The 72,089-nt window shown below is 42.4% G+C and overlaps 1 long non-coding RNA gene across 1 annotated transcript; it reads right to left on the bottom strand.

Annotated features, from left to right (window-relative positions):
• Positions 1-40,481: 40,481 nt before the first annotated feature.
• LOC138647380 (uncharacterized) lies at positions 40,482-60,951 on the bottom strand. Its single transcript, XR_011314953.1, has 3 exons — positions 60,843-60,951; positions 47,730-47,806; positions 40,482-40,691 (listed from the first exon to the last, which is right to left on the bottom strand). It is a non-coding gene; the product is annotated as an uncharacterized lncRNA (long non-coding RNA).
• Between the last annotated feature and the right edge of the window lie 11,138 nt (positions 60,952-72,089).

The raw sequence follows: 72,089 nt of genomic DNA, 5'->3' as shown, positions 1-72,089 counted from the left end.
TCGATACCCAATATGTGGGGGTAAACCACTGTTTGGGCGCACCGCAGAGCTTGGAAGAGAAGGAGTGCCGTTTTACTTTTTCAATGTAGAATTGTCTGGAATTGAGATCGGACGCCATGTCGCGTTTGGAGAGCCCCTGATGTGCCTAAACAGTAGAAATCCCCCACAAGTGACCCCATTTTGGAAACTAGACCCCCCATGGAACTTATCTAGATGTGTGGTGAGAACTTTGAATGCCCAAGTGCTTCACAGAAGTTTAGAATGCAGAGTCGTGAAAATAAAAAATATTTTTTTTTCCACAAAAAAGATTTCTTAGCCCCCAAGTTTTTATTTTCACAAGGGTAACAAGAGAAATTGGACCCCAAAAGTTGTTGTCCAATTTGTCCTGAGTATGCTGGTACCCCATATGTGGGGGTTAACCACTGTTTGGGCACACAGCAGAGCTCGGAAGGAAGGAGCGCCGTTTTGGAATGCAGACTTTGATAGAATGGTTTGCGGGCGTTATGTTGCGTTTGCAGAGCCCCTGATGTACCTAACCAGTAGAAACCTTCCACAAGTGACCCCATTTTGGAAACTAGACCCCCCATGGAACTTATCTAGATGTGTGGTGAGAACTTTGAATGCCCAAGTGCTTCACAGAAGTTTAGAATGCAGTCGTGAAAATAAAAAATATTTTTTTTCCACAAAAAAGATATTGTAGCCCCCAAGTTTTTATTTTCACAAGGGTAACAGGAGAAATTGGACCACTAAAGTTGTTGTCCAATTTATCCTGAGTATGCTGATGCCCCATATGTGGGGGTAAACCACTGTTTGGGCGCACAGCAGAGCTCGGAAGGGAAGGAGCGCCGTTTTGGAATGCAGACTTTGATAGAATGGTCTGTGGGCGTTATGTTGCGATTGCAGAGCCCCTGATGTACCTAAACAGTAGTAACCCCCCACAAGTGACCCCGTTTTGGAAACTAGACCCCCCAAGGAACTTATATAGATGTGTGGTGAGAACTTTGAATGCCCAAGTGCTTCACAGAAGTTTATAATGCAGAGTCATAAAAATAAAAAATATTTTTTTTTCCACAAAAAAGATTTTGTAGCCCCCAAGTTTTTATTTTCACAAGGGTAACAGGAGAAATTGGACCTCAGAAGTTGTTGTACAATTTATCCCGAGTACACTTATGCCCCATATGTGGGGGTAACCCACAGAGCTGAGCTCAGAAGGGAGGGAGCACCATTTGACTTTTTGAGCGCAAAATTGGTTGTCGTGTTTGGAGACCCCCTGATGTACCTAAACAGTGGAAACCCCCCAATTCTAGCTCCAACATTAACCCCAACACACCCCTAACCCTAATCCCAACCTGATCCATAATCCTAATCACTAACCCTAACGATAATCACAACCCTTACCCCAAAACAACCCTAATGTCAACCCTAACCATAACCCTAATCAAAACCCTAAATCCAACACACCCCTAATCCTAATCTCAACCCTAACCTCAAACCTAACCCTAATCCCAATACACCCCTAATCACAACCCTAACCTTAACCCTAATCCCAAACCTAACCCTAATCCCAAGCGTAACCCTAATGCCAACCCTAACCCTAATACCAACCCTAATCCAAACCCTAACCCTAATCCCAACTCTAACCCTAACTTTAGCCCCAACCCTAGCCCTAACTTTAGCCCTAACCCTAACCCTAGCCCTAAGGCTACTTTCACACTTGCGTCGTTTGGCATCCATCGCAATCCGTCGTTTTGGACAAGAAACGGATCCTGCAAATGTGCCCGCAGGATGCGTTTTTTGCCCATAGACTTGTATTGCCGACGGATCGTGACGGATGGCCACACGTCGCGTCCGTCGTGCACTGGATCAGTGTTTTGGCGGACCGTCAGCATAAAAAAAGTTCAATGTAACGTTTTTTTGTACGCCGCATCCGCCATTTCTGACCGCGCATGCGTGGCCGTAACTCCGCCCCCTCCTCCCCAGGACATAGATTGGGCAGCGGATGCGTTGAAAAACTGCATCCGCTGCCCACGTTGTGCACAATTTTCACAACGTGCGTCGGTATGTCGGGCCGATGCATTGCGACGGCCCTGTACCGACGTAAGTGTGAAAGAAGCCTAACCCTAAATTTAGCGCCAACCCTAACTCTAAATTTAGCCCCAACCCTAACCCTAAATTTAGCCCCAACCCTAACCCTAAATTTAGCCCCAACCCTAACCCTTAATTTAGCCCTAACCCTAACCCTAGCCCTAATCCTAGCCCTAACCCTACCCCTAACCCTACTCCTAACCCTAGCCCTAACCCTAACCCTACCCCTAACCCTAACCCTAGCCCTAACCCTAACCCTAGCCCTACCCCTAACCCTACCCCTAACCCTAACCCTAACCCTAGCCCTACCCCTAACCCTACCCCTAACCCTACCCCTAACCCTAACCCTAACCCTAGCCCTAGCCCTAACCCTAACCCTACCCCTAACCCTAACCCTAATTTTAGCCCCAACTGCTCTTCTCCTGCCGGCCGGCAGATGGAGACAGATGGCGGGCGCACTGCGCATGCGCCCGCCATTTTCTTTTCCCCAGAAGACGCCGGCGGCCAGGAGGAGCAGCAGGAGGACCCAGGGACACCGGTAAGTATAATAGGGTCCCCGAATCCCCCTATTTCTCTGTCCTCTGATGTGCGATCACATCAGAGGACAGAGAATTACACTTAGCTTTTTTTTTTTTTTTCTTTTTTTGCGGTCGCCGGTAAAGTTAATTACCGGCGATCGCAAAACCCCCGGTAGCCGAGACCCTAAAGACTCTCCCGAGGCCGGCCGGCGGGCGCACTGCGCATGCACCCGCCATTTTGAAGATGGCGGCGCCCACCGGGAGCCACGAGGAGCACCGGGGGAGATAGGTGAGTATCGGGGGGCGATCGGGGACCCCTTTTCTCCCATTTTCTCTGTCGTCTGATGTGCGATCACATCAGAGGACAGAGAAATTAAAAAGAAATCGCGTTTTTTTTTGCGATCGCCGGTAAACGGTTAATTACCGGCGATCGCAAAAGCGGGGTGGGTGAAAAACCCCCCGAATCATGTTCACTGGGGTCTCGGCTACCCCCGGCAGCCGAGACCCCGGAGAAAATCCAACTCTGGGGGGCGCAATTTACTTTTTCCACAGCGCCGTTAATTAACGGCGCTGTGGTTTAAGTACCCTTAGCGGCCGCCGTTAAAAGGCGTATCGGCGGTCGCTAAGGGGTTAATGTTTTTCGCTGTTTAACGGTTTTCTCTCCTTATCTTATGACTCCTTTCCCTATATAAATTCATCCCACAATGGCTGCTGCATTTCCACCCTCTGCTTTTATACAGGCTATGATAGTCCCTACTGACTGGCTGTAGTATACCTTGGAATTTTATAGCTGTAAGGTATTATGGAAAGAATGCCCAGTCATGTCCCAGGTCACACAAGCCTCCTTTGCTTGATACAATCTTTTTTATTATGAAAAATACTGATGGCATTTTTGGCTATTCTCATGAATTGAATCATAAATTGTCTAAATTACACAGGTACAGCGAATTGTCAAAAAATTGACAATGATTTGATTCACTCACCTGTAGAGAAGACAATGTTATTAAAGACCCATGATAGTTGGGGGCCATGTTGAAGATTTTACATTGTAGCCAATAAACTTCAAGATATGCTGCAGCTTCGGCATCCTTGCATGCTTCCACTCCTCCCCCCAGCAAGGACGCTAACTTACCGCTCAAGCCGACCATTTTCATCTCTTGCTCTGGTTTCCCCCATCCAAGAGTCTGCGCACATTCTCCTAAACGGTCCTCAGCCAGAGATGAACTGGGACTGGAATTCAGACCTGGCATTTTAAAGCGCACAGGGCCATGCTGTCCCTGCCCCCAAGCCCAAGATAGGGATATATATTACTAGCATTACCCTGTCTAGGGGAAATCAATATTTCCAGTATTTCAAATAATACCAGTAATACCCCTATATAAGATTGAATAATAATAACAATATCACAATAACAATATTGCAATATAACAGACAAATACCAACAAACCATAATCAAATATTACCAACATATACAGTACTGATAATACCACCATACTGATCTTTACCGAGGTTGTCCAGGTTTGAGGTTAAAGACTAGAGATGAGCCTGTTTGTTGGGCTCTCCATGCATGTGTCGTGACTAGTGTTGAGCATTCCGATACCGCAAGTATCGGGTATCGGCCGATAATTGCGGTATCGGAATTCCGATACTGAGTTCCGATACTTTTGTGGTATCGGGAATCGGTATCGGATCCATATTAAAGTGTAAAATAAAGAATTAAAATAAAAAATATTGATATATTCACCTCTCCGGAGGCCCCAGGACATCACCGCGGGTAACCGGCAGGCTTCTTTGTTTAAAATGAGCGCGTTTAGGACCTGAGAATGACGTCGCGGCTTCTGATTGGTCGCGTGCCGCTCATGTGACCGCCACGCGACCAATCACAAGCCGCGACGTCATTCTCAGGCCCTAAACTCCTCATTCTAGGAATTTAGGACCTGAGAATGACGTCGCGGCTTCTGATTGGTCGCGTGGCGGTCACATGAGCGGCACGCGACCAATCAGAAGCCGTGACGTCATTCTCAGGTCCTAAACGCGCTCATTTTAAACAAAGAAGCCTGCCGGTTACCCGCGGTGATGTCCAGGGGCCTCCGGAGAGGTGAATATATCAATATTTTTTATTTTAATTCTTTATTTTACACATTAATATGGATCCCAGGGCCTGACGGAGAGTTTCCTCTCCTTCAGACCCTGGGAACCATCAGGATACCTTCCGATACTTGGTGTCCCATTGACTTGTATTGGTATCGGATATCGGTATCGGCGATATCCGATACTTTTCGGGTATCGGCCGATACTATCCGATACCGATACTTTCAAGTATCGGATGGTATCGCTCAACACTAGTCGTGACTGTTAGCAGCCGGGACACATGCAGCTGCGGCGCGATCAGCTGATCGGCCGGCGCCATCCAGGAAGCCGGGTTTCCTCTGAAGCCTATTCCGCTAGGGCTATAGCTTGTCGAATAAGAGGGAACCCCAGCAAATTTGGTCATCTCTATTAAAGACTATGTGACTTCACACTTGTGAATCCTCACAGCCTGCATTGTCAGAATTCTCCAGTGCCGGCGTTAAAAGCGGCCGTGATGTGACCACAAATATGGGATTTCCACACCTTTGGTCACATTCCGACTAAATGTGTTCTGCTTTGCTAAATTCACTTCTATTGAGCAAGACCGTCTAGTCAGCACGTGACTTCATGAATTGAAATTGCATACTTGTGGTCACAAGACCCGCCGCTCCTGGCATCTGATAATGCTCACAGTGTCCAATGCACACACTGTGAGGATTCAGAGTCTGCAGTCACACAGAGTCACACAGAGTCACTGCAGACTTTAACATCAAACCATGAAAACCCCTTTGACCAAAACCACTGCACTAGGACTGATATCACCACCATGCAGTGACCGAATTATGGTGATATCAGGTCTACGTGAGTGCTTTGCAGACCATATACTGTATGTGTGTACTGTGCAGGTCTCACCACTGACGTTCTGGCTGATTGCTCTTGTTCATTTTCTTTTTTAATTTGCATTTCGTCCAGACCGTCGTGGCCTCTTCTTCCATCCATAATTTGTCCCTGTAAAATATAACAGAGCCATCTTTACTTTACTGCTTTTCCAAAACGCTCCTCACAGTTTACCATTTCTACACAAACCACAACTAGTGCTGCCTTATAATAATTCTCCTGTGCCTCCTTATAGCTATATAGCAGCAGCACCATACAGTAATAATGTATGTCCCCTTGTGTTACCTTATAATAGTTCCCCTGTGCCTCCTTTAGTTATACTCTCCTTGACTCCTTATAAGGCTGGGGTCACACTTGCGAATGCCATGCGAGTCTCTCGCCTCAATACCTGACACTGCTGTAGGCACTCAGGAGCAGAGCATTCAGCTGCATAGAAATACATGCAGCCGCAAACTCCGGTCTCGAGTGCCAGTGCCGGGTATTGATGCGAGAGACTCGTGCGAGTTTCTCGCAACTATGACCCCGACCTAATAATGATACTCACCTCCTTATAATAATACAAACACCCACTGTGCTTTTCTTTATAATAATAATAATAATGCCTTTTTGCCTCCCTATAATGATAGCAACCTGCATTGTGCCTCCTTATAATAATGATCTTCAGTGCCTCTTTAATATACTAATGCTCCTGAGCAGGGGCATACCTAGAAATAACAGGTCACATAGAAAATGTCCTATCATGTCATAGTCAAAGAAAGGCATATCTCCCAACTTTTTAGGAAACTGAGAAGGATATTTATTGCAGCACTTACATTTATTTTCCTTCTACTAAAGCCTCTAAGTGGTCTCACCCACTACCTCTTTAATGATCCTCATAGAGCATTTTGCCCCCTCACGATATGATGACTCAACAAACCCTATACAAAATATAGTGCCCCACAGTACCCCACATAATAAGATGGTCATCATAGCCCCCCATATATTATGGTTTTCACCACAGCCTCCAATATAGAGTATGAGATGTACAACAGACCCCATATGAAGAATATTTCCCCCATAACCACCCCATTAAGTTTGATGCCCCCCTTAATCACTCCATACAGTATGAAGGTCACCACAGCCACCCACATAATGTAATGTACTCCATAGACCTCTACACAGTATAATGTTCACCATAGCCCCCACGCTATGAAGACCCCCACAGACCCCTACATAGTATGATGGTCCCCCCACAGCCCATATACAAAATGAAGGTCCTCTCAAAATACCCCCTTATACAGTATGATAGTCATGATGGTCCCCCCCAACAGCCTCCCATATAGTATGATATTCCCCCAAACAACACCCTATATACTATGATGGTCCCCCTCAAACAGCTCCCATATGGCATGATGGTTCCTCTACTTAAAGTGACACATGTCAGATTTTTAAAAATTGTCCCAGTTACTAAGGGATTAAATGGGTTGTGTCGCGATCAAAAGTATATTTTAATCAATAGATATTGGAATAAAAATAAACTCTACATTTGGATGTGTTTAAAAAAATGTTCCTGTGCTGAGATAATCTTATAATTGTGCCCCTGCTGTGTAATGGCTGTATCTGACCATACAGAAACATGGTATGATCATACAACAGCTCCTGGGCAGGAGAGTAAGCAAAAGAGTATACAGACAGGACAGCATGGGATCATGGGGCACATTTATAAGATTATCTCAGCACAGGAACATTTTTTTAAACACATCAAATTGTGGAAGTTATTATTACTCCAAGATCTATTGATGAAACTATACTTTTGTTTGTGGCACAATTCCTTTTAGAATTTTTTTTTTTAGGAAACCTAGATCATAATCAAAATAAAAATTATGAGAAAAAAATAGGAAAAAATAAAGTTTAACATAAAAACATGATAAGTTATTTTCTGATGAGACGTTTTCTTTAATCTCTTTAAACCAAAAATATTAGCAAGCGGAACACAAGCTACAGTATAGTTATTCATTACATTCAGTTGCAATAAAAAGCATGGTCAATACAGTTTCGGTAAGGCTAGCACAATGTATACTGACCAAGAGCTTGGTGGAAGAACATTTATTAGGCATTTTTTTGGCTATTGAAGTCTTTGGGCAGAAGATGATATACAGTGAATGTGCATCACTGGCATGGTGTAAACTTAACTTTATTTTCATTATTATTTTGCTCCTTATTTTTTTTTAATAAAAAAATATAAAATACAACTAACTAAACCCTCAATTTCCTTTTTCCTATCCTTTCCCCAACAGGAAAGCCTCTTTAATGAACCCTGGTAACACTTGCTAATTTCTACTTGTGCTATTTTTGTGTGATTCACTGTGAACACTGCAGCCACTTGTCATGTCCACTGCTGTGATTCCTGCATTAATTTGTTAAAGAGGTCCCTACAGCTGACATAATCTCCATAAACACATGCTGGGATTCCCTTAATTCCAATTGTGTGATGCATTAAGCTTAAGCATGATTTAAGTTCATCAATGTGAGCCATTTGTGAACGTGCAGATAATGCCAAATTATAACATGTGCAACTGTTAGGTTAACCTACTTTTTAAAATTAACGCTAGAAACGTGTTATTCGGTTTAAAGATAAGACATCAATTTCTAAAACGTATTAGTGACTTCAGATCAATCGTAGGCGTAAAAAATGTATCTAGAAATGAAATGAAGTAAAACAGTTTGTTTTAAAGTAATTAAATTATTCAATTAATTACATTGCTTAGGAACGTAAATTAATTAAACACATTGTAAATGGAATGAAAAATGCCCATGAATTAAATATCAAATGCAGATGCCAGTATTTTTTTACGTACATAAAAATGGTCCAAATTTTCATCAGTTTCCGTTTTTACAATCAGCGTGTGCTTTCCTCAGTAAAAAAATGAACTGCAATGCTTCTTTTACCCTTTTCCAATGTTAAAAATGGACAGCCCATGGATTGCACATGGATGGAAATGTTTGATGTTAGTGATTTTTCACAAACTTATAGACTTGTATATGTAATTTTGATCTGTGAACTTGGATAAAATCTGGACATGTCTCAATATTTTTTTTAAGACACACGGTTTTCAAAAAACATGGACATTTGAACAGCTCCACAGAATATAATAGGTACCTGTTTCATCCATGAAAAACATGGATGAAACTCATACGTGAAAACGAATGTCTGAATGAGGCCATAGTCTCAGAAATTCCATGTAGATCACCATTACTCTTGAGTAGTACTGTCCTTTTATGTCCTTTTAGTTTTAAGTATCTCTTTGTTGCATGCTTTTTTCTTGAAACAGTTATCACAATTGATGGGTCTATCAATTTCTAACCAAGTTAATATCAAAGTGCACTTTGTGTATCAATCTTAATCAATGTCATGAACAATATGTTTTTTTACAAGATCTGCCTTAATAATTTTTCCCATGAATGTAAGTTGACACAAACTCATATTAGCTCAGACATCAGTTTACTTAAAGGAATTGTCCACTTTTGGGGACATTTTTTTTTAAACTTAAATGCATGTAAATGGGTTAAAAATAATTTTTGCTTTTGAGTTTCATAATTTTATTTTCATTTTTTGTCTTTTATAGCCTGTGTTGCTCGGTCTATTGCTGCATGAAAAATCAGTTAAAGAAGCGCTCCCAAGAAATTCTTTATTTTCTAGTCTTGTCTACATATGTGTCTTGAGAATTATAAGTGCAAGTAAATACTTACCGATCACATCTTCTCTGGTTTTCAGTAATGCTCCAGTCCTCTTCTCATTCACATGACTAAAATTTGGACTTGCTTGATCACACTGGCGTTTATGTTTGAGCCAGAAGTCACTTTCTCAATCTATGAAAAACACTCCATAAACTTTACACTGTAAAAGTGACTTCTGGTTCACACATAAACCCCCTGTGTAATCCAAGTTGGAATAGCCATCATATGACCAACAACCATTTTTCAGGATACAACGGGGGCTTATCTACAGCATTACAGAATGCTGTAGATAAGTCCCTGATGCCGGTGGGCTTAGCTCATCTTCGATTTTGGGGGTGACAGGTTCCCTTTAACCTAATCAACTGCTCTGTTCTAATTACTTACTTTGTGATATTTATCTCTGTGTCATAACTTATTTCTAAAATAAAATTTACTGTTTTATGATACACATTTTTTGTGATTTAATGCTTAATTTTATGGTGTTTTGACTTCTAAATAGTATGCTTGTATCTCAGCTATTCTAAGGGACTAAGTGAGGCTCCTTGGACTTTTTCCAGAGTAAAATCTGTGCATGGGATCCATGATGCCTGAAAGAATGATCCTTTTTGAATTGAAATAAAAGTAGATAAACACGGCACTCTGTGAGGATATGAGTTTTGGTGCTCGAGTAGGGTATCCAACCCTCAGTCACAAGTATTCAAGAATCACCCGGCACTCAAAAATTGTGAAAAGTAACAATTACAGTTTATTATTATCCAGACATAGAACCAGTTTGTTTGTTGAATGTTTTCGGGCCCAGATGGACCTTCTTCAGAACAGTTCAATTTATCTGGAATGGAAGGATAATGCGTATGGCCAGTAGGGGGATCCCTCTGACAATGTAATGGCTATCACCACACTAAATGCAATGTGTATATCTGGGGTGTGTAGTGCACAGCGGCGCTACAGAGATCCGGAGGTCAGCACGTGGTGAAGCTGTAGCACTGGTGGCATGCTAGGTTGCCGAGGGGACAGCACGCTTCCCCTCGGCAACCTAGCACGCCACCAGTGCTGCAGCTTCAACAGCTTGGTGTTTTAATTGATCTCAGCTGCGCCAAAATGTGCTCAGCTAGGGTGGGGCAGAGGCGTAATGCCACAGCTCATCCATTTCATGACAAGCTGTGATGTTCTGTATGCAAGAAATATCACTCGAGTACCTGATTGGAATAAGATTTGTGACGCAGTGCACGGAGTCGTACTCCACTCGTCAGACGATCTAGATTCATGAAAGTGTCTGACTCCATCACGCCCCCTCATCAAGTCGACAAGAAAATCACCGTTCTTGATGAATCAGGGCCTGTACCTTTAGGAAGAAATGGGTCTCCTAAGTTGTTGGGCCCTATAGCAGCTTTGACTTTTACCCCTGCAGGTATGTCCTTGCTCATTTATGTTGGATTTGCTGGAACCTAAGATACATTATTTGGCAATTTCTAAAAGCGTTAAAAAAAAATTACTTATTTACTTTTTTTACTGGTGACTAAAATAGGAAAAATATCTGCATGTTTAGGAGAAGAATGTTAAAATAAGTGGTTTCGATGGAGGATCCCATTACATAATGTTGAACACAGTGCAAAAATGTGAGTGAAAGAGACTTTTAGAAGAGGACACAAATACTTTTAAATTCCTGCATAAACTTTGTTTGACTTCCAATATGTGAAGCGTGCTGCCTTAAGAAAACCATCAGTAATTTCTTCTACCTTTCGCCAGCTCAAATAACTCAAGTTTAATGACTAGGAAAGGCTTAATGAACAGCTTTCTTTTACTTTCAAGTAATTAAACAGGTGTTATTAGCACCACCAGATGTTACCGGGAAGGTAATCTTTAATGCATTGCGCCTGTGTTTTGTCATATTTTCTGCTTCTTTTTTTTTTGAAGAATCAGAAGGGGGTAAGTTATATTCTATCCAATGAACTGTTATTGTACCCCTGATAAATCATTTGCATCCAGTGTTAATGACTTTTATATTTTATTTTCCTTTGTCTATTGTAGTTTACACATCTTTTCTCATCCTATGCAGCTTGGTTATAAAAAGCCAATCATGACTTCCATGTTTTCCCCTTACATTAATTTGATTGTTGAAAGAACAATGATGCCTTAGGAAATTTCTTTTTTCGTCACCCTGCTTAACGCATGGTTATACTATACTATTGTACTTCCATTTTCCTCCAATATCACATAAAATCATAACAATGTCTTTTTTTATTATGGAATAGAAAAAAAATCATAGCATATTCAATTGGAAATAATATTTCAGAGGCAGGCACTAGAGATGGACAAATTTATTTGAGTAGATTGAATTCTTGAATTTTACAAAAATCTGTATTTTCTAGAATACAATTTTTTTATAACTCGCAAAATCAGCAATATGGCAACCAACTGCGACTGCCATTTTGCTGAATTGTAGAAGGTCAGCAAAAGGTTAAAAGAATTAAAAACAAAATACTCACCTCACCAGTCACCTGTACCGGTACTCCCACTACTATTGTTGCCCATCTATCTAATCCTTAAGGCCTCTTCTTTCCACAATGCAGATTTATTCATTCCAGAATAGGTTTTCTGGCCCCAACCAGACCTCACCTGTCACAACATGTCATGACCTCACGTTGTTACAAGGAGCCATGACCTCTGATACCAGGCAACGGAGGTCATGGCATGTTGTAACATTGTGATGTGCCATGTCACCAGTGCACGTATGAAGTAAGAAGAAGCTCTGAATACTCAATGGACAGTGGGCACTGGAGGCAGCCGGGGTACCCTGGAAGCTGAGCAGTGAGGTGAGAATTATTATATTTTTTTTCCCACTATATGATTATTATGGAGAAACCTCAAAGCATAATAGGGAACATTCCATTATTGGAGAATAACTTTGTGCGAATCAAATTTCCCAGTAAAGTCTTCTCAATTTAGCAAATTTGAATTTCACCAAATCTGCTCATCTCTAGCAGGTACCTAGATATGTTGCTGCATAGAGGCACCTAATATGGAGACACTGAAGTACCTTCACACTCATAATATGCAAAATTGGGACTCACACACTATTGTCCACAGTTACACATACTCCTTGCACATGGCTTTGATATGAACGTATCAGCGCACAGTGACCAGCAAATTAATTACAGGCGCTCAGTGCATCCCTAGCATGGTAAGCTGTAGGTACACCTTCCTACTTCCTTGTTTTCCAGAGAATGTGGTTGGGACCATCAGTTGTGTTGTGTTGTGCAGAAGTCTGGTGGATACACAGCTGATAGTCCTACTGAATAGACTGTTAGAATTTGTATTATGGCAGGAAAAAAACAGCTAAGTAAAGAAAAACGAGTGGCCATCATTACTTTAAGAAATGAAGGTCAGTCAGTCTGAAAAATTGGGAAAACTTTGAAAGTGTCCTAAAGTGCAGTTGCAAAAACCATCAAGTGCTACAAAGAAACTGGCTCTCATGAGGACCGCCCCAGAAACGGAAGACCAAGAGTCACCTCTGCTTCTGAGGATAAGTTTATCAAAGTCACCAGCCTCAGAAAGTGTGGGGGTGCTTTGCTGATGGCACTGTTGGGGATTTATTCAAAGTTGAAGGCATACTGAACCAGCATGGCTACCACAGCATCTTATAGCGGCATGCTATTCCATCGGGTTTGCATTTAGTTGGACCATCATTTATTTTTCAACAGGACAATGACTCCAAAAACACCTCCAGGCTGTGTAAGGGCTATTTGACCAAGAAGGATAGTGATGGGGTGCTACGCCAGATGACCTGGCCTCCACAGTCACCAGACCTGAACCCAATCGAGATGGTTTGGGGTGAGTTGGACCGCAGAGTGAAGGCAAAAGGGCCAACAAATGCTAAGCATCTCTGGGAACTCCTTCAAAATTGTTGGATGGCCATTCCCGGTGACTACCTCTTGAAGCTCATCAAAAGAATGCCAAGAGTGTGCAAAGCAGTCATCAAAGCAAAAGGTGGCTACTTTGAAGAACCTAGAGTGTAAGACATATTTTCGGTTGCTTTACACTTTTTTGTTAAGCATATAATTTCACATGTGTTAATTCATAGTTTTGATGCCTCCAGTATATATATCTCTTCTAACAATAAAGAGATAAGATCATATATATATACAGTGGGGCAAAAAAGTATTTAGTCAGTCAGCAATATTGCAAGTTCCACCACTTAAAAAGATGAAAGGCGTCTGTAATTTACATCATAGGTAGACCTCAACTATGGGAGACAAACTGAGAAAAAAAAATCCAGAAAATCACATTGTCTGATTTTTTATCATTTTTTTTGCATATTATGGTGGAAAATAAGTATTTGGTCAGAAACAAACAATCAAGATTTCTGGCTCTCACAGACCTGTAACTTCTTCTTTAAGAGTCTCCTCTTTCCTCCACTCATTACCTGTAGTAATGGCACCTGTTTAAACTTGTTATCAGTATAAAAAGACACCTGTGCACACCCTCAAACAGTCTGACTCCAAACTCCACTATGGTGAAGACCAAAGAGCTGTCAAAGGACACCAGAAACAAAATTGTAGCCCTGCACCAGGCTGGGAAGACTGAATCTGCAATAGCCAACCAGCTTGGAGTGAAGAAATCAACAGTGGGAGCAATAATTAGAAAATGGAAGACATACAAGACCACTGATAATCTCCCTCGATCTGGGGCTCCACGCAAAATCCCACCCCGTGGGGTCAGAATGATCACAAGAACGGTGAGCAAAAATCCCAGAACCACGCGGGGGGACCTAGTGAATGAACTGCAGAGAGCTGGGACCAATGTAACAAGGCCTACCATAAGTAACACTCTACGCCACCATGGACTCAGATCTGGCAGTGCCAGACGTGTCCCACTGCTTAAGCCAGTACATGTCCAGGCCCGTCTGAAGTTTGCTAGAGAGCATTTGGATGATCCAGAGGAGTTTTGGGAGAATGTCCTATGGTCTGATGAAACCAAACTGGAACTGTTTGGTAGAAACACAACTTGTCGTGTTTGGAGGAAAAAGAATACTGAGTTGCATCCATCAAACACCATACCTACTGTAAAGCATGGTGGTGGAAACATCATGCTTTGGGGCTGTTTCTCTGCAAAGGGGCCAGGACGACTGATCCGGGTACATGAAAGAATGAATGGGGCCATGTATCGTGAGATTTTGAGTGCAAACCTCCTTCCATCAGCAAGGGCATTGAAGATGAAACGTGGCTGGGTCTTTCAACATGACAATGATCCAAAGCACACCGCCAGGGCAACGAAGGAGTGGCTTCGTAAGAAGCATTTCAAGGTCCTGGAGTGGCCTAGCCAGTCTCCAGATCTCAACCCTATAGAAAACCTTTGGAGGGAGTTGAAAGTCCGTGTTGCCAAGCGAAAAGCTAAAAACATCACTGCTCTAGAGGAGATCTGCATGGAGGAATGGGCCAACATACCAACAACAGTGTGTGGCAACCTTGTGAAGACTTACAGAAAACGTTTGACCTCTGTCATTGCCAACAAAGGATATATTACAAAGTATTGAGATGAAATTTTGTTTCTGACCAAATACTTATTTTCCACCATAATATGCAAATAAAATGTTAAAAAATCAGACAATGTGATTTTCTGGATTTTTTTTTCTCAGTTTGTCTCCCATAGTTGAGGTCTACCTATGATGTAAATTACAGACGCCTCTCATCTTTTTAAGTGGTGGAACTTGCACTATTGCTGACTGACTAAATACTTTTTTGCCCCACTGTATATATATATATATATATGTTTAAACTTTTGGTCTGTAATTTGTGTATATATATATATATATATATATATATATATATATATACACACATTACAGACCAAAAGTTTAAACATATATATATATATATATATATATATATATATATATATATATATAATATCAAAAAAAGAAAAGCAGCACAAAAAATAATACCAAAAGTGGACTTTATTGCCTGAGCAGGCGTGGCAACGTTTCGGATATAAGAATCCTTTTTCAAGCAGTGAACATGTGAGTGAGACCTCTCTTTATACAGATACTAAACATATCCAATTAAAGCATTCATTATATTCAATATCATAAATGCTGAATCAGTGTAAAAACCAATATTACAAAAATCAGTGCAGTAGTGTAATCAGTGCTTCACCTAAAACATACATTATTCATAAATACAATGCATTACACATCCTGTGATTAATCTTAAAATTCTGCTCAATGAGCAATTAATACTCATAAAATCCAGGTGCTCCATTCCCCAGAATCATGGTTCTATCAAACTTACAGCGTTGTTTTCATACATGCCCCCATGTCTTCGGCGTCCTAGCGCACTCACTGCGCATGTCTATGACATCACTGCCAGCGTACCCATAGTACACAGGCACGCAGCTGCGCAGTACCGCCAAGAAGACTGCAGCGCCATCTTGTTTAAGGGAGAAATCGTCCTAACACACCTACTGCGCATGTCTGTGACTACACAGCCAACGAACCCATAATACACAGGCACGCAGCTGCGCAGTACTACCAAAAGGACTGCGGCGCCATCTTATACAAGGGAAAGACCGCTGTATGGAGTGCTGAATCACTACAATAAATAATAATAGCAAAGAGGTCAAACTATGTCCGATTTACATCACCCCGCTCTCGTTATTCTAATTAACTAAAAAAATAATAAATAAATAAAAAAAAAAAAAAAAATTTTTTTAACACCTAAGAGCATTGATAGGAAACTCCATATTGTGCTAGAAATGAATCAAGTTGTGCCTTCAGCAGGATTTAAAGGGTCAGGGCACAAGCCCCTAAAAGTCATAAGGGCCGGGATACCCTCCCCAATCAAGTGGGGCACCCCGTACCTCCATGTGGGAATAGAGACATTTGGGGGTGGTGCCCCCCCGCATAGCTCCAACCCACTAATGACTCAATACGACCCATATCCATGGTCACAACATATCAGACTCATGACAAAAACACACCAGACATCATAAATGATATTCAAAGTTTATTATGCTATCATATTATTTTTTCTTATCATTTAATTTTCAAAAGAAAACAACAAATAATAAAGCGAGAACCAGGGGATGTAAAGGACATAAGTATTAAATGACCTAAAATAAAGTTATACAAAAAACATACAAATAAACATAGAGAATCAGTCACCCCATAGGCACAAAAGAAAAAATTCTTTTTATAGAAAAAAACATTTATTCTTGATACCATATGATTCAAGGAATGGAACATCTGAAAAATAAACAAGAAAAAAGGAATAGATTAAATTCCCCATAAATTACATACAATCATATATTGATAAAGGACAGACACCAACATATATTTTACATGACCTGACTAAGTTTGTAGTCTACATTAAGACCATGTGGCTTTAAGGTATTTAACCTCTTAATCCACTCAAGTTCTCTCCTCTTAAGTAACTGCACCCGATCTCCCCCTCTCCTCTGCATAGGTATTGTATCTATAATTCGAAAGCGCAATTCTCTTTCAGTGTGAGATTTTTCTACAAAATGTTTTGACACAGGTAAGTCCATCCGTTTTTTCCTTATGGTATGTCGGTGTTGATTAATTCTAGTTTTAAAGTCACACGTAGTCTCACCGACATACCATAGGGAACATGGACATTGTAATAGATAGATAACAAAAACAGAATCACATGTTAAAAAATGTTGAATTTTAAACTCCTCATTGGTAATGGGATGAAAAAAATTTGAACCTTTAAGAATCAAACTACAATTGACACACGATAAACACGGATAACACCCCCTTCTACTCCGACCAGTGAGTGTGTTTTGGCCTTGTTTCTTGAAGGAACCTATATCTGATTTGATCAATGTGGAGGCAACAGTACGATTTCTCTTATATGAAAACATTGGAGGTTTTGAGAATTCCTTCACTTGAGGTAAACAGTTATGTAGCATCCTCCAGTGTTTACATACAATATCAGCAATTTTATTGCTTTCCTCACAAAAGGAGGTCACAAAAGGAATGCGATCAAGCTCCTTTACTTTGGTCTTTTTCGTAAATAGATCCTTTCTAGGTAGTATATCAACTTTTTCCTTCTGCTTCTGTAGAAGCTGTTTTGGATACCCTCTATCAGAGAATTTTTTTAAAATTGCTTCAGTAGATTTTTCCAAAGAGCCTGTATCACTTTCAATCCTTTTTATTCGCAATAATTGACTATACGGAATAGATTCCTTTGTTTTCCGAGGATGTTGACTATTGTACATCAATAAGTCATTCTTATCAGTTGTCTTTGTATATAACTGAGTGACTAATCTGTCATTCTCAATTCGGACATTGACGTCCAAAAACTGTATATTTGTGGGGCGTGGTTTGCCAGGGGAAGGGAGCAGACGTGTCTCACATCAGCTCCTGCTAATTCCCCTTATTAAGCTTACTTTCAGCATACTAAAGTGGATTTTCGGGCTCCTGTAGCATTTATAACATGCCAGGAGCCAGCCGAGCAAAGAAGGGATATTTTCCCAGCAAGACTAATGCAAATTGGAGCCGGAGAGGGGCTGAGAAGGACGGAGAGACGGCTTACAGAAAGACTCAGGCCGGGTATGTAGGGACAACGAAGTCCCCTCCCCTCATCCAGCGCAGCCTAAAGACTCAGGGCTCACCGCAGCTTGAAAAGCCCTTAAACGGCGAGTCATCCGCCGCTGACACAGTCCTGCATTTGCCCTGCAGCACCGCCGAAAGCACCAGACAAGGAGCGGAGAACCGGCGGGCCCGGAGCGCTCCGAATTCCAAGATGGCGCCCGCGCCTCTGAGCTAGAAGATCAGCGCGCCGGGACAAGTACAGGAGCTGCGCCCAGCTGATGAGCGGCGACCGCGGGTTGCAGCGACGTGGGAGATTAATGCTGCACAGAAGCAGAAGACAGAGCCTGGATCTCCCCGCGCCTACCACAAGCTGACGCTGCAGGAAACACAGAGGGACAGAGCGGCTACTAGGCTAGCCGGGAGCGGAAGCAAGATGGCGCCCGCTCCACGGCAGCTGAAGAGCGGCACTCCGGAGCTAGGTCCGATGATACAGGAGGCTGCGGGACCACCGCGGCTAGACATAGAGGTGGGGGAGCAGAGCACCAAGACAAGTCTGCGGGACCGGCTCAGACAGCTGCACGCCGACAACAAAGCAGACGCCAGCTGTGGAAAAGGACAGGTGCACCAGAGGAACAGCCTGGAGAGCAAGAGAGACCTCCGTGCCTCGGCAACAGTGAGTACAAGTGGGGACATTAAAACGCAGCAGTGGGGCACGGAACAGTCAGAAGATGACAGGAGGTGGACCATAGCTGAGGGAGACCCGATGCGACCGCTGCAACAGGCTCCTAGTAAGGAGCAGCTGACTAGAATTAGGCAAGGAAAATGCCTTGACCATGCCGCGCAGGAGTTTGTGCCGAGAGATCAGATAGAGGTGTCTCCCCGGACATTCACCGACTCCAAGGAAAAAGCGGGAGTCAGCTGTGGAACTTCCCCAGAGACAGGAGATCGCAGGCGGAAGGGGGAAATAGCAGCCAATGCAAATCCTCAGCTGACAAATGTAGGGAGGGTGAAGGAGGGGGGTGAGCCTCCTGCCCCCGTTACCATGCTATTTAACCAGCATACTTTTAACCCTATGTGTCCTCCCCTCAAATCCACTGCAGACAAGCATAGTGGAGGATTGAACCTATATGATAACCCACTAATCTTTTCTAAATGGGACTCTGCATGGAGTGAGCTGATTGAATCCAAATTTAGGAGTCTGGACCTCTCTTTAAAGGCACTGAAGGGTGGCGTATGTGAAAAAATTATAAATAATCAAACACTTGGTTCTCCTGGTACCATGGGGAGTTTGGAGAGCGTACATTCGGAAGAATGTCTTGAAATCACCGTCAAGTCGGACTTTGATAGTGCTACTCTTTCTAGTACACCGCTTACAAACTCAACAAGCGACATTTCTAGTGATAACCATTCTCAAACTGCAAACCCGAACAGGGAGGGGTCTCCCAGCTTACTTCTTATTGAAGAGATTCCAGCTTCTGACAACTGCCCGACAGAGGGTTTTATCTCTGATCTGCTTAAAACTTTCCTAGTTTCAATAAACCTTGGGAGGAACGAGGATAATGGAGACGGTGTCCGAGACCTAACTTCTGACCATAAGGATAAAATTGTTGATTTTAAACAAACAAGAAGTTCCAAAGCATCTGAAATCTTTATCAAAAACCTTTTTAAAGATACGCGAATCACTGTGACTAGGGACGCCGACTCATCTAAATCTTCTACCTCTGTTACACCTAGTTCCTCAAATGCCTCATATTCTTCTGAAATGGCGGGGTCTTTTGGGAGAGGTGAGCTGGGAAATTCCCTAAGCTACTCTTTCCCTCAGGAACCACTTAACAAAATTCAAAAGGAAATTGACACCCTTAAAGTTGACCTAGCCAACTACGAAGATTATAAAAGGAAGAATAATGTCAAAATAAGAGGAATTCCAGAAACTATCCAGACCCACCAGCTTAAAGATTATATATCAAAAATGGTTTCTTACTTAATCCCCAAAACAAACGAAAAATTTGATTGTTCTGTTGCCTTGCACAGACGTGTACTATGGAGGGCAGAGAATGAACTTCAATCCAATATTGCAGCCAGCATGCAGCCAGCGGGTAATGAAAGGGTGAATCAAACACCCAAAAACTCCGCCCATATGACCCAAAACCAGTCCCGCCAAATTCAGGTGACAGAGTCCCTTTAACAGCTGATATAAAAGCATCAATTATTGGAGGATTTTCAGGCGGAATAAAATTACTTTTTTTCCTAAGAGTCAAATGTTTGGAACTAGAAGATGTTAAACGGAAAAAATGGAACCGTGATATGGAGGACTATAGAGATGGGAATATATATAATTGGCAGAAAGAAAATTCTGGAAATTGGAGGAAAAAAGGTTCATTATGGGGATATGACTCTTTCTATTTGTATAATCAAAAATTTGTGTCACCTAACTTTAACTTTTCCAGGTGTAGATCCCCCCACAGAGAAGTTAAAAACTTCAGGAAAAGAGGAGGAAAGAAGCACCATCGACAACAGAAAAGAGAAGAAAGGGAAAAACAAACCATCTATGGAAAAACAAGTAATCACGAGGAGCAAGGACCAGGTCTAATTGTAAATATTTCTGATAAAACTCTTACTAATAATCAGATGTCAGTATTAAATAAGGGCTTGTCTTTTGGTCTTAGTTCACATGTTGATTGGTTCCAGCTGAGTGTGGACTTACAGTATTTTTTTAGATCAATTAAACTGAAAGAGTGGTTTTCACGAAATATTAGTACAGAAAAAATTTCCACTAGTGAATTTGATCTAAAACATTTGACTCTTAGGAAAAAAAGTAATTTTATTCCGCCTGAAAATCCTCCAATAATTGATGCTTTTATATCAGCTGTTAATAATGATATTGAAAAATTGAAAGAAAAATTTTCTAAAAAATTTAATCACCCAAATATGACAATGGGGGAAATTGAAGCCTTAAAAGAATTGGTAAATGACAATGAAATCATTATAAAAAAAGCTGATAAAGGAGGTGCGGTAGTTGTCCTTAATAGAAATGAATATATTGAAGAGGTGAAGAGGCAGTTGGCAGACCCGGGGGTGTACGAGGAATTATCTTGTGATCCTAAATTTTCTATAGCTAAGGAGATTAAAAATGTGTTGGATAATGCTTTGAACACAGATCTTATTGATCAAGATATATACGACTTTCTGACAGTTAAATTTCCAATCACTCCGGTGATGTATATATTGCCTAAGATCCATAAATCTCTCGTACATCCCCCGGGTAGGCCAATTGTATCAGGATGTGACTCCATTCTTTCTAAGATTGGGGTGTTCCTGGATAGAATCCTTAATCCAATTGCGAGTTGTGCGGAGTCTTTTATTCGGGACACTACAGACTTCCTTGAGAAAATTAATGATATTGAAGTGACAGGTGAGGTGATGTTGGCGTCTTTTGACGTTACATCACTTTACACGTCCATAGATCATGATCGAGGGTTGAAGGCAATCAATAAAAAACTTTTGACTACACAATACTCTGTGGAAGCGAGACGGTTCATAATTCAGCTATTGGAATTGGTTTTGACCAAAAATTATTTTTTATTTGGTGACACTTTTTATTTGCAATTACGCGGGACCGCCATGGGCGCAAACATGGCGCCCGCGTATGCAAATATAGTTATGAGTGACCTTGAGGAGGACCTCGTCTATGTGTCCCACCACTTTTGCTATGTGGCTGCGTGGTGGAGATACATAGACGATGTCTTCCTCATTTGGACTGGGACCGAAGACATGTTACGAGAATTTCATGATTATTTGAATGGGATTGATGAAACGATTAAATTTACCCTTGTATACTCGGATACAAATATACAGTTTTTGGACGTCAATGTCCGAATTGAGAATGACAGATTAGTCACTCAGTTATATACAAAGACAACTGATAAGAATGACTTATTGATGTACAATAGTCAACATCCTCGGAAAACAAAGGAATCTATTCCGTATAGTCAATTATTGCGAATAAAAAGGATTGAAAGTGATACAGGCTCTTTGGAAAAATCTACTGAAGCAATTTTAAAAAAATTCTCTGATAGAGGGTATCCAAAAAAGCTTCTACAGAAGCAGAAGGAAAAGTTGATATACTACCTAGAAAGGATCTATTTACGAAAAAGACCAAAGTAAAGGAGCTTGATCGCATTCCTTTTGTGACCTCCTTTTGTGAGGAAAGCAATAAAATTGCTGATATTGTATGTAAACACTGGAGGATGCTACATAACTGTTTACCTCAAGTGAAGGAATTCTCAAAACCTCCAATGTTTTCATATAAGAGAAATCGTACTGTTGCCTCCACATTGATCAAATCAGATATAGGTTCCTTCAAGAAACAAGGCCAAAACACACTCACTGGTCGGAGTAGAAGGGGGTGTTATCCGTGCTTATCGTGTGTCAATTGTAGTTTGATTCTTAAAGGTTCAAATTTTTTTCATCCCATTACCAATGAGGAGTTTAAAATTCAACATTTTTTAACATGTGATTCTGTTTTTGTTATCTATCTATTACAATGTCCATGTTCCCTATGGTATGTCGGTGAGACTACGTGTGACTTTAAAACTAGAATTAATCAACACCGACATACCATAAGGAAAAAACGGATGGACTTACCTGTGTCAAAACATTTTGTAGAAAAATCTCACACTGAAAGAGAATTGCGCTTTCGAATTATAGATACAATACCTATGCAGAGGAGAGGGGGAGATCGGGTGCAGTTACTTAAGAGGAGAGAACTTGAGTGGATTAAGAGGTTAAATACCTTAAAGCCACATGGTCTTAATGTAGACTACAAACTTAGGGTACCGTCACACAGTGCAATTTTCATCGCTACGACGGTACGATCCGTGACGCTCCAGCGTCGTAACAATATCGCTCCAGCGTCGTAGACTGCTGTCACACTTTGCAATCTACGACGCTGGAGCGATAATTTCATGACGTATGTGCGATGTAGAAGCCGTTGGTTACTATGCGCACATCGTATACGATATATGTTACACCATGCAATCATGCCGCCACAGCGGGACACTAGACGACGAAAGAAAGTTTCAAACGATCTGCTACGACGTACGATTCTCAGCGGGGTCCCTGATCGCAGGAGCGTGTCAGACACTGCGATATCGTAACTATATCGCTCGAACGTCACGAATCGTGCCGTCGTAGCGATCAAAATTGCACTGTGTGACGGTACCCTTAGTCAGGTCATGTAAAATATATGTTGGTGTCTGTCCTTTATCAATATATGGTTGTATGTAATTTATGGGGAATTTAATCTATTCCTTTTTTCTTGTTTATTTTTCAGATGTTCCATTCCTTGAATCATATTGTTAGGACTGGCGGAACGCACCAAGACAGATGATAAAGGTGCGTTCGCAGTCCGGGGTCCACCGTGCAGGTGAGAACCTGCTGCTAGCAATTTGCAGACTGTATGGCGGTACACTAAAGTATACACGCGTGGGTTTAACCTCACCCAGCGTGAAGAAAGCGATCCTGTTAATTCACAGGACCGCAGTACCGCACAAGTGCGCGAGCAAGTGGTCAGCGGACTTAACCCCAGAAGGGATTGGAGCCCGATTAGACCCCTGCTGGCGCAACACCGCAACTGGGTGTGTAGAGAACCTTAGGAAATATATGTGCACAAGAGTGCGAGCGATGCCGCGCTGACGGACGCCACTAACCACCCAGACTCGGGTATGGAAAGCGCAAGGCAGGCGCACGGCGCCGTACTGGCAGGCACAGCTACAGGACGCTGTGATGTGTGACTAGTGCTGTAGGCTAAGTCGGGCGCTAGATAGCAGCCATACACCTTCCGCGAACAGACATTCAATAGGGAAGGGGTATCCAAGGACGACTTGCACTCACAACATACACACATAAGCAATTGTAAAACAATACTAGCGCATGGCCGTGCGGTCATGCGCAGTTTATATAGCAGCAGCACAGGAAGTGGCCACAGCACTTTTGCCCTTCTAGGACCTGCCAAGAGGACCAATGGAATGTGCTGCAGAGCCTGAGCACATGACCCTCGATCTCCAACGGGAGACCTTATGCTGGGCATGCTCAGTACGTGCAGACAAGGACTTAGTCCCAGAGACGTCCGCTCGCTGCTGACCAGCACTGACTTCAATGGCAGAGACTGGAGAAGCAGCAGTAACTCTCAGAACAGAGTGAGAATGAGCAAGACGCTGGGACCGACGTCTTTGCTGAGCAGACTCCACTGCGGCTGGACAAGAATGGGAGACCGCAGCGGAGGCGGCTCGAGATTCCCCCTGTGCAGAAGCGGGAACTCGACCCCTAACATTACCCCCCCCCCCTAGGGCCCCCCCCTCCTTGGGCCTCGCTACGTTCGAAGGCAGCAATGAGCTGCGGAGCCCGAATATACTCAGCAGGCTCCCAGGATCTATCCTCAGGACCGTAACCCCTCCAGTCCACCAAATAAAATTTTTTGCCACGAACCACCTTGTACCCCAAGATCGCGTTCACCTCGTAATCGTCCGTAGACGAACCCGACGTCCCAGTAGATGACTCAGAAAACCGGGACATGTAGACGGGCTTAAGGAGGGACACATGAAAGGTGTCGGTGATACCCAGGCGTGGAGGAAGGGCCAGACGGTAAACCACAGGATTAACCTGTTCGAGGACCTTAAAAGGGCCTAAGTAGCGAGGTGCAAACTTGGTGGACTCAACTCGCAGCCTGATGTTACGGGCGGAGAGCCACACTAAGTCGCCAGGAGCAAAGGTTGGAGCGGGGCGCCGATGTGCGTCGGCGGAGGACCTCATTCTCTCCTTGGAAGCCTGAATAGCATCCTGAGTGCGATCCCAAATGTCCCGTGCCTCCACAGCCCAGTCTGCCACCCTGGAATCGGCGGAAGACACGGGCATGGGCACAGGTACCCTCGGATGCTGACCATAGTTAAGGAGGAATGGAGTCTGTCCAGTGGAATCAGCGACAGCATTGTTAAGAGCAAACTCCGCCCACGGTAGCAAAGATGCCCAGTCATCCTGCTTAGCAGAAACAAAATGTCGCAGATATGTGACCAAGGTCTGGTTGGCTCTCTCTACCAACCCATTCGTCTCGGGATGATAAGCCGAAGAGAGATTCAACTCGATACTGAGAAGACGACAAAGCTCTCTCCAGAACCGAGACGCAAACTGGGGACCTCGGTCACTGACAATTTTGTCTGGCATACCGTGAAGACGAAAGATGTGTTTGACAAACAACGCTGCCAAGGCCCGTGCAGAAGGTAACCGGGGAAGTGGCACCAAATGCACCATTTTAGAAAAATGGTCGGTGATTACCCAAATAATGGTACAGCCACGAGACTTGGGCAAACCCACAACAAAATCCATCCCGACCATCTCCCAGGGCCTGTCTGCCACCGGCAGAGGGTATAACAAACCAGCTGGCCGTTGTCGGGAAGACTTATTCTTGGCACAAGAGACACAGGCCCGAACGTAGTCTCCGACGTCACGAACCATATGTGGCCACCAGTACGTCCTCGCCAGTAGCTCAGAGGTCCTTTTAGCCCCAAAGTGTCCACCCACTCTGGACGAATGAGCCCAAGAGAGAACCTCCGGACGCAAATTGATGGGAACAAAAGTCTTGCCCGGGGGCACAGACTCCAGCGAAACCGGAGCTACAGTTCTCAGACTCTCCGAAGGGACAATCAGCCGAGGCTCGTCCTCCTCCTCCTCAGCTGACACGAAGGAGCGAGAGAGAGCGTCGGCACGAATGTTCTTCTCCCCGGCGAGATAATGTAGGGTAAAGTGGAACCGGGAGAAAAACAAGGACCATCTGGCCTGACGAGAATTCAGCCGCTGGGCTGTTTGTAAATAGACCAAGTTCTTGTGATCCGTGAAAACCTGGAATGGGAACCGGGCACCCTCCAAGAGATGTCTCCACTCCGAAAAGGCCAACTTCATTGCCAACAACTCTCTATCCCCGATGGAGTAATTTCTCTCCGCTGGTGTGAAGGTCTTTGAGAAAAAGAAGCATGGATGCTTCCGACCCTGAGCATCCTTTTGATAGAGGACTGCTCCAGCGCCAACGGATGAGGCATCCACTTCCAGAAGGAATGGCTTACCCACATCGGGACGATGTAAGATAGGAGCGCTGGCAAAATGGGACTTTATAGAAGAGAAGGCCTTGGAGACCCCTTCGGACCACAATTTGGGATTCGCTCCCTTCTTGGTGAGGGATACCAAGGGAGCTACCAAAGTTGAAAAGTGGGGAATGAACTGGCGATAGTAATTTATGAACCCCATAAAGCGCTGCACCGCTTTAAGAGAATGGGGTTCCTGCCAGTCCATCACTGCTTGTAGTTTGGCAGGATCCATAGCCAATCCCTGGGCCGAGACGATATAGCCCAGGAAAGGCAAGGACTCCTGCTCGAACACACACTTCTCCAACTTTGCATATAAGGAATTCGCCCGTAGGAGTTCGAAGACTCTGCCAACATCTCTCCGGTGGGAGTCAATATCTGGAGAAAAGATGAGGATATCATCCAGATAGACTACGACCGAGGTGGAAAGCATATCCCGGAAGATATCGTTGACAAAGTCCTGAAAAACGGCTGGGGCATTACAGAGCCCGAAAGGCATCACCAGGTACTCATAGTGCCCATCCCTGGTATTGAAAGCCGTTTTCCATTCGTCCCCCTCACGGATGCGAATCAGATTGTAGGCACCCCGCAGATCTAATTTGGTGAAAATTTTAGCTCCCCTTAATCTGTCAAAGAGCTCCGATATCAGGGGCAACGGGTATTTGTTCTTAATAGTGATTGCATTGAGACCCCTGTAATCGATGCAAGGACGTAACTCCCCGTTCTTCTTCTGCACGAAGAAGAATCCCGCCCCTGCCGGAGACACTGACTTCCTTATAAATCCTCTTGCTAAATTCTCCTGAATGTATTGAGACATAGCCTCCGTCTCAGGAAGAGAGAGGGGATATACCCTTCCCCTAGGAGGTTCAGCTCCCGGCAAGAGGTCAATAGGACAGTCGTAAGGGCGATGGGGCGGTAGAGTCTCAGCAGCCTTTTTAGAAAACACGTCTGCATAACACCAATAATACCTGGGAAGTGACGAGAGATCTGCGGGTACCTGGGTAGAAGAGACCTGTACACACTCACTCACACATCTGCCCAAACATGACTTACTCCAGCCCAATATTTTCCCTGAGGACCACTCAATATGTGGCGAGTGGAAACGGAGCCAGGGTATTCCCAGCAAAATCTCATCCATTCCCTCAGGAAGGACAAGAAGGGAAATAATCTCCTGGTGGGAAGGAGACATGGACAGCGATAACGGGACTGTCTGGTGCGTGATTTGCAGTGGGAGTGTCGCCCCATTCACAACTCTAACCGTTATTGGTTTGGCGAGCATGACCAGTGGTATAGCATGACGTGTAGCAAAAGCAGAGGACATGAAACTTCCCTCTGCTCCTGAATCCACACAAAGCTCGACTGTAAGAGTGGAGGAGCCTAACAGGATTGTCCCTTTAAAGGACAGTTTGGAGGAGAATGCTGCTGTGTCTAGTGAACCTCCCCCAATGGCCACTAGACGCGATCGTTTCCCGACCGCCGCGGACATTTATTGGCGTAATGTCCATGTTGTCGACAGTTATTACAAACTACGGGTACTCGAGCGGCTAGAGATTTAGGTCCCGCTCGAGAAACCTCCATGGCCTCATGAGAATCTGACGCCAAGACAGGAGATTCCAGAGGTCTGGCGAAAGTTGGAGCCAGCCGAAACCTCTGCCTACACTGGGTCCGCTCCAACCTCCGCTCGTGAAAACGGAGGTCGATGCGGGTAGACACGGAAATAAGTTCCTCCAGTGTGGCCGGTATCTCCCTAGTGGCCAAGGCGTCTTTCACGTGGTCTGCCAGTCCCCTCCAGAACACCGGAATAAGAACTTTGTCTGGCCACTCTAACTCTGAAGCTAGAGTCCGGAACTGAATGGCAAACTGGCTGACCACGGAGGTACCCTGTGTAATGGACAACAATTGGAGTGCGGTGTCGTGGGTAACCCGAGGCCCTAAAAAGACCTGCTTCAGAGTGTCCAAGAAGAGAGGAGCACTCTGTACCACACGATCATCTCGCTCCCAGAGTGGCGTTGCCCACTCCAACGCCCTGCCCGACAAGAGAGATAGGATAAATCCCACTCTCGCCCGCTCCGTAGGAAAACGTGACGCCAGGAGCTCAAGATGTATAGAGCACTGACTCACGAATCCGCGACAAAGTTTACTGTCGCCAGCAAACTTGTCAGGTAGTGGGAGACGGGATAAAGTCGGAGCAGGGGTGGCAGTGGACAAACTGGCCGCGGCTACACTTGCAGCCTGCACAGCTACAGCAGTGACATCCACAGCTGAGGTTGTACGCTCAAGAGCCGCCAACCTTCCCTCCAGCTGCTGGATGTACCGCTGTAAACGCTGGTCGTCCGCCATTTTACTAGCCAGACCCTGGCGCTAGTATTCTGTTAGGACTGGCGGAACGCACCAAGACAGATGATAAAGGTGCGTTCGCAGTCCGGGGTCCACCGTGCAGGTGAGAACCTGCTGCTAGCAATTTGCAGACTGTATGGCGGTACACTAAAGTATACACGCGTGGGTTTAACCTCACCCAGCGTGAAGAAAGCGATCCTGTTAATTCACAGGACCGCAGTACCGCACAAGTGCGCGAGCAAGTGGTCAGCGGACTTAACCCCAGAAGGGATTGGAGCCCGATTAGACCCCTGCTGGCGCAACACCGCAACTGGGTGTGTAGAGAACCTTAGGAAATATATGTGCACAAGAGTGCGAGCGATGCCGCGCTGACGGACGCCACTAACCACCCAGACTCGGGTATGGAAAGCGCAAGGCAGGCGCACGGCGCCGTACTGGCAGGCACAGCTACAGGACGCTGTGATGTGTGACTAGTGCTGTAGGCTAAGTCGGGCGCTAGATAGCAGCCATACACCTTCCGCGAACAGACATTCAATAGGGAAGGGGTATCCAAGGACGACTTGCACTCACAACATACACACATAAGCAATTGTAAAACAATACTAGCGCATGGCCGTGCGGTCATGCGCAGTTTATATAGCAGCAGCACAGGAAGTGGCCACAGCACTTTTGCCCTTCTAGGACCTGCCAAGAGGACCAATGGAATGTGCTGCAGAGCCTGAGCACATGACCCTCGATCTCCAACGGGAGACCTTATGCTGGGCATGCTCAGTACGTGCAGACAAGGACTTAGTCCCAGAGACGTCCGCTCGCTGCTGACCAGCACTGACTTCAATGGCAGAGACTGGAGAAGCAGCAGTAACTCTCAGAACAGAGTGAGAATGAGCAAGACGCTGGGACCGACGTCTTTGCTGAGCAGACTCCACTGCGGCTGGACAAGAATGGGAGACCGCAGCGGAGGCGGCTCGAGATTCCCCCTGTGCAGAAGCGGGAACTCGACCCCTAACACATATGGTATCAAGAATAAATGTTTTTTTCTATAAAAAGAATTTTTTCTTTTGTGCCTATGGGGTGACTGATTCTCTATGTTTATTTGTATGTTTTTTGTATAACTTTATTTTAGGTCATTTAATACTTATGTCCTTTACATCCCCTGGTTCTCGCTTTATTATTTGTTGTTTTCTTTTGAAAATTAAATGATAAGAAAAAATAATATGATAGCATAATAAACTTTGAATATCATTTATGATGTCTGGTGTGTTTTTGTCATGAGTCTGATATGTTGTGACCATGGATATGGGTCGTATTGAGTCATTAGTGGGTTGGAGCTATGCGGGGGGGCACCACCCCCAAATGTCTCTATTCCCACATGGAGGTACGGGGTGCCCCACTTGATTGGGGAGGGTATCCCAGCCCTTATGACTTTTAGGGGCTTGTGCCCTGACCCTTTAAATCCTGCTGAAGGCACAACTTGATTCATTTCTAGCACAATATGGAGTTTCCTATCAATGCTCTTAGGTGTTAAAAAAATTTTTTTTAATTTTTTTATTTATTATTTTTTTAGTTAATTAGAATAACGAGAGCGGGGTGATGTAAATCGGACATAGTTTGACCTCTTTGCTATTATTATTTATTGTAGTGATTCAGCACTCCATACAGCGGTCTTTCCCTTGTATAAGATGGCGCCGCAGTCCTTTTGGTAGTACTGCGCAGCTGCGTGCCTGTGTATTATGGGTTCGTTGGCTGTGTAGTCACAGACATGCGCAGTAGGTGTGTTAGGACGATTTCTCCCTTAAACAAGATGGCGCTGCAGTCTTCTTGGCGGTACTGCGCAGCTGCGTGCCTGTGTACTATGGGTACGCTGGCAGTGATGTCATAGACATGCGCAGTGAGTGCGCTAGGACGCCGAAGACATGGGGGCATGTATGAAAACAACGCTGTAAGTTTGATAGAACCATGATTCTGGGGAATGGAGCACCTGGATTTTATGAGTATTAATTGCTCATTGAGCAGAATTTTAAGATTAATCACAGGATGTGTAATGCATTGTATTTATGAATAATGTATGTTTTAGGTGAAGCACTGATTACACTACTGCACTGATTTTTGTAATATTGGTTTTTACACTGATTCAGCATTTATGATATTGAATATAATGAATGCTTTAATTGGATATGTTTAGTATCTGTATAAAGAGAGGTCTCACTCACATGTTCACTGCTTGAAAAAGGATTCTTATATCCGAAACGTTGCCACGCCTGCTCAGGCAATAAAGTCCACTTTTTGTATTATTTTTTGTGCTGCTTTTCTTTTTTTGATATTATTACTGGAGGCCGTTTGGACTGCTGGTTGGGAGAGCTTTGCACACCATTGAGGTAGTACTAGATGCTGTTCCTGTTTTTTTCTATATATATATATATATATATATATATATATATATATATATATATATATATATATATATATATATATATATATATATGATCTTGTCTCTTTATTGTTAGAATATTGCTGACAACATATGCAAATGCATATCTATTGGGGTTTTATGGTGCAATATTACCATCTACATTGTTTTTCAGATTTCATAATATTCAATGTGGTTGTTTGATGGGAGAGGGTTTCAGTCTTATTGTAGGCTAATGTGTACTTTTTGTAATTTTTTACTTTTTAAATGTTTTTATTAGCATTCTTTTGCTTTGTTTTTCAGTATAAAGCTTTATTTATCCCTGTGTTCATATCATGTTTCATTCTTGTTTGACTATATGTTATATCTCATCATGCTACAGGCTGATCCTGAGTATTAGGCGATGCCCTTTTTTCCATTTTCTCTGATTACCTAGCCAAGAAGCACCCGCCGCTTGTAGGCGCTATTGTTCACACACTGTTCGTCTTGCTGGATAACTAGATCCGACTTTCCTCAGCTCCCTTGCTGTTATCCAATGCTGCAGAAACAAAGCTACTTTTCTAGCACCCTTGGAAACCAATCAGTTTTGAGCAGCGGTGATACCGTGATGTGGTTCTGAACTGCCAATTTTCAAGAGCGCACTGCCTCATAGCCAACAGAAAACTGGGAGGCAGAGGAGTTGCTAGCTCCAGAAAGCAACTTTTTAATTTATAGGCAATAAAAAAGGATTTTTATTATTATTTTGTACAGTTTGTTGCTTAAATTAATGTCAACCCTGCAGTCTCAGAGTGGCTAATTACTTAGGTAAGGAGTGAGTGCCGCTTGTAAGCTCTATGCTTTAGAGACAGCTCGCTGCATTCTGAAGTTGGCCAAACGGCTGGATCTCGCTAATCTAAGTCTCCCTGTGCATCCACCATGCTGCAGAGGCAAATCTTCCTCGGAGGGCGCTCACTTGGGACCAGTGACGTGACCATGCCACAGGTCTGAACTGGCAATTTTGAAGAGTGTTACCCCGTTTCTCTGGCCAACAGGAAGCCATGAGTCAGTAGAGCATTGAGCTAAAGAAAAGAGAAAATTAAAATATCCCTTTAATGAAGAGCAGGAAAATATTTGTATTCAGCAGTTCAGCCACATCTCTAATGCATGTCTTGCTCTTTCACTTACCCTTTGACCTACTAATAAATATATTCTGTGTTGTAGAGCGGAATTGCTCGTCAAGTTATTTAGAGGTAATTAGTTCACATATTGAATAAATATTGGGATTTTAGATTTCCAATATAGCACAAATTATTAATCTATATTAGGTACGTACATAGGTAAAAAAGATCTGAATAATGTAAATATCATATTTTTTCCGTTATGAGCATAGCGGAAAAAAAAAAGTAAAAGAAAACCGCCTCTACTAGCTGAGAAAAACAAACAGAAACAACTTGTATTTTCACGGTGGTTTTTATGTACAGGGACCATAGTTGCATATCTCATTCATTGGGTCTACAAGGATTATAACATTTGTGCAAGAAGCATATAAATATAAATGAACCCACGGTAAAGATGTATTAGAAGGACATGAATAAGCAAAGAAAGTAACACAATGAGCACAATCATTAATATGTTGATCTACATGCTCTGTGAACTCCACAATTGCCAAGGTAGACGGTTTTAATTAGTAATTGATACTTTTCACTCTGAGAAACATTGCTGACAATTAAAAACAGCACTTTCTTAGTAAAGCAGTTGCAGAAATTTAATCTGTCTGGTTGAACTTCTCTTCTTTAGGGGCCGCATTGTTCTTGTCATAATGCTAGAAGTTAATAGACAACTAAAATCAAATGGCTACATTTCATACACTGAGTGAAGAGGGCTGACAAAAAGCCATTAGTGTCCCGAGAAGAGAGACAAAGGCGGAAATTCTATCGCAACCAGATGAGTCTCTAGAATTCCCCAAACTCTCTATTAGTTTGACAGACAAATGGCAGGGCTATTAATACAAAGGTCATATAGTACAATTTTAGCCACATTCCCTTTATTGAAAATGCAATGAGGAATTATCTGTAACAGTACATGCAGAAAATCAAAAAGATGATCCTTTAAAAAAAAATCACTTTTAATAGCTGAAAGCTTTAGGTGACAATTGCAGCTGTCTTTTCGAAATGGAGAAAAATGTTCATTTTTAGTAAAGATGAATGGTGTAAAGTTAGAGGTATGATTTCATTGCTGGCTCAATTTTTGATACAAAAACGGAAAATATAAAAAAAATTTCCAGGATGGGGATATAAAGTCCTTGCTGCTTTTATGTGAAACATGGTGAAGTTATAGTTGTCCGGGTATATAATATTGCTTACCTATCCAGTAGGTCCTCAATATCAGATCGTTGGATGTACGATGCCTGGCACAATCAATGATCAATTGTTGTTAGCTCTGGTAATGGCCAGATGTAACCATTCAACAGAGCTGAAAAGCACTGCCCCGGTGTTATGATCTGGTGGCCTAGGAGCAGCATGAGACGTACTCTGGAGAGGGTGGTACCTGTACTGACCGCAGACCCTGAACTTAGCACCGCAACTAGAAGTAGCCGTGGGATGTACCTAACACTCCCTAGACACCTCGACACAGCCTAAGGACTAACTTCCCCTAAAGATAGAAACGGGAAAACTATCTTGCCTCAGAGAAAATCCCCAAAGGATAGACAGCCCCCCACAAATATTGACTGTGAGAGGAGAGGGAAATGACATACGCAGACTGAAATCAGGATTTAGCAAAGGAGGCCTTTCTAGCTAAAAAGAAAGAATAGGACAGAGTACTATGCGGTCAGTATTAAAACACTAGAAAATATCCACCGCAGAAAATACAAATCTCCACATCTGACTAAAGACATGGAGGGTATATCTGCATCTCCAGAGATAAAGCTTGGCTGCAAAAAATCCTTACACAGACAAAGCTGGACAAGACCAAACATGAAAATGCACTGAACTATAAGGTCCACAGCATGTGGACAGCAAAAACAAGCAGAACTTATCTTTGTTGAAATGAACAGCAAAACAGGAGAGACCAGGTAGGGATGTGAATCCTCCAAAAACAATGGACAACTGGCACTGACTAAAGGATCAAGCAAGACTAAATAGCCCAGTCCAAATTGCAATATGTGAACACACCTGATAAATGCTGCGATCCAAAGACAGCAGCACTACCACTCATAACCACCGGAGGGAGCCCAAGAGCAGAATTCACAACACCCAGGTCAAGGTACCAGATTCTGCAGATCAGCTACTATTCTCTTAAATAGAAGCTAATCTGCAATTGTTGCCAGTGACCACTTCACAATGCAGAAAGCTGCAATGTTCAGCTCTGATCAATGGTTGCATCCAGCCACCGCCAGAGCTAATAACAGCTGATAAGTGGGGGCGTCAGGTGTTGGACCTCCACCGATCTGATATTGATGACTTATCCTCTGGGTAGCTATAAGCACAACTAGAGAAGAGCCGATCAATCTGCGGAGAGTTGAGTTCAAGTCGAATTTTCTTAAATCTGTGGTTTCACACAAAATCGAACATTTTGAGATTCTCAGTAAAAACAAAAAAAAACTTGTCTGGCACTACTTCCAATAATGTTGAAGCAACAGAGAGCAGACTAACATCCTTTACCAGTGCCACGTGGACCTCTCAATAATGCAGCCATGACACATAGCAAATTATTATACCTTGTACAGTGGCGGTCAGTAGCCGGGTCATCACGGGTCAACGGTTCTCGGTGGAGCGCAGTTTGTAAGGCAGAGCTGTTTTTTAAATTAAAAAGATTAACTCATGTCTAATCACAACACAACTGGGGATTGAAACTCGAATTCCTCAGTCAAGCAATGTTTTTCATCTGCTCTCCTTATCTCTGATACAGTGCCACCTCCAATGCTCGGAGACTCGATTTCAAAAGCATATCGAGCAGAATGTTTATAAATTACGAACTACTGATCCAACAATGAAAAAAGATGATATTGTAACTTCCACACATTTAATGAGACAAATGAGTAAGAGGGAGCTTGGACGGTCACTTTAAAATGAAAAATAGTAAAATGTAGAAAAAGATTCAATTCATTTAATAGTCTCTTTACTATAACATAAATCATACAATTTAAAAATCCACAGTACAAAAACAGAAAGTGTGAAGATTTGAATACAGCTTAATAAATTTCCTCCTAATTAGTATTGGAATAACGTATGCATATTACCGGTAATCACCATTGTTTTTAATGTATGCATCACAAATGCAAATACGGCGTAAATAATTATAGAGTAAAGCTGTGCACATTATCAGTTATAGCTACATTACCTTTTAATAAACCCTCAGCAAGGTATCAAACTTAGATCCACAGATACTATGAAAATGATTTCTTTATTTATTGCAAGAGATTTCAGTTTTTTTCTATTTTTTTTTTTTGCCTTACAATTTGGTTTGCATCAGAGCATTACACTTCCCTCGGTTACCATCTGTTTCCCAAACAAGTCAAATGTATTCAGCAAGCGCCTGATGGATCAGCAAACAGACATTATTAGGCTTAACTATTTTTTGTGACTTGGTTCTCAATTGTTTTATTGTACATTTCAAAACATTGACTCCATATAGAAAAAATAGAGAGGCTTTTTGCATTAAAATCACTTACTGAAACAGTTTGAGCATAAGGAATATGTTGATTTGTTTGAGTTTTTTTGAAACTTTGCTGTGTATGTTTACAAGTCCTATTAATATTTCAAATGCAATGTTCCTAGGACATGTAGTGCCCTGCGGGTGGAGTGGAGAGGCTTGCCACATGCTAGATTTATATAATAAATCAGCACATTTGAATAACCTGCAGAATGGTGCTCAGACTTTAAACAGCCATATAACGGAGCGAGTCCATAGGTTCCAGCTTCTTTTACTACAATAATACTAAACCAAACAGAAATTCGAACAACTGAAATGCATACAAATCAATGTTATCTTTATTAATGGATAATAATAAAATCATTGCTTAAAATTGGTAGAATTACACAACCCCCCAACTAAGGTCTCTTTCATATATGCGAAAACCTGTACATCATCAATGTGCCATTATTGTGACATCCATGTGTCTGTGTTTACCATCATATTCAAATCAATAGGTGGTGGAGGCGCGGTACCTGGGCAGGGCCACAATCACTAGACAGAGCAGCTCCATAGCTGACCAGTTCCGTCAGCCGCCAGCACCGAGAGCAGCTGAATGGCGGGGTGCAGGGTGTCACAAAACCCCACCGATCAGACAACAATTTCCTATCTGGTCACCAATGTTAATATTTACTGTAGCATTTTTACTATTATTATTTAAATATTAATGCCCCAATAAATCCAGCAGAAGATTTTTATCTTAAATGACCTTATCCTACTACAACAGCCAGCAATACTGAAAGGTGTGGAAATCGTGTTTACCATCTTCTCTGTCCCCTCATCATCTGCTGTTAAAAGGCTGACTGTTCATGTCTTCCGATAAACCAACGGGAAGAAGCTGTTCTGGTGTAGCATTTCCCTTTGCCCCCTAGATGCTATAGGTTAGGGGACTGTAGAGCAGAACAGGAACAGGTGTCGTTGAAATTCACTAGGTACAACCTTAAATGTTATGGCGACAGAGAAGATGGACTGAACAGAACATTAACTCAAGATGATGGTGTCACTGTCAAAGGCTACATCATCCTGTTGTGTCTGAGTCAATTGGAGTGACCAGGGCCGGTTTTAGATAAAGTGAGGCCCTGGACAAAACTTTAAAGTGGGGCCCTAAATGCTAACATATTGTACCATCACATAGAAACATTTTGGTTATATTTATTTACATGTGCTGAGTTGAGGCTATTAAACGAGCGTGATCGACAATATTGACGTAGTTCGATGCTTGCTTACCAGCCTCTTTACACCAGCTGAGAAAGAATGATGGGCACAGAATGATCACTAGTGGATCAATCTGTCCCCATACAGTATCATGTTATCAGAAGCAAATTGGCACACTGCGATGTGCTGCTGAGAACAATGATTTTTGTTCAGACATAAACAATCCAATCACTCAATGAATAGGCAACTTTTTGCTTGTTTAGTATAATGCGCCCCATATTCCTCCACATAGTATAATGCACCCTATAGTCCTCCATATATTATAATGCCCACCTCATAGTCTTCCATATAATATAATCCACTCCACATAGTATAGTGCCCCCATAGTCTTCCATATAATATAATGCACACCTCATAGTCCTCTATACAGTTATCACGGGTGCAGTGCAGACTTATAGTAGAGGGCTGCGCACGTGTCCTAGGGGAGCATGGGATACTTGGTGCGCGAGGGGAAAACAGTAACAGGCATGCTGGCAGGGGCACAGGACCTGCTGCACGTGACCTCTGGGGGAAGCGCCCGGAGGGGGGTCCAGATGCCGAGTAATGACAAGGGATGGCGTGGACCGACGATGCCGGAGGAAAGTCAGAGAAAGCCGAAGTCAATCCTAGAGGACAGGGTGGTGCCGAAGGATGAGACGTAAGGGACGGTGTTGTCAGAGCCAATAGGTCAGAAACCGGGGATATCGATGCAGTACAGAAGGGACAGACAGGCTGGGAGTCAAAGTAAGGAACCAAGAACAAGACCAATAGAAGACAGTACATGCAAAATCAGCAGACAAGGTCACACAATGAATAATAGGCTGGGAAATACACTAAGAGACAAACAAGCCTAAGCAGTCTACAAGTACACCAGGGGTCAGCTACTCAGCCGAGAACGAATGTATCACTGACAGGGAACTCTGACAGGAGCGGGTAAATATAGCCCTTCCCAAACCAAAAGGATGCCACACAAAATTAATGCTGAGGATGGGACAAGGAAATCCCATCCACAGCCATGGCAACAGTACAACGCACACCCCATAGTTCTCCATACAGTATAACACACTATCCATAGTCCTCCATATAGTATAATGCACTCCCTATAGTCCTCCATAAAATATAATGGACTCCATAGTCCTCCATACAGTATAACACACAGCCCATAGTCCTCAATATAGTATAATGCCCCATAGACCTCCATATTGCATAATGCACCATCCATAGTCTTCCATATAGTACAATGCACTCCCCAAACTACAATGCACCCCATAGTCCTTCATATAGTATAATGCATTCCCCATAGTCCTCCATACAGTATAATGCATTCACCATAGTTCTCCATACAGTATAATGCACCCCCATAGTCATTGATAGAGTACAATGTGACCCCATAGAGTACAATGTGGCATTATAGAGTACAATGTGAACTCATAGAGTAAAATGAGGTCCCATATAGTACAATGTAGCCCCATATACACTGCTCACAAAAATAAAGGGAACACTAAAATCCCACATCCTAGATATCACTGAATGAAATATTCCAGTTGTAAATCTTTATTCATTACATAGTGGAATGTGTTGAGAACAATAAAACCTAAAAATTATCAATGTAAGTCATAACTAATATCCCATGGAGGTCTGGGGTTGGAATGATGCTCAAAATCAAAGTGGAAAATGAAGTTACAGGTTGATCCAACTTCAGTGGAAATGCCTCAAGACAAGGAAATGATGCTCAGCAGTGTGTGTGGCCTCCACATGCCTGTATTACCTCCCAGATGTGTTCAATCGGATTCAGGTCTGGGGAACGGGCTGCCAGTCCAGCTGAAACTCCTAAATCCTTCATCCAATTTTAATGTGGATACCCTCAAATGAAAGCTGAAAGTCTGAACTTGAACTGCATCTGAATTGCTTTGTTTAAAATTCATTATGGTAATGTCAATAACCAAAATTAGAAAAATGTTGTCTCTGTCCAAATATATATGGACCTAACTGTATGTCTGCAGTTTGATCACTAAAAAAAAGTGTGTCAAAATAGTTCTGCACAGTTATATGTCTTGATTTCGTATTATTCCTTTTCAGATTTTTTGTTAAACAAATTAATTCCTACTGTCCAAAAAGATTCTGATAACAACAAATTCAAGGAGGTTCGAACATGGCTTCAAAATGCTGCAACATTCCACGGTATAGTTGTAGGGTGTACGGTTTGTAATTTGGAAAATCGAAACAGGCATTCAAAACATAAAATGTGTGTGTCATATGTTTTAAGATTACAATTCCTGTTTTTTTAAAACACTGCTATCCCTCAACCAAAAAATAATGCCACGTTGGTTGGTAGATATATGCATGGAAAGGAACTTGTGCGTACAATTGTTAATTGCAAATGGCAAAAGAGTTATGCATAGATGTAACCTTTGTTTTAATTTTTTTATATAGATTTTTGGGTTTGAACATTCCCTCCTTAACTTAATTGCAGTCAAAATATTCTTTCTTAACTTCTTTAGCTTCAAGAAATCATGGAACATAATTTTACCTCTATACAAGTCACTAGTTCGACCACACTTAGAATACTGTGCACAGTTCTGGTCTCCGGTGTATAAGAAAGACATAGCTGAACTGGAGCGGGTGCAGAGAAGAGCAACCAAGGTTATTAGAGGACTGGGGGGGTCTGCAATACCAAGATAGGTTATTACACTTGGGGCTATTTAGTTTGGAAAAACGAAGACTAAGGGGTGATCTTATTTTAATGTATAAATATATGAGGGGACAGTACAAAGACCTTTCTGATGATCTTTTTAATCATAGACCTGAAACCGGGACAAGGGGGCATCCTCTGCGTTTGGAGGAAAAAAGGTTTAAGCATAATAACAGACGCGGATTCTTTACTGTAAGAGCGGTGAGACTATGGAACTCTCTGCCGTATGATGTTGTAATGAGTGATTCATTACTTAAATTTAAGAGGGGACTGGATACCTTTCTGGAAAAGTATAATGTTACAGGGTACATACACTAGATTCCTTGATAGGGCGTTGATCCAGGGAACTAGTCTGATTGCCGTATGTGGAGTCGGGAAGGAATTTTTTTCCCCAATGTGGAGCTTACTCTTGCCACATGGTTTTTTTTTGCCTTCCTCTGGATCAACATGTTAGGGCATGTTAGGTTAGGCTATGGGTTGATCTAGATGGACTTATAGTCTTCCTTCAACCTTAATAACTATGTAACTATGGACACATCAGGGTTAAAGACTGCTCTATTTTTACTTGCAGTGGGGGAAATAAGTATTTGATCCCTTGCTGATTTTGTAAGCTTGCCCACTGAAAAAGACATGAACAGTCTATTATATTAAAGGTAGGTTAATTTTAACATTGAGAGATAGAATATCAAAAACAAAACCCAGAAAATCACATTGTATAAATTGTATAAATATATTTGCATTTAGCAGTGAGTATACAATATTAAAAATATAGAAAAAGATATAATGAACATTTTGATAAAATGATATTGTAATAATACACTTTTTCCTTTAAATAGTAACTGTTGTTTTAATTTTTATTTAATAAAGCAATAATATAAGCGAAAATAAGAAACTTTATAACATATTTTATCAAAGAAATTTCCTTTTTCCTTCTAGATTGATCATTCATTTTCAAAATTCTCAATTCATGGTTAAAGTCCATCTTCAGTTAGAAAGTATATTTTTAGTATTCAGTACACTGGCAGTCTAATTTCATATAGTATAATAGTCATACAGATCCACCTGAAAGGCATTGAGTGGGAAACCACACATTTTGGCCAAGTGGGTGTTACAGTCAGCTCAAAGAGATCTTCTGTTGACATGCTTGGGGTTGGCCACTCTTTTAAGGAAAATCTAAGGATTCTGCTAAACTGGCAAACTAATTTCATATAATAAATATTAGAGACCATGAGAAAGAATATGAGTTGGCAGTCTCACATTACAACAATGTGGGCATAACAGCCAACTCAAAGTGTTTTTTTTATTGACGAGCTTGAGGTTGGCCACAGTTTTTAACAGACTCTAAGATTCTTCCTGGTCTTCACTGCAGGGTCTCCCATGTTGACACTGCAGAGTAGCGGCTGACCAGTGGAGTGAGCTAAGGGAAAAAACAGATGAGACGTGATCAAAACTAGAGAGTAAATACTAAGGACAAATTTTGGATCCAACTAATTTAGGAATAATTATTATAGAAACTTGATTCCAGCTCACCCAGCTGCTCTATGCTCATCCACCTGGGGCTCAGAATCTGGCCTCGCACTAGCCTCACATCAAGGATGATAGAAAAAAATTGAGTCCAGCTCAACAGGACTGGATTTTCATTTTCTTTTTACTTTTCAAACGAAAATATAGTGCATACAAAAGAAAAATTTACATGGTCGACATGACCCAGTCGATGCGTTTCGACTTCACTAAATTTAGGAATAGCCTGACTCCTGACGTTCCAAATGAATTAATAGGCAAAAAATAATTAGGCAGTTTCAGGTTAAACTAGAAGGGGCAACTGGAAGTTAATCCAGATGAATAGTCCTGTAAAAATCTTGGTCGGAAAACTAGTATATTAACCAATAAGATGAAAATCGTTGGCACAGAATAATAAAGTAACGAGAGGGCATTGATGGTCCTGATCGGCCTTGGAATATCTTCTTTTATTGGCTTCCCTGATGTTAGATGGAACCTGTGAGTGCTATTCCGTGCCGCACAAGAGGTTGGTACACAAAATGAGAATGCTTGGTCTGGGGGAAAATGTGTGTAAATGGGTTAGTAACTGGCTTAGTGATAGAAAGCAGAGGGTGGTTATAAATGGTATAGTCTCTAACTGGGTCGCTGTGACCAGTGGGGTACCGCAGGGGTCGGTATTGGGACCTGTTCTCTTCAACATATTCATTAATGATCTGGTAGAAGGTTTACACAGTAAAATATCGATATTTGCAGATGATACAAAACTATGTAAAACAGTTAATACAAGAGAAGATAGTATTCTGCTACAGATGGATCTGGATAAGTTGGAAACTTGGGCTGAAAGGTGGCAGATGAGGTTTAACAATGATAAATGTAAGGTTATACACATGGGAAGAAGGAATCAATATCACCATTACACACTGAATGGGAAACCACTGGGTAAATCTGACAGGGAGAAGGACTTGGGGATCCTAGTTAATGATAAACTTACCTGGAGCAGCCAGTGCCAGGCAGCAGCTGCCAAGGCAAACAGGATCATGGGGTGCATTAAGAGAGGTCTGGATACACATGATGAGAGCATTATACTGCCTCTGTACAAATACTTAGTTAGACCGCACATGGAGTACTGTGTCCAGTTTTGGGCACCTGTGCTCAGGAAGGATATAATGGAACTAGAGAGAGTACAAAGGAGGGCAACAAAATTAATAAAGGGGATGGGAGAACTACAATACCCAGATAGATTAGCGAAATTAGGATTATTTAGTCTAGAAAAAAGACGACTGAGGGGCGATCTAATAACCATATACAAGTATATAAGGGGACAATACAAATATCTCGCTGAGGATCTGTTTATACCAAGGAAGGTGACGGGCACAAGGGGGCATTCTTTGCGTCTGGAGGAGAGAAGGTTTTTCCACCAACATAGAAGAGGATTCTTTACTGTTAGGGCGGTGAGAATCTGGAATTGCTTGCCTGAGGAGGTGGTGATGGCGAACTCAGTCGAGGGGTTCAAGAGAGGCCTGGATGTCTTCCTGGAGCAGAACAATATTGTATCATACAATTATTAGGTTCTGTAGAAGGACGTAGATCTGGGGATTTATTATGATGGAATATAGGCTGAACTGGATGGACAAATGTCTTTTTTCGGCCTTACTATGTTACTATGTTACTATGTTACTATGTATTCATAGGCAGGATTACTAATGGCATTGGTAATCCTGCCTAAGAATGCAATTGCATATTGTACAGTTGCATACATTGTTCATTGACTCCCATTGCAAAAGTAAGTATTGTGGTATTTCAATGCATTCCCATCCAACCAAATATCTTTCGGCTTCCGTTGGGTCTACTATGCTTTATAAATACATTCAGTGTACACATTGAGAACATTCCCGGGCTGCTAAAACTTAAAAAAAAAACTTCCATAAAATGATATGATGAACCACTGAGAGATGGTGGCAATATTTTGCTCCGGGAATACATTGTTTTGTAGGCTTTAGTCTACATGACAAATTTCAGGCTGCTGAGAGCTCATAAAGAAAAACATATTGTTGACTATATAATCTGTATGTATATTATTCAGAAATAGCCAATGGTTTACTTTGTTCAAGAGGACAATGATCACTGCCTTAAAGAATAAAAATCCTGAACACTTAGGGAACAGATTTCGTGACAGAAGTAGTCCTCATTTTAACCCACCAATAAAAAAATATTTTGAAACTATATGAATTTGTTTTCTTCCAATGTTCCTTGTAGAACGCTGATATCCTTGGAATTTAAAATATTCATATAGGAAGGCACTTTTGTATGGTTGAAATTATTCATAGAAAAGCAATTATATAGCTACATATGTTACAGTACCTCATGATGCATCCTATCATAGCAGGCCATTTTGTAATCTGTTTTGATTGCTTTAAGCACATTTCTAAATATAATTCATACAATCATCATGCCTGTACATAGGTAATTTAAAATAAGAAAATGCCCTTAAATGCTTTTCTTTCTTTGAAATCAGCAAACTGGAACGACTTCTAGTTTGGGTGCGTTTATGTGCACGTATGGCTACATAGATACATAGGTGATAAATGAGACGTTCATCAAGTTTTAACCTTTTCTTTCTAAGATATTTCCACTGCTTGACTAAATATGTTTCCTCATTGGGGTTTATAATTTTCATATATTTAGGGCCTCATTCAGACGTCTGTTTTTCTCACCGATAGAACACGTACCTATTATAGTCTATGCCGCTATTAACACATGTCCTTTGGCATACCATGTGTCTGCTTAACTATTATTGAGACAGACCCATTTTTTTTTTATACAAATCTGAGTCTGCGAAAATCTCGGATCACGTCTCTTGCTGTACTTTTTTAATTCCATGTACTACAAGAAAAGCGAACATGTGAATAAGTCAGAAGGATTTTTTTCCAAACTTACCGTAATATTTTCTTATTTCTTCATTATAAGGTAGAGCACTCATTACATTTATTCATTTTGTTGCGTGCCCTTGAATCTTCCTCCAGTTTGCCTACATTTAATTTATAGGGTGAAGCCTAAAACTGCACCCCATATACAAGATGAAAGTCCTTAAAAAAGTTGTAACATTGATTAAGAAACAGACATAGACAAAATTGTTGCTCCCCTTCTGTTAAAGATTTAAAAAACCCCGCAATATTCAGTGAAATAATCTGAAACTTACAAAATTAATTTTCAATTTTAATTTATCAGCTAATGAAAATCAGTAATTGCTTTTGAATTGTGGTTCAAGAAAAAAAAAAGAAAAAAACAACAAAAACAAATGAAAAGCGCCTTGGGAAAAAATGATGGTACCCTGAACTTAAAGGGACTCTGTCACCTGAATTTGGAGGGAACAATTTTCAGCCATAGAGGCGGGGTTTTCGGGTGTTTGATTCACCCTTTCCTTACCCGCTGGCTGCATGCTGGCTGCAATATTGGATTGAAATTCATTCTGTGTCCTCCATAGTACACGTCTGCGCAAGGTAATCTTGCCTTGTGCAGGCATGTACTATGGAGGACAGAGAATGAGCTTCAATCCAATATTGCAGCCAGCATGCAGCCAGCAGGTAAGGAAAGGGTGAATCAAACACCCGAAAACCCCGCCTCTATAGCTGAAAATTGTTCCCTCCAAATTAAGGTGACAGAGTCCCTTTAATATTTTGTTGCACAACCTTTTGAGACACTCACTAGTAACAAACGATTTCAGCAACTTTCAATGAGACTTCTGCACCTATCCATAGATATTTTGGCATACTACTTGTGCGTAAATTGCTTCATCTGTCTATGCTGTGAAGATGCCTTCTCCAGACTGCAGATTTCAACGTTATTCCACTTACGTTCAATAGGATTTAGATCAGGGCTCATAGATGGCCACTAGAGAATAGTCCAATGCTTTCCTCTTAGCCATGCTTAGATGTTTCTATCAATGTGCTTTGGATTATTATCCTGTTTGAGAATCTATGACCTGTGAATATGACCCAGCTTTAGGACACTAGGCAGCACATTTTGCTCTGGAATGCCTTGATAATCATGAAATTTCATTATACCCTGCACAGATTCAAGACCCCCTGTCAGATATAGCAAAACATAATTGTTCCAGAGTAGGTACAATGCTCTTCTCTTTGTATGCTTCATTTTTTTCATTTGTGAATATAGAGCTAATGTAATTTGTCAAAAGGCTCCAGTTTGTCTCATTTGTCCTCAATCGTCTTCCAAGAAGTCCACTTTGGCCAAGACAATGACGTATGGTGTGATCTGACACTGATGTACCTTGACCTTAGAGTTCACCTCTAATTTCTTTGGCAATTGTCCTGGGCTCTTTGGTTACCATTCGTATTATCTCTTTCTTAAATTTTTCATCAATTTTCCTCTTGCGGCCACAACCAGGGAGGTTAACTACAGTCCCATAGACCACAAACTTCTGAATAATGTGTACAACTGTAGTAACAGGAATATCAAGCTTTTGGAAATGGTCTTATAGCCTTTACCTTTAACATGTTTGTATATAATGTTATTTCTAATCTCCTGAGACAACTCTCCCCTTAGCTTTCTTTGGCCTATGTTCAGTGTACTGTAACGACCGGTACGCCGGTCGTTGTTTGAGAATGGAATACGGCGCTGCTATGACCGACTCGACCACGATATGATACCAAACCAACTTCTCTTTATAACTTGTGAAGAAGATAACAGGATTTTACGTCTCAATAAGGAGGGATCCCAAGTGCCAGCTTCACAGACAGGAGCAGGACTACCCAAAAGCTATGAGACTCCCTCCCTTATCTGGTACAGGGCCTATCCGGGGTTCTACCGTGACCGTGACACATGGTCCTCTCAGGTATATAATCTTACACCCGCCTCCCACCTTAATTACAATAGATTCCAGGTACCCTGTTTTCCCCTTTATATATATATATATATTTACACAACTAATCACTTCAACTAACACAATATGTAAACAGTGCACTGTTCTCTTTGTGAACACTCAGAGCAGACACCCTGACAGAATATCCTCAAACAGAAAACAACTGGAATTGTTATTCTGATGTCCATCCGCTAGATTTAATTAGCTTCCTAGGTTACCAAATTCTCTGATACAGGTGCAGGTGAAGATTCAGATCAGTCTTCAGATCAGTCCCAGCAGTATTTCATGGAGCTCTCCTATGGCATTCATGTTTTTACCAGAGTCTCGATATACAGGAGCTCACACAGACTCCATCAGTCCATAAGTAGTCTCAGTAACAGGGATGTTCTTGGAGATGCTGAGAATCCTATCTAACTCTCCCTAACTGACTAAACAGTCGGTGAACGGTCACACATCCCAGTTTACTCATGGAAACAGCTCCCTCTGCATCACACCGTCCAATTTGGATCACTTTTGGCTCCCAATCCTTCTGTGTCTCTCAGGCAGCACTTCCTCTCAAAATTTTACCTCACAAGTCCCCGTCCCAACTACTTCCTGTTTCCAGAACTTTCTTCTCTTGTTCCATGGTGACCTCTAGTGGCCAAACTAAGTTGTTGCAGCATCATTTATTATAGCAAAAAACATTAACATGGTACAGTACGACACTCACTGTTTAAATAGGCAGACTGACTGATTACAAGTTTGTAGACACCCGTAATGCTAATTACAGGATGCATCCTATTGTAACATCTTGTTATGGAAAAAATATTTTCAATCTTTTTTAGGGGTATCATCATTTCTGTCCAGGCCACTTTCATTAGTTCATTCTTAACATTTTTCTTTTGACCCACAATGCAAAAGAAATGGCTGATTTTAATTAGTTAGTATTCAGTAAATTTAAATTGAAAATTATTTTTGTCAGAACCTCTCAAAATGAAAATGCAGTCCAACCTGTAGGCATCATGTCATAGAGCAGGGGGAGTGGAGCAGATTGATATATAGTTTTGTGAGAAAAGACTCATTGTGACCTGTGATTGTGCCATTTAATGCTCTGCTCTTTTCTAGGATTTTCAGTCCAGTGGGTGGTGCAATCAGTGACTGACAGCTTTCTTTGTATGAGTTTACATTTAGAGATAACTGTCAATCACTGATAGGACCGCCCACAGGACTTATGTTATACTGAATCTTGTCTAACAAAACTATATATCAATCTGGTCATCTTTCCCTGCTCTATAACATGGTGCATGCAAATTGTACTGCATTTTCATGGTGAAAGATTCTCTTTAACAGAGGAGTACCAACAATTTTGTCCACTTGTGTAGGTCATCCATATCAGATAGATGGTGCCCAATCCTACTGATCAGCTGCCTTCTCTGCTGCCAACTGGAAGTAAGCAGTAAGTTGTACATAGCACCAGTGACTTCATAGTTGACTTGGAATTAACCAGTGGTTATTACATACAGTATAATGATTTTGGTTTGTGTTTTTTTGTGCCATTTTTGGGGTCAGTGGTATTCCTTAAAATGCATCATGCCCCAAGTATGGTGTTTTATTTTCTGGTGTTTCCCATATGCTATTCTCAGGGGTATAACAATCACCGTCACAGAGAGTGTCTGTGTGGGAGGGAGGACCACTGATGCCAGCTGAATTGTATTGCAGCACCTGAAATAGTAGGGACATTATACAAGTTAGGGGCCCAGGATAGGGGTCATTATACCAAATTTTGGTCCAAGATGGGGTCATTATACCACAAAGATGTTCAAGATGGTACCCATTATAGTACGGAGGACATTATTAATTCAGGAAGGGGCCCATTAATAGAGAAAGTGGCCAATGATAGGGGACATTATTATAGAAAGGGACCAGGAAGGTGGACATTATTACAGAAAGAGCCCAAGATGGAGAACATTATTACAGGTGTGGACAGAATGTCAGACATTACTACAAAAAAGGGCCAGACCAGGGGACTTTATTACAGGAGGGTTACACGCACGTCTTTATAGGATCTAGAATGCTACAAAGGCCCTAATATCTTACCAACATAGGGGTGGAGGTCTTAGGTCCAAATTTTGCCGCAGGGCCCATGGAACTCCCGCTATACCACTGGCTATTCTCTGTAGGATTTGAAAAATAGCAAGAAAAAGCATGAAAGAAAAAAATTGCTAAATTGCAAAACATGGCATCAAACATTCTTTTAACCCCTTAAAGGGAACCTGTCACCTGAATTTGGCGGGACCAGTTTTGGGTCATATGGGCGGAGTTTTCAGGTGTTTGATTCACCCTTTCCTTACCCGCTGGCTGCATGCTGGCCGCAATATTGGATTGAAGTTCATTCTCTGTCCTCCGTAGTACACACCTGTGCAAGGTAATCTTGCTTTGCGCAGGCGTGTACTACGGAGGACAGAGAATGAACTTCAATCCAATATTTCGGCCAGCATGCAGCCAGCGGGTAAGGAAAGGGTGAATCAAACACCTGAAAACTCCGCCCATATGACCCAAAACTGGTCCCGCCAAATTCAGGTGACAGGTTCCCTTTAATCCCATATGACGTACTATCCCGTCGAGGTGACCTGGGACATAATTCCCAGGGACGGGATAGTACATCATATGCGGTCGGCCGCGCTCACGGGGGGAGCGCGGCCGATCGCGGCCAGGTGTCAGCTGACTATCGCAGCTGACATCTGGCACTATGTACCAGGAGTGGTCATGGACTACTCCCGGCACATTAAACCCCGAAACACTGCGATCAAACATGATCGCACTGTTCTGGGGGCAAAGGGAAGCATCGCGCAGAGAGGGGGCTCCCTGCGGGCTTCCCTGAGACGATCGGTACAAGGCGATGTGCTCACCTTGTACCGAGCGTCTCCTCCCTGCAGGCCCTGGATCCAAAATCAGGTAAGCCAGGAGCAGGGCACGCCAGATCGCTGATCTGACACAGTGCTCTGCAAAGTGTCAGATCAGCGATCTGTCACTATACAGTGATGTCCCCCTGGGACAAAGTAAAAAAGTAAAAAACATTTTTTTAGATGTGTAAAAAAAAAAAAAAAATTCCTAAATAAAGAAAAAAAATATATTGTTCCCATAAATACATTTCTTTATCTAAATAAAAAAAAACAATAAAAGAACACATATTTAGTATCGCCGCGTCCGTAACGACCCGACCTATAACACTGTTCCACTAGTTAACCCCTTCAGTGAATACCGTAAAAAACAAAAAACGAGGCGAAAAACAACGCTTTATTATCATACCGCTGAACAAAAAGTGGAATAACATGCAATCAAAAAGATAGATTTATAAAAACATGGTACCGCTGAAAACGTCATCTTGTCCCGCAAAAAACGAGCTGCAATACAGCATCACCAGCGAAAAAATAAAAAAGTTATAGTCCTCAGAATAAAGTGGTGCAAAAATAATTATTTTTTCTGTAAAATAGTTTTTATCGTATAAAAGCGGCAAAATATAAAAAAAATGTAAATGAGGTATCGCTGTAATCGTTCTGACCCAAAGAATAAAACTGCTTTATCCATTTTACCAAACGTGGAACGGTATAAACGCCCCCCCAAAAGAAATTCATGAATAGCTGGTTTTTGGTCATTCTGCCTCACAAAAATCAGAATAAAAAGCGATCAAAAAATGTCACGTGCCTGAAAATATTACCAATAAAAACGTCAACTTGTCCCGCAAAAAACAAGACCACACATGACTTTGTGGACCAAAATATGGAAAAATTATAGGTCTCAAAATGAGGTAACGCAAAAAATATTTTTTGCAATAAAAAGCGGCTTTTAGTGTGTGACAGCTGCCAATCATAAAAATCTGCTAAAAAACCTGCTATAAAAGTAAATCCAACCCCCCTTCATCACCCCCTTAGTTAGGGAAACATAAAAAATTTAAAAAATGTATTTATTTCCATTTTACCATTAGGGTTATGGCTAGGGTTAGGGTTAGGGCTAGGGTTAGGGCTAGGGTTAGGGTTAGAGTTAGGGCTAAAGTTGGGGCTAGGGTTGGGGTTAGGGTTGGGGCTAGGGTTAGGGTTAGGGTTGGGACTAGGGTTAGGGTTGGGGCTAGGGTTAGAGCTACAGTTAGGGTTGGGGCTAAAGTTAGGGTTAGGGCTGGGGCTAAAGTTAGAGTTAGGGTTGGGGCTAAAGTTAGAGTTAGGATTGGGGCTAAAGTTAGGGTTGGGGCTATAGATAGGGTTAGGGTTTGGATTACATTTATGGTTGGGATTAGGGTTAGGTGTTGTGAGTTCTGTTTTTGGGCTCCCTCTGGTGGTTACTGATGGTACTGGGTGACTTGTGTTCTCTGCGGTCTCTGGTGTCCACCTGTTCCATCAGGTTATGGGTGTTTCCTATTTAACCTGGCTTTTTTGTCATTTCCTCGCCGGCTATCAATGTAATCAGCGTGTCTTTTTACCTCTGCTCCCTGCGTCTGTTATCTTCAGGACAAGCTAAGTTTTGATTTTCCTGTTCCACGTTTTGCTTATTTTTTGTCTTAGTCCAGCTTGCAGATATGTGATTCCTTGCTGCTGGTTGCTCTAGTGGGCTGAAATTACTCCTCATGTTCCATGAGTTGGCACATGAGTTCAAGTAATTTCAGGATGGTTTTTTGAAGGGTTTTTCGCTGACCGCGCAGTTCACTTTTGTATCCTCTGCTATCTAGCTTTAGCGGGCCTCATTTTTGCTGATTCTATTTTCATAACTACGTATGTGCTTTCCTCTCATTTCACCGTTATTACATGTGGGGGGCTGCTATTTCTGTGGGGTGTTTCTCTGGAGGCAAGTGAGGTCTGTGTTTCTTCTTATAGGGGAAGTTAATCCTTCGGCTGGCGTGAGACGTCTAGGAATCATCGTAGGCACGTTCCCCGGCTACTGCTAGTTGTGTGTTTAGGTTCAGGATCGCGGTCAGCTCAGGTTCCATCACCCTAGAGCATGTTTTGTTTTTGTGCTTGTCCTTTTGTGATCCCCTGCCATTGGGATCATGACAGTATAGCCGGCCAGAAAAAATTGGTCATCGTTTTGGCTGAAGTAGGAGGAAAAGTAGTCTGAGGAAGTTTTTTTTTTTTTTTTTTCCCCTCCTCAGTGTTTGCTGCCTAGCCTTAATTGCAGCTTGACTGCTTCTTTCCTCCTCTTAATCCTTGAATGGCTCTGACTAGGGTTGAGCGAAACGGATCGTTCATTTTCAAAAGTCGCCGACTTTTGGCAAAGTCGGGTTTCATGAAACCCGACCCGATCCCTGTGTGGGGTCGGCCATGCGGTACGCGACTTTCGCACCAAAGTCGCGTTTCGTATGACGCGCTTGGCGCCATTTTTTTCAGCCAATGAAGGGGCGTGGGCAGAGTGATGACATAGGTCTTAGGGGCGTGGACGCCTATCGCCATGTTGTCGCTTGTGCGCTGTAGCGATTTGCACTGTGTAACACCAGCTTTTCAGTTCAGGGACGGACGGAGGGGGGGGAGAGAGAGAGAGAGAGAGAGAGAGAGAGAGATAGAGAGAGAGAGAGAGAGAGAGAAAAAAAAAACAAAAAACCCATTGGCTTTGCATTGGGTTTCGTGTTTCGGTCGATCCTCGACTTTTCGCCATAATCGGCCGATTTCACTCGACTCGACTTTTGAGATAGTCGGGTTTCGCGAAACCCGGCTCGACCCTAAAAAAGTCAAGGTCGCTCAACCCTAGCTCTGACCTCAGCTGTTTATCATGGACGTCCAAAGTTTGGCTTCCAGCCTGAATAATCTTGCTGCTAAGGTTCAAAATATACAAGATTTTGTTGTACATACGCCTATGTCTGAACCTAGAATTCCTGTCCCAGAGTTTTTTTCTGGAGATAGATCTAGTTTTCTGAATTTTAGGAACAATTGCAAGTTGTTTCTTTCCTTGAAATCTCGCTCCTCTGGAGACCCTGCTCAGCAGGTCAAGGTTGTTATATCTTTCCTGCGGGGTGACCCTCAGAATTGGGCATTTGCATTGGCACCAGGGGATCCTGCGTTGCTCAATGTGGATGCATTTTTTCTGGCATTGGGTTTGCTCTATGAGGAATCTAACCTAGAGATTCAGGCTGAAAAAGCTTTATTGGCTCTCTCTCAGGGGCAAGATGAAGCAGAAATATATTGTCAGAAATTTCGGAAATGGTCGGTGCTTACTCAGTGGAATGAGTGCGCTCTGGCTGCAAAATTCAGAGATGGCCTTTCTGAGGCCATTAAAGATGTTATGGTGGGGTTCCCGGCGCCTACAGGTCTGAATGAGTCCATGACTATGGCTATTCAGATTGATCAGCGTTTACGGGAGCACAAACCTGTGCACCATTTGGCGGTGTCTTCTGAACAGGCACCTGAGATAATGCAATGTGATAGAATTCAGTCCAGAAGTGAACGGCAAAATTATAGGCGGAAAAATGGATTGTGTTTTTATTGTGGTGATTCAGCTCATGTTATATCAGCATGCTCTAAACGCACAAAAAAGGTTGATAAGTCTGTTGCCATTGGTACTTTACAGTCTAAGTTCATTCTGTCTGTGACGCTGATTTGTTCATTATCATCCATTTCCGTCGATGCCTATGTGGATTCAGGCGCTGCCTTGAGTCTTATGGATTGGTCATTTGCCAATCGCAGTGGGTTTAGTCTGGAACCTCTGGAAGTTCCTATTCCCTTGAAAGGAATTGACTCTACACCTTTGGCTATGAATAAACCTCAGTACTGGACACAAGTGACCATGCGTATGACTCCCGTTCATCAGGAGGTGATTCGCTTCCTGGTACTGTATAATTTACATGATGTCTTAGTGCTTGGTCTGCCATGGTTACAAACTCATAACCCAGTCCTGGACTGGAAAACAATGTCTGTGTTAAGCTGGGGATGTCAGGGGGTTCATGATGATGCATCTCCGATTTCTATCGCTTCATCTACTCCTTCTGAGGTTCCGGTATTTTTGTCTGATTATCGGGAGGTTTTTGAGGAGCCTAAGCTCAGTTCGCTTCCTCCTCACAGGGATTGCGATTGTGCTATAGATTTGATTCCTGGCAGTAAATTCCCTAAAGGTCGTTTGTTCAATCTGTCAGTGCCAGAGCATACTGCTATGCGGAATTATGTTAAGGAAAACGGAAAAGGGACATATCCGTCCATCTTCGTCCCCTTTGGGAGCAGGTTTTTTTTTTGTGGCCAAAAAAGATGGTTCCTTGAGGCCTTGCATAGATTATCGTCTTTTGAATAAGATTACAGTCAAATATCAGTATCCTTTGCCATTGTTGACTGATTTGTTCGCTCGCATTAAGGGGGCTAAATGGTTCACTAAGATTGATCTTCGGGGTGCGTATAATCTTGTGCGGATAAGGCAGGGTGATGAGTGGAAAACCGCATTTAATACGCCTGAGGGCCATTTTGAGTATTTGGTGATGCCTTTTGGACTTTCTAATGCTCCTTCTGTCTTCCAGTCTTTTATGCACGATATTTTCCGTGAATATCTGGATAAATTTATTATCGTGTATTTGGATGATGTTTTGTTTTTTTCTGATGACTGGGAGTCTCATGTTCAGCAGGTCAGGAAGGTGTTTCAGGTCCTGCGGGCCAATTCTTTGTTTGTAAAGGGTTCTAAATGTCTCTTTGGAGTCCAGAAGATTTCTTTTTTGGGGTATATTTTTTCCCCTTCTACTATTGAGATGGATCCCGTCAAGGTTCAGGCTATTTGTGACTGGACGCAGCCTACATCTCTTAAGAGTCTACAGAAGTTCTAGGGCTTTGCTAATTTTTATCGTCGCTTCATAACTAATTTTTCTAGTGTTGTGAAGCCTTTGACGGATTTGACTAAAAAGGGTGCTGATGTTACTGATTGGTCTCCTGCGGCTGTGGAGGCCTTTCAGGAACTTAAGCGCCGGTTTTCTTCTGCTCCTGTGTTGCGTCAGCCAGATACGTCGCTTCCTTTTCAGGTTGAGGTTGATGCTTCCGAGATCGGAGCGGGGGCGGTTTTGTCACAGAGAAGCTCCGATGGCTCAGTGATGAAGCTATGTGCGTTCTTTTCTAGAAAATTTTCGCCCGCTGAACGGAATTATGATGTTGGTAATTGGGAGCTTTTGGCCATGAAGTGGGCATTTGAGGAGTGGCGTCATTGGCTTGAGGGTGCTAGACATCGTGTGGTGGTCTTGACTGATCACAAAAATCTGATGTACCTTGAGTCTGCCAAGCGTCTGAATCCTAGACAGGCTCGTTGGTCACTGTTTTTCTCCCGTTTCAATTTTGTGGTTTCATACCTGCCAGGTTCAAAGAATGTTAAGGCGGATGCTATTTCTAGGAGTTTTGTGCCTGACTCCCCTGGAAATTCTGAGCCCACTGGTATCCTTAGGGATGGGGTGATTTTGTCGGCTGTCTCCCCAGACTTGCGACGTGCTTTGCAGGAGTTTCAGGCGGATAAACCTGATCGTTGTCCGCCGGAAAGACTGTTTGTTCCGGATAATTGGACCAGTAGAGTCATCTCCGAGGTCCATTCTTCTGTGTTGGCAGGTCATCCTGGAATATTTGGTACTAGAGACTTGGTGGCCAGGTCTTTTTGGTGGCCTTCCTTGTCGAAGGATGAGCGTTCTTTCCTGCAGTCTTGTGGAGTTTGCGCTCGGGCTAAGCCTTGCTGTTCTCGGGCCAGTGGATTGTTGTTACCTTTGCCTATCCCGAAGAGGCCTTGGACGCACATTTCCATGGACTTTATTTTGGATCTCCCTGTCTCTCAAAAAATGTCCGTCATATGGGTTGTGTGTGACCGCTTTTCTAAGATGGTTCATCTGGTACCCTTGCCTAAGTTACCTTCCTCCTCTGAGTTGGTCCCTCTGTTTTTTCAAAACGTGGTCCGTTTGCATGGCATTCCGGAGAACATCGTTTCTGACAGGGGATCCCAGTTTGTGTCTAGATTTTGGCGGACGTTCTGTGCTAAGATGGGCATTGATTTGTCCTTTTCATCTGCATTCCATCCCCAGACGAATGGCCAGACGGAACGAACTAATCAGACTTTAGAAACTTATTTAAGGTGTTTTGTTTCTGCTGATCAAGATGACTGGGTTTCCTTTTTGCCGCTTGCCGAGTTTGCCCTTAATAATCGGGCTAGTTCTGCTACCTTGGTTTCTCCTTTCTTTTGTAATTCGGGGTTTCATCCTCGTTTTTCCTCTGGTCAGGTGGAGCCTTCTGATTGTCCTGGAGTGGACATGGTGGTGGATAGGTTGCATCGGATTTGGAGTCATGTGGTGGACAATTTGAAGTTGTCCCAGGAGAGGGCTCAGCAGTTTGCTAATCGCCGTCACCGCGTGGGTCTTCGAATTCTTGTTGGGGACTTGGTGTGGTTGTCTTCTCGTTTTGTTCCTATGAAGGTCTCTTCTCCTAAGTTCAAGCCTCGGTTCATCGGTCCCTATAGGATCTTGGAAATTCTTAACCCTGTGTCGTTTCGTTTGGATCTCCCGGCATCGTTTGCTATTCATAATGTGTTCCATCGGTCGTTGTTGCGGAAGTATGAGGTACCTGTCGTTCCTTCGCTTGAGCCTCCTGCTCCGGTGCTGGTGGAGGGTGAATTGGAGTATGTTGTGGAGAAGATCTTGGATTCTCGTGTTTCCAGACGGAAACTCCAGTATTTGGTCAAGTGGAAGGGTTATGGTCAGGAGGATAATTCTTGGGTGATTGCCTCTGATGTTCATGCTGCCGATTTGGTCCGTGCTTTTCATAGGGCTCATCCTGGTCGCCCTGGTGGTTCTCGTGAGGGTTCGGTGACCCCTCCTCAAGGGGGGGGTACTGTTGTGAGTTCTGTTTTTGGGCTCCCTCTGGTGGTTACTGATGGTACTGGGTGACTTGTGTTCTCTGCGGTCTCTGGTGTCCACCTGTTCCATCAGGTTATGGGTGTTTCCTATTTAACCTGGCTTTTTTGTCATTTCCTCGCCGGCTATCAATGTAATCAGCGTGTCTTTTTACCTCTGCTCCCTGCGTCTGTTATCTTCAGGACAAGCTAAGTTTTGATTTTCCTGTTCCACGTTTTGCTTATTTTTTGTCTTAGTCCAGCTTGCAGATATGTGATTCCTTGCTGCTGGATGCTCTAGTGGGCTGAAATTACTCCTCATGTTCCATGAGTTGGCACATGAGTTCAAGTAATTTCAGGATGGTTTTTTGAAGGGTTTTTCGCTGACCGCGCAGTTCACTTTTGTATCCTCTGCTATCTAGCTTTAGCGGGCCTCATTTTTGCTGATTCTATTTTCATAACTACGTATGTGCTTTCCTCTCATTTCACCGTTATTACATGTGGGGGGCTGCTATTTCTGTGGGGTGTTTCTCTGGAGGCAAGTGAGGTCTGTGTTTCTTCTTATAGGGGAAGGTAATCCTTCGGCTGGCGCGAGACGTCTAGGAATCATCGTAGGCACGTTCCCCGGCTACTGCTAGTTGTGTGTTTAGGTTCAGGATCGCGGTCAGCTCAGGTTCCATCACCCTAGAGCTTGTTTTGTTTTTGTGCTTGTCCTTTTGTGATCCCCTGCCATTGGGATCATTACAGTTAGGGGTGTGTCAGGGTTAGGGGTGTGGTTAGGGTTATGGTTGGGATTAGGGGTGTGTTTAGGATAGGGTTTCAGTTAGAATTGGGGTTTCCACTGTTTAGGCATCAGGGCTCTCCAAATGCGACATGGCGTCCGATCTCAATTCCAGCCAATTCTGCGTTGAAAAAGTAAAACAGTGCTCCTTCCCTTCCGAGCTCTCCCGTGCGCCCAAACAGGGGTTTACCCCAACATTTGGGGTATCAGCATACTCAGGACAAATTGGACAGCAACTTTTGGGGTCCAATTTCTCCTGTTACCCTTGGAAAAATACAAAACTGGGGGCTAAAAAAAATTTTTTGCAGAAAAAAATGATTTTTTATTTTCACGGCTCTGCGTTATAAACTGTAGTGAAACACTTGGGGGTTCAATGTTCTCACAACACATCTAGATAAGTTCCTTGGGGGGTCTAGTTTCCAAAATGGTGTCACTTCTGGGGAATTTCTACTGTTTAGGTGCTTCAGGGGCTCTGCAAATTCAACGTGACGCCTGCAGACCAATCCATCTAAGTCTGCATTCCATATGGCGCTGCTTCCCTTCCCAGCTCTGCCATGCGCCCAAACGGTGGTTCCCCCCACATATGGGGTATCAGCGTACTCAGTCAGGACAAATTGGACAACAACTTTTGGGGTCCAATTTCTCCTGTTACCCTTGGAAAAATACAAAACTGGGGGCTAAAAAATAATTTTTGTGGTATAAAAATGATTTTTTATTTTCACAGCTCTGCGTTATAAACTGTAGTAAACCACTTGGGGTTCAAAGTTCTCACAACACACCTAGATAAGTTCCTTGCGGAGTCTAGTTTCCAAAATGTTGTCACTTCTGGGGGGTTCTACTGTTTAGGTGCATCAGGGGCTCTGCAAACGCAACATGACGCCTGCAGACCATTCCATCTAAGTCTGCATTCCAAATGGCGCTCCTTCCCATCCGAGCTCTGCCATGCGCTCAAACGGTGGTTCCCTCCCACATATGGGGTATCAGCGTACTCAGGACAAATTGGATAACAACTTTTGGGGTCCAATTTCTCCTGTTACCCTTGGGAAAATACAAAACTGAGGGCTCTGCATTATAAACTGTAGTGAAACACATGGGGGTTCAAAGCTGTCAAAACACATCTATATAAGTTCCTTAGGGGGTCTACTTTCCAAAATGGTGTCATTTGTGGGGGGTTTCAATGTTTAGGCCCATCAGGGGCTCTCCAAACGTGACATGGTGTCCCATCTCAATTCCAGTCAATTTTGCATTGAAAAGTCAAATGGCGCTCCTTCCCTTTCGAGCTCTGCCATGCGCCCAAACAGTGGTTTACCCCCACATATGGGGGATCAACGTACTCAGAACAAATTGTACAACAGCTTTTGGGGTCCATTTTCTCCTGTTACTCTTGGTAAAATAAAACAAATTGGAGCTGAAGTAAATTTTTTGTGAAAAAAAGTTAAATGTTCATTTTTATTTAAACATTCCAAAAATTCCTGTAAAACCCCTGAAGGGTTAATAACTTCTTGAATGTGGTTTTGAGCACCTTGAGGGGTGCAGTTTTTAGAATGGTGTCACGCTTGGGTATTTTTTATCATATAGACCCCTCAAAATGACTTCAAATATGATGTGGTCCCTAAAAAATATTGGTGTTGTAAAAATGAGAAATTGCTGGTCAACTTTTAACCCTTATAACTCCCTAACAAAAACAAATTTTGATTCCGAAATTGTGCTGATGTAAAGTAGACATGTGGGAAATGTTACTTATGAAGTATTTTGTGTGACATATCTCTCTGATTTAAGGGCATAAAAATTCAAATTTGGAAAATTGCAAAATTTTCTAAATTTTTGCCAAATTTCCATTTTTTAAACAAATAAACGCAAGTTATATCAAATAAATTTTACCACTATCATGAAGTACAATATGTCACGAGAACACAATGTCAGAATGGCCAAGATCCATTGAAGCGTTCCAGAGTTATAACCTCATAAAGGGACAGTGGTCAGAATTGTAAAAATTGGCATTAATGTGCAAACCACCCTTGGGGCTTAAAGGGACACTGTCACCTGAATTTGGAGGGAACAATCTTCAGCCATGGAGGCGGGGTTTTGTGGTTTTTGATTCACCCGTTCCTTACCCGCTGGCTGCATGCTGGCTGCAATATTGGATTGAAGTTCATTCTCTGTCGTCCGGAGTACATGCCTGCACAGTGCAATCTTGCCTTGCACAGGCGTGTACTATGGAGGACAGAGAATGAACTTCAATCCAGTATTGCAGCCCAGCCAGCATGCAGCCAGCGGGTAAGGAAAGGGTGAATCAAAAACCACAAAACCCCGCCTCCATGGCTGAAGATTGTTCCCTCCAAATTCAGGTGACAGTGTCCCTTTAAGGGGTTAAAAAAGTCTGTGAAAAATAATCAAAATATGTCGAATTTTTTTAAAATAAATTATTTTTGAAGTTTAACAAATGCTGAAAAAAAGTGTCTGCAAAGGAAGCCCCACTCAGGTTTTTGTTGTTTTCCAAATTTGTGAATTGTAAGCTATGCAAATAATCCTTTAAAATGCTCACTTAATGAAACTTTCAAGTCTTCAAAATATATTTGCCCCTGGAGCCAACTTTTTTTTCATTTAATATTGTGTCAGTTAATTAGTGCCTCAAATTTGCAAATTCTTTATTGGTTTATATCAATGTAATACCCACAGCTCATCTTATTGCTTGAGTTGAATGAAATATGATACTGTTTATTCTATTAAAAAGAAGACTTGAAATTGTTACCCAAGTGCCACAGGAATTCTTGCCATTTTCTCATCAAATTCTTCATCAGCTTTTTTTTTTATGTTAAAAGTCACATTGTTTTGGGTTTTTCTATCTTGGCATATAAATGAAATTTAATGTGCCCCGGTGGAGCAAACATCTGTAGGGATATTTTATGTACAATATCTATTGCAAAGAGGAAAGTATACAGCGTAACTGATGTGAAACCTACTTTAGCTTCATTTTAATGTTTGCAATGTAGAATGGAACCAATTTCTTTTGGTGATGTTGGAGATATTGAACTTAGGTACAACGAATGAGCACTACTTTGCAGCGGGTGTTACTCTAAATAATTGTTACCGTACTGTTTTTAGCAACAAACCTTATCTACAAAACCTGATTAAATAGGTTCTAAATACAACAGCTTCTGGGATTTAGGTCCACATTTATATGCTAAGCAGATGAGCCATGTTTGGGAATCTGGAAGTATCGAAAGACTGCCAGGTGCATACCCTTTGACGGCAAAACTTTATAGTCTCTCAACCCTAATGAATACACAAAAGCTGCAATGAAAAAACGGTTTTACTAACCAAAAACTTCTGTTTCATCACTTTGGTGCTCTTATATGTTTGACTTAATGAAGATTGATTACTAGGAGATCTAATTTTGTGATTAGAAGGTTACCGTAGCTATCCGCGCATAGGTGCACTCTGTGCTACATAAGTTTTTATGATTTTGTTAATCTCTTTTATATACTTTTAGGAATATTCTCATTATAGATTTGTTCTTCTTAAGGCTATAATGACCATTCTACTTAACCAAATCAACACTATGGATTAGGACTGGGTCATATGAAAGTCTAGGAAAGTACAAGATAGGAACCAATAATTCAGCTAATTCATTCAGCTTTAATTTTGCTCCGGAAAAGTGGACAGGCGAGGAAAACAACCATTTTTTGGCTGTCATTGACAACACCATTGGCTATGAGATGGTAACGAGGAATCGATAAATATAATTAAAAGTTAAAACATTTATTGAAGGGTAAATCTTTGGACTTCATGGCCTCCTACATTTCTGTTGTGACAGGGCTCCAGTAAAATGGGACCATGATACTATGTGTCTATCAATTCATCTTTTCTCCTCTAACTTAGAACTATCCTGGTAATTTTAAAACAATATGCTCCCTATATTATTTTGGTCATATGGACATGACATTTTGACAGACTATGTAAAAAGTTATACATTTTTGACCAGAGGCTAATGATTCCTTTCAGTGTTGGTCCAAAACCCCATTATGAAAAAACAAATATTCTTTTAAATTAGGAATAAATATTTATCACACATTTTCCATTTTATCATATTTAAGTTCCCAAAGGAGCATTCCATGGCCCATAAGTCTCCTTATGTTGCTTTTGCACTCTCCAAAAGGAGAATGTTCTGCCTTCTTCCATGTCTGCGCTATGTGGATTCCAGTATACAGCTAAACCTTCTTTACATCCCAAATAAACAGACTGTAAAGTTCAGTAGTCTTTGGTTTATTGGTGCGATGATATGAAGATGAACATGTATGGTAAAACTATAAGAGTACAAATAGTATCAGTCAATACTGGGCACATCACAGGAACCAGCAGCAATGATAATACTATATAAAGTGTACAGTGAATAGATTAATGATAAACAGCTATGACAATATTCATTGCAGAAAGCACAATTCTACACAGAGGTATGTATGTAAAACAAGCATCCTTGACAGAGTACAGTGCAAGAAATACAAACTAAGATGGAGGATTACAGAGCACAATACACCTGTACTAACACAATACTATGACAACGACTTATATAACAAGCTTTAACAAAAGCGCACAGTCAAGGCTACAATTCTCACTGGATTATCTGAAGGATGGGGATAGTAGTAAGATGTTAGCAGAAGCAAGAAACACGTGTCTTGTCTGCATAGCGGTAACTTGTCTGCAAGTCCAGGCTTGTCTGAAAACATGTCTCCTTCACAGAGGAGCAAGGCGTGGTCCCACAAGCACACTGAACACTGTGAGAATTCTGCCAGATCGTGCTAAACATATCTAAACGTCCTAAAAGGATAACATATCACCTCTTACGGGTTGGGTCGTAACAAGTGTCAAGCTACAAATACTTTCTCTTACTGAGCATAAATCAGCAGAACAGAGAAACTGTACTGAATCCCCTGTTGGAGGCCTCTCAGCCAGCCAAACAGATCTCCTGCTTTGCACTGATGAGGAGCTAACACCCCAAACACGTGTTTGCAAATTGAACCCACCGCAAACCGGGATTCGGGAAGCGCCGACGGGGCCGTTGACTATAATGCCTCAGACGCAGTCACAGTGTGCTCACTTGTGCATCATTTTCAGCTGTATACTCCTAATTGAGGCTGGCACCATCATGTAGTCGACTACGTCTTGGTTTCCGCCTCCAATAGGAGTGTACAACCAAAAATGATGTACGACAAACACACTGTGACTGTATCTACATCATTAGAGTCAATTGCCTTGTCGGTGCATATGACCAAATAACGTTTTACATGGGAGGGGTTGGACTTAATCCTCGAAGGGCCACTGAGCGCTGGAGAAAATACTATGTTAATCCTAGCCTAAGTCATGTGACAAGTCCACTTAAAGGACCAATATTGAGTTTTAGGATTGCTATTTCCAATAGGTGACACCAGAGATAACATCCTCTTCCTTTGTGAAGAGGCTATTTGCCTGTTTATCAAGGACAACCTTCGGTATAGACTATAGGAAGAAAGAACAAGGTTCAGCATTCAGGAGGTACAGATTGGATGAAACCTTAACCCAAAGGGATGTTGCAAGATCGTGTAAAAATTTGCCAAAGTAAAGCAAAGTGGGGAAATAATTATTAGATGAACAGGAACTACACCTACCTGCTCCATTATAGTTGCTCTGATGATCCACCAGCTTTTTCTTCTTGGCGGCAGGGATGATGTGCTATTTACACGTGAGTGCCGCAGCCAGCCATTAATAGTTAAAATCCATACTTTCTATTGCAGTTATGTGTTATACTTTTTCAGACCTGTACCTCCTGATTATTTGAAGTAATCAATTCTTCTTCCAAATATGTCTTTTTAGAAGGAAGACTTAATAGAACTTGCAAGAAAATTGGGAATCCTACAGAATGATAATAAATTGAGGTATGGCATTCAAAGAATAAAATTGCCAAATAGAGTCAAACTCTTTAAAACTTTTGTTTTATACTTTGAATACAAAAAAGTTAGCCAAAAAACAAGTTTGAGTTATCAAAAGTAGAACTATTTCCTAATTAGAAATCTCACTGAACAAGTTATTAGTATAAATACCACCAGAACATTTTAGACAGTTTTTCTAGAAAGTGCAAGTAATTACCAGTTGTAAAAACTAACATTTCTCCACATCCTCCTTGCAGCTCAGTAATTAATTAGTAGGAAGCATCCTGACATGGAAGTAATTAGCTATGGTAGGAAAGAACTGATATCTAGTGGCATAAGTAGGTTTGAGTTCAGATAAATAAATCTTACACAACACAGAACAATTTAATGATTTAAAACATGACATTCAAGTGTCTCTCTCTATCTCTTCTTTTTTTTTAAAAGGCGGTGTAGACTGCCAACTAAAGAAAAATCCCTTGAGTTTGAGATTGAGTAGAAAAAGCTCCCAGCACTGATCAGAAGATATAGATTCCATTAGTAAAGTATTGTAAAGGTCGTCTCTTCTATTTATCGCTAAAGTATTTGCTATTAAATGTGTTTTTATTTCATTTAAATTGTGTACCAAAGTAAGCACATTTCGAAATGAGCCTCCACTATAAGCCTAGACTGAAACTAAAACCTTAACCTGAACTACATGGCTGCTTCATCAGAGCTTTATGCCAGAAAGTGGTGTAAAAGCTATGAAAAGCTGCAATTTTTGCACAATGGGGAGTTCGGGAAAAATTATGTGACATTTGTTGTTTTAACACCAGTTGGAATGAGCTCCACCCGAATGGGAAGGAGCTGGGTTGGTACGGAGCGTAGCCGTGTCCTCCCGTCCAATTCATTAAACATGATTACAGTTTGTACTCCAGAAATGCTACTCCAGTCTTCAACAGGAGTAGCATTTCTGGCTCATTTCTTCTCCCCAGATAGGAAATAAACGGTGAAGTGGAACCGGGAGAAGAACAGGGACCATCTGGTCTGGTGAGAATTGAGCCTCTGGGCTGTCTGCAAATATACCAAATTCTTATGGTCAGTGTAGACTTGGAAGGGAAAGTGAGCCCCTTCCAGAAGGTGTCTTCATTCAGAAAAAGCCAACTTCATTGCTAACAACTCCCTGTCCCTGATATAATAATTCCTCTCCGCCAGAGTGAAGGTCTTGGAGAAAAAGAAGCAAGGATGCTTCTGACCTTGAGCGTCCTTTTGGAAGAGGACCGCTCCAGCTCCGACAGATGAGGCATTCACTTCAATAATAAAAGGCTTATCTACATCGGGATGATGTAGAATGGGAGCACTAGCAAAGTGGGACTTAACAGATAAGAAGGCTTTGGAGACCTCCTCTGACCACAATTTGGGATTTGCTCCCTTCTTATTAAGGGCTATCAAGGGAGCTACCAAAGTTGGGAAGTGGGGGATGAACTGACGATAATAATTAATGAACCCCATAAAGTGCTGTACCGCCTTGAGAGAATGGGGTTCCTGCCAGTCCATCACTGCTTGTAGCTTGGCAGGATCCATAGCTAATCCCTGGGCTGAGATGATATAACCCAGGAAAGGCAAGGACTCCTGCTCAAACACACACTTCTCCAACTTGGCGTAGAAGGAGTTTGCCCATAGGAGGTCGAAAACTCTGCAATCACCTTTCCAGTGGGAATCAATACCTGGAGAGAAGATGAGAATATCATCCAGATAGACCACCACTGAGGTGGAAAGCATATCCCGGAAGATGTCGTTCACAAAGTCTTGGAAGACAGCTGGGGCATTACAGAGCCCACAGGGCATCACCAGATATTCATAGTGCCCATCTCTGGTATTAAAGGCTGTCTTCCACTCATCCCCCTCACGGATGCGAATCAGGTTGTAGGCACCCCGCAGATCTAGCTTAGTTAAAACCCTAGCTCTCCGGAGCCTATCGAAGAGCTCAGATATCAGAGGAAGAGGGTACTTATTCTTAACGGTAATGGCGTTAAGACCCCTGTAGTCTATACCTGGATGTAATTCTCCTCTCTACTTCTGCACGAAGAAGAACCCCGCCCCCGCAGGTGACACTGACTTCCGAATGAAGCATCTTGCCAGATTCTCCTGGATGTACTGTGACATTGTCTCTATCTCCGGGAGAGACAGGGGATAGACATGTAGACATGTCCCCAAGGAGGCTCTGCCCCTGGCAAGAGGTCAATAGGACAGTCAAAAGGGTGATGAGGTGGAAGAGTCTTCGCAGCTTTCTTGGAGAAAACGTCTGCATAGGACCAGCAGTGTTGGGGAGGAGAACTAAGATCAACTGGTATCTCCGTAGTTGCAACCTGAACACACTCCCTCTGACATCTACCTTCACAGGATTTACTCCATCCCAGAATTCTCCCAGAGGACCACTCAATATGTGGGGAGTGGTAACGCAACCAGGGTATCCCTAGAAGAATCTCATCTATTCCCCCGGGAATGACGAGAAGGGAGATGATCTCCTGATGAGATGGAGACATGGTTAAAGAAAAGGGGATAGTCTGATGTGTGATCTATGAAGGTATTGCCGACCCATTCACCACTCTTACGGTCACTGGTTTGGCTAGCATAACCAAGGTTATTGGGCGAAGGAAGAAGACATGAAATTTCCCTCCGCCCTGGAATCCACATAAAGCTCAACCGTAAAAGTGGGAGGGCCAAAAGTAATTGTCCCCTTGAAGGACAATCTGGAGGAAAACGCCACTATGTCTAGTGAACCTCCTCCTACAGTTACTAGAAGTGGTCATTTCCCTGCCACTGTGGACAATACTTGGAAAAATGTGCCGACTGCTTGCAGACACTACAGACCAAGGGTGTTCGAGCACCCCGAGACTTAGGACCTTCTTGAGATACCTCCATGGCCTCATAGGGCTCGGACGCATGGACAGGTGACTCCAGAGGTTTGGCGAAGGTAGACGCTCACAGAAACCTCTGTCTACACTGGGCTCGCTCCAACCTTTGCTCTTTAACGCGGAGGTCTATGCGAGCGGATAAAGTTATTAACTCCTCCAGTGTGGTGGGAATCTCCATAGTAGCCAAGGCATCCTTTATATGGTCAGCCAGTCCTCTCCAAAACACTGGAATCAGGACTTTATCCGGCCACTCCAGCTCAGATGCTAATGTCTGAAGTGGATGGCAAAATGGCTGACCAAGGACGAAACCTGTGTCAATGCCAATAGTTGAAGCGCTGAATCATGGGTGACGCCCATAAAGACCTGTTTTAGAGTGTCCAAGAACCTGGGAGCTCTCTGCACCACATGATCGCCACGCTCTCACAGCAGCATTGCCCACTCCAATGGCCTGCCCAACAGAAGGGATATAATAAATCCTCCTTTAGCCTGTTCCATGGGAAAACGTGCAACCAGGAGCTCAAGATGTATAGCACACTGGCTCACGAATCCCCGACACAGCTTACTGTCTCCAGCAAACTTGTCCGGTAACGGGAGACGAGATAATGTCGGAGCAGGGGTGGCAGTGGACAGACTGGCTGCAGCCATGCTAGCATCCTGAACAGCGATTGTTGGAACATCCACAGCCGAGGTTGTGTGCTCAAGAGCCACCAACCTACCCTCCAGCTGCTGGATGTACCGCTGTTTGTCCGCCATTACTAGCCAGACCCTGGCGCTAATGTAATGTTAGGGCTGGCGGAACGCACCAAATAATAGTAACAGAGAATATGAGGTGTGTTTGCAGTCCGGGGTCCACCATGCAGAGATGACACCTGCTGCTGAGTAATGGCGGACGGACGCTTGCTCACACGTGGGTTAGACCTCACCCATTGTGAATAGAAGCGAACTCTGTTGATGCACAGAGTCGCCACAAATACACTGCGCCCTGTTAGCAGTCACAGGGTGCAGCTGAAAGACACTAGTGGGATCCCTATGAATCACCCCCACTAAGCTGGTGATTGGACCCGCTCTGACCCTTGGTGGCTTTTGAGCCCGCGCCTGAGGACGCCCTGAGTCAGATGCTGAGTCCAAGCCGGAATTCCCATCCTGACAGGCTGTCAGGAGAGTGCACTGATTGCACATGGTGCCGTATAAGCGGGCACTGCAAAGGCACTGTAACGTGTGCTTGGTGTGCAGATGGCACTGTCGGGCGCTAAATAGCAAACATCCACCATACGCTAGCAGACAACAACACTAGGAAGTGGGATGATTAAAGAGCGACTTTCTCACATCTACACACACACATTTTCAAGTATACACTAGTGCATGGCCGAGCGGCCGTGCGAACCTTTTATAGCAGTAGTGCTATGGGACCTTCCAGATGGTCCAATTGGAGCTGCAACAGGACCTGAGCATGTGACCCCCAACCTCCAATGGGAGATCGTCCCGTGGGCATGCTCAGTATGGGAAAGGCAGGACTTAGTCCCAGAAAGACCTGCTCGCTGCTGATCAGTGCTGGCTACAAAGGCAGAGCCTGGAAAGGCCGCAGTAACCAGTCGCACAGTATCAGCTTGAGCCAGACGCTGGGACCGACGTCTCTGCTGAGCAGGCTCCACTGCGGCTGGAAAAGAATGGGAGACCGCAACGGACATGGTTCAAGATTCCCCCTGTGTGGAGGTGGAGCTCGACACCTAACACACACCTGTCTATGTAAGACCTTACAGCTCACAGTGCATGTCAGACCAAATGAGAATCATGAAGTCAATGGAATTTGCCAAGGAGCTCAGAGACAGAACTGTGGCAAGGCACAGATATGGCCAAGGTTGCAACAGAATTTCTGCAGTACTCAAGGTTCCTAAGAGCACAGTGGCCTCCATAATCCTTAAATGGAAGAAGTTTAGGACTACCAGAAGTTTTTCAAGAACTAGCGGTCCAGCCAAGCTGAGAAATCGTGGGAGAAGAGGCTAGGTGAGAGAGGTAAAGAAGAACACCAAGATCACTGTGGCTGAGCTCCAGAGATGCAGTAAGGTGATGGGAGAAAATTCCACAAAGTCAACTATCACTGCAGCCCTCCACCAGTTGGGCCTTTATGGCAGAGTGGCCCGACAGAAGCCTTTCCTCAGTGCAAGACATATGAAAGCCTGCATAGAGTTTGCTAAAAAAACACATGAAAGACTCCCAGACTAAGTAAATAAGATTCTCTGGCCTGATGAGACGAAGATAGACCATTTTGGTGATAATTCTAAGCGGCATGTGTGGAGAAAACCAGGCACTGCTCATCACCTGCCCAATGCAATTCCATCCATACAATCCATTCTATGTGTAATGGCCACTACCAGGTACCTCAGAACAGCTCCAGTTCTATCCACTACACATTGGATGCAGGTGTGCTTTGTATCTCCATTCAGAATGTTTCCATCAGGTGACCGACGTAGCTAATCTTAGGAGTGCTGGGTGTCAGACCCTTTCTGATTTCATACTGATGAACTATCCTGTGCATATAAATATGATGTGATGGGACAACCTATCTAAGGTTCCCTTCAACCACCTTAGGATCTCAGGATCTCCTTCATTGACTTATCTAGCAGAACAAAAAAATAAAATTGCCTTCTCCTTATATTGCCCAACATCATCTGAAGGCCACAAATAGTGAGACCTTGATGCACATTAGATTAACAGGAGGTCCCTCCAAGGTCAACACATTTGAAAGTCTTTCATTCTATATGTGATGAGGCCTTTATACATACAATGGTGTTGTATAGTTAGTTTTCCTTTTGTAAAGAATTCACATCACTATACTCTCTGTACTCTTAAGGACATAAACCCTTGAAGTAGGTGTTATTTTATAAGGTTTCTTAGAGAGAAGTTGACTGGTTCTGACCAGATATTATATTGTCATCTGTCATGGGGTGAAGGAAACTGATTCTAACCCGGTATTATATTGTCAGGTACCAGAGGGGGAAGAAGACCAATCTTGACCAAGTATCATGTTATTAGCTGCAAGAGGAGAAGGAGACTTATTTTGGCTAAAGACCGCACCCAGCAGCAGCAAATTAGCATGAAATCAAATATTTTGTGCTTGTAAACAATGTTAAGGAAAAACATTGACCCTTATCTCAGAATTATGGCTGGTTGATATGCGCACCATGCAGTGTATATCAGATACTTTGGAGTGTGCTCCATAGAGCACAACATCCATCGACATAAAAAATCTGTAATGCATTAAAAAAGTCAAATAAAGCCATGCTTTGAGCATGCTAAGGAATATGTGAACACTGAATATATCAATTTTAAACTGCATTACTACTATATAGACTATACTTTGGTATAAAAAAACTGAGATACTTAGCGCACAGTTTGATCAAATTGCTTGAGCCCATCTGTCATTTGTCCCTGAAATTTAAAGAGTAGGTAAATCCAGCTCAAATTAAAACAACCTTGGGAAGATGGAAGGGGTACTCAGCCAATATGGATGCAGCCCCAAATGGGCACCGCAAAAAAAGTTGTTAAAGCAGTGCCTGGCAAGATGAAACATATGTAAAGGTGCAAATTGTTCTGCACCTTTATATACATAAAAAAAACAAACAAAAAAATACAGTCTCACTCCTCATGTTCATGGTTGTTTTTAGTTAGAGCTGAATCCTGTCAAATCCCTTAAATCTGTAGCTTAGGCCCAGTAGAGGGAAGCTTCCACTAACATATGGGCTCACACAATTTGATCAAACTGTGCACCACAGTTTTTTTTATATCTACTTTATACAGCACTAATGTAGTTGACTTATCATATATACATATTGTTCACATAAACCTCAGAATAAAGTTATATTTGCTTGTTTGTTTGCTCTAGCAATGTAGGCTTTGCCAGCACGTGTATATTCATTTTGCTCATTTTTCTTTTTGCATTACAGAAAGGAACATGCAACAATCTTCTGTTATTTGGTCATGAGACAGGTTAGACATTTTATTATGGTACATTCATGACATGCTTGGTAGGTTGAAGTCTTTCTTATCACAGTTGGGCTGATTTCTGATCTGTCACCCTTCACCGTGTTGTGTCATGCTCCCTTATAATGTTGCTAATGCGCAAGGATTTCTTAGTGCAGTGTCATCACCTCGGCCCGTGCTGTGATATCTTTCCTTGTAGTGTGACAACACAGAACTTGCATGAAATTACCAGTTTCAGTGACAATCTTATGAGGGACACACTTTGTACAAAAAGAAAAAAAAAAGAAAAAAGAAAAAAAGAGCATGAACCGAACCTCCAAAAATCATACGTTGATCTAAAGCCGCTAGGCAAAAATTTATATAACTGAACATGAGGTTTTCAGTTTAACATTCTGATCAGACTGTATGAAGCCTACTGCCACTTCACGGCAAACCTCGTAGTGGGTCCTACCGCCCTAACGGAGCGGAGCCATGCGCCAACCACCGACACAGCGGCAATGCACCAGCAGGGCGGACGGCCTGTTGCCCCACAGCACCCATGCTGCAAGACTGAGCCCCCATGACTCCAGACAGCGTCGCCCCACCAGCACAAAGCTACGGCACATCCACAGATCACAGGATTCATAGTGTAAACAGGCTCAAGAAATCCTTTAATAATATGACATCAATTTTTAAGTGCTTTAACAATGGACATTTAAAGCAGACCGCTGGTATAATTAATGGGGGTTTCCAACAGCTGGATATCCTAACTAATGTATAGATAGTAAAAACATGATTTAAATTTACTGTACATGTGGTAAGATATTATTCAGTGAAGCGCTATCACATTGACATATGTAGTTGTATAGAAATCTGCATGTTCAACTGATGAGCTGAGCGCTAGTAGATGTCTGCTCTGTAATTCTCCCCAAAGCCAGTTATTTCCTTAGTGATCCTGAGCAGCCACTAAAATTAGCGTTCTAACCTGCTTGCCAGTAATGGACTAAAGTCTCTGCAGTAGTAAGACAATAAACCTAACTTCTACAGAAGTAGAAGGTGTTATTTTGTAAGGTTTGTAAGAAGTTGACGATATATTATATTGTCATCTGTCATGGGGTGAAGGAAATTGATTCTGACCAGGTATTATATTTTCTGGTACCAGAGGGGGGAAAAGACTAATCTTGACCAAGTATCATGTTATTAGCTGCCAGAGGAGAAGGAGACTGATTTTGGCTAAAGACCACACCCACCAGCACCAAATTAACATAAAATCAGGTATTTTGTATTTGTAAACCTATGTTAGGGAAAAACATTGAACAAAAAATTGTATAAGCAATGTAAGGGACTTATGAAAAACAGAGAATGTGTTTAAGTTCAGTTCCAAGCTAATAACCATAGCAGACTCAAAAGCTAGCTCTGTTTATGAGTTCATTTTATTGCCTCTACTGATGCAAAATCAGATAAATATTTATCCATAGAATTTGGCTTACAAGAATCCACACCTCTACATTGTTTCTGCAATTTACAATACTCCCCCAAAAGTCTAGTGCATAGATTTCATTAATTAGTTGTGGATAGTAATCATTTACTTTCCTGCCATGAAGCCATGGGGGCTGTGGGGGCATCATACTGCTCGCTGACGAAGCCCACGCAAAACGCGCGTCGCCAACGCAAAACGCGCGTCGGGGTACACGTGCGACTGACACTGCAGCTATGGGTAAGAGATACTAATTGTATGCACACTTTGATTGGGAACCATGGGATAATGCACTTAATATTACATACTATCATATGTCACTTTGACAAATGCACACGGCTTTCTCTATTATTGTTAGGATAATATAGATCATACTTGAAGCACTGGCACTTTATTAGGTCTGATTCTATCTTGCCTTGCTGCGCTGTCTGTATGCTCGTGGTTTGCTGCACCTGAGTCCTCATTCTAAAGAGCTCTTGTCTTGATATGACTTTGTTATATTTTTGCTTCGGCGCCTTATATGTATGATTTAAATAAAAAATTATTGTGATTTTACTTCTTGGTGGACATGTACTCCATTTCTTTCTTGTTTAAAATATTGCTGGGAGTGGTTCTATGGCTAGTGCATGTGGTGGCGGGGTTATTTAGGCCCGAGGCCACCTGTATTCATATTGATACTGTCCTGAAGATTTTGTTTGCCATGTTTGAACAAATGCCTGAGAACTGACGTCTTCCAGACACTGCAAATAATTCCTGTCTTCATGGTTGTCAGTTTTGCTACCCGTAGATCCGCAGCAGCTGTACAATGATTTAAAAACGCCTTTTCAGTCATAAATCAGGTTGGTACAATCTGAAAAATAACTCGAATTGCATGTCAGATAAGACACTATTTGCACTTGTCTCCCTAGAGTTTTATTATGATGTCCCCACATTCCCCCCCCAACAAAGTATGGTGATTCTACAGTGAACTTCACACAGTGTCATGCCCCAACATCTCCCTACATAGTGTGATGACTCTACAGCTCCCTCACAGAGTAGGATAACCCTATACAATATGATGTCCACCACATTTTCCCTCACACGATATGATGGCCCTCACAGCTCCTCACACAGTATGAATCCCCTGTGTGGTGGACAGAAAATCCAAGGAGCCTGTCACACACGGGAAAAGCCTACATTTTCATGAGGTCTTCCCTGCATTCCCAGGTTACCTTTTTATCTCCATCATTTCTGATTCTAATATTTTTAATAAAAAAATGTCAAAAATTGAAACAGGATCTTAATAAATGTTATATTAATGTAGCCATTTCTAGTATTCAATAACCTCTCCATCCAAAACGGTCCAGAATGTGAGGAAGCTCCTTTAAAAAGGTGAGATTTACTCATATTTTAGCTTGTATGGGAGTTACCATCATCGCCTACATGAGGAATGGCATGACTACATTCATATGATTGTGTCCAATTTTGCGTATGCAAAATAAAAGATACATAAAAAATGATGACTTACCATAGACTTAAGGGGATCTTTTCACTTGACTATTTCTGCCCAAACCATGGGCAGCAGGAATCAGAGCCTGGCTGAACGATTACAGCCATGTATCTTCTTCTGTGAAACACTGCATCGTT

The sequence above is a fragment of the Ranitomeya imitator genome, chromosome 8 (genome assembly GCF_032444005.1).
Source record: "Ranitomeya imitator isolate aRanImi1 chromosome 8, aRanImi1.pri, whole genome shotgun sequence".
Lineage (NCBI taxonomy): Eukaryota > Metazoa > Chordata > Amphibia > Anura > Dendrobatidae > Ranitomeya > Ranitomeya imitator.
The sequence above is the reverse complement of the archived record's forward strand: the minus strand, read 5'-3'. Positions and strand labels throughout refer to the sequence as shown.